Here is a 72,089-nt window from a genome sequence, read left to right as displayed (position 1 = left end):
CTGTCCCGTTTTGAGGTTAAACCGCTAGAGTGGGCAACACCTCTATAGGAGAAGAATTCTCCTCTGACCTTGGATGCCAAAGCTTTTCTCCAGTCTTTCAAAACTTTGTTTGGTGCCCCGAGTTGTGTCGCTAATGCCTCATCCCGCCTCCTACATATTCGGAAGGGAAATCGCAGTGCCAGTGAGTACTCTATTGACTTTAGAACCCTGATGGCTGAAACCAATTGGAACAATGAGGCTTATGGAGCTGTCTTCTATCAAGGTTTATCTAGCCGACTCAAAGATGACCTTGTCTGCAGGGAACTTCCCAAGCAACTGGAAGACCTGATTGCCCTCGCCATCAAGGTAGACATCCGACTCGTAGGGCACTAATCTGATAAGGAGCATAGTAGAAGATTCCTTCCTGTTCTGGCACCACGCTTCCAGAGACCCCTCCTTCCTGCTCCTGTATCTCCTCCTCTCACTCCCTTGGAGGAACCTATGGATATTGGTCGGATGCACCTCGCCGAACAAAATAAACTGCTGGCTGGACTATGCCTATGTTGTGGCGGTAAAACCAATTTCGCCAATGACTGATCTGCGAAGCTGGGAAGATTGCCAAGCTCAGGTAGAACTGGCAAATGTTACCTGGGTGGCATTGAATATTCATCCAAAAGGAACTCTCATCGATTTTATTTGCCACTACAGATTCGGCTACCTGATAAGACCATCAATGTTTCCACGTTTCTTGATTCCGGGGCTGCAGGAAATTTCATGGTTGCTGCTTTTGCCAAGTTCCTGAGGATTCCCCCTCTATCTAATATCCTGAGGGTTTTGATGATTGATAATGGACCGTTAACTTCTGAGATAATCTCGGAGATAACTGGAGAACTCCCACTGATGGTCAGATCCCTACATTGAGAGAAATTATCTTTTTTTTTTAATAAACTGTCCATCAGCTCCTGTAGTGCTGGGTCTATCCTGGCTCTGCCTGCATAATCCTTCTATTGACTGGTCAACCAACCAAATATCTCATTGGAGCCCTTTTTGTCAGCAGTTGACTGATTACCTGCTAAGTCTGTTCACCCGGTGTCCCTCACTGCAGCAGACCTTCAGTCTTTGTCTGCAGTATACAAGGACTTTTCAGATATCTTCTGCAAGATTTCTACAGGGATTCAGCCTCATCATCGCTCCTACGATTGTCCCATCAAACTTCTTCCTGGTACCATGCCCCCAGAGGTCATACCTACCCCCTATCTCCGGCCAAGACTTCCAAGATGAGGAAATATATCCAAGATAACCTCAAGCGAGGACCTTCATCTTATCCGGCAGGGGCAGGGTTCTTCTTTGTGGAGAAGAAGGATGGTGGATTGCGTCCATGAATAGATTACAGGGGCTTGAACAGGATCACAGTTAACAACCAATACCATCTGTCTCTCATCTCTGAGCTTTTTGATCAACTAAGAGGAGCTAAGATCTTCATTAAGTTGGATCTTCGAGGAGTGTACAACCTTATCCACATCGAAGAGGGCGATGAATGGAAGACGGCATTTAACACCAGAGATGGGCATTATGAATACCTGGTAAAGCTCATCAGTCTCTGCAATACCACTGTTGTCTTCCAAGAATTTGTAAATAATATCTTCAGAGATTGTCTGGGGCAATCCATAGTTGTGTACTTCATGGCATTTTAGTTTTCTCCAAAGACTTGGAAAGTCATTAAACTGGGGTGAAAGAAGTTCTCTCCCATCTGAGAGAAAACTCCCTATTTGCCAAGCTGGAGAAGTGTGTCTTCAAAGTACCTAAGATTCCCTTCCTGCGTTACATTACTCCCATGAAGGATTTGAGATGGATCCTTCCAAAGTTATGGCAATCCAAGACTGGCCTCTCCCTACAAGCACCAAGGCCATACAAAGATTTGTTGGTTTCACTAACTACTACCGACAATTTATCAAGGGGTTCTTCTCTCGTATCGCACCTGTCTTGGTTTGGAGGTCTGTAGCATAGGAGAAAATGTTACATTTTTGATGGATGACTATTGGGTCTAAAGGGTTATTTTTATGTGAGAAGAATCATTATAGGCCTGACTTTTAGACACAATAAAATATAATACAGGTATGGTATCTGTTATCTGGAAACCTGTTATCCAAAAATCTCCAAATTACAGGAAGGCCATCACCCATAGGGTTTTTCACTAACAGGAAAAGTGGCTAACGCTAGCAAAAATTTGCCAGTGTTACATCATTTTGCCACTTCACCAATTTACTAACAGTTTCCCTGGCAAAAATTCACTAGCACAACTTCGCAGCCTAAAGCCAGGATGAAGGGTTGAAACTACTCAAATTTACTACCGTTTTTTTTTCTGAACGTTACCTCTTCCACCAGGTCAGACCAGGCGAAGTGCAATAGAGTAGATAGGAGTTTTTTTTACTTTTTATAGGGTGAAAGGCTGAAAAAGATCTAAATTTTTTTTAGGGTACCCTTGTTCCCCCCTACTTTTATTAACATATGACACCTAAACTATACTGTGGGCATGTGCAGGGCATTTGAACACCTGTATATAATTTATATAAGTTTCCCTGGGCTTGTGTAGTGTTATTTATTTGCTGCAGCATACACATCCATTCAAACTTCTATTTCACGCTGTATGCAAATTAGCCTTCGGCAGCGCAACTTTGAACCGCTGATCGTAACATCAATAGCGCAACTTTGCAAACGATTGGAAACTTGTTCACAATTTTGGATCTTCGTGAATTTGTGCAGCCCTGGCGAATCTACGCCTGGTGAAGTGCGGCGAAGTACAGCAAAGACAAAGCTGGCGCAACTTCGGAGGTAAGTAAATTTGCCCTATAGACTCCATTTAATCCAAATGATCAAAATAATCTAAATTATTTAAAATGTTTTATTTTTTCTCTGTAATAATAAAACAGTCGATTGTACTTGATCCCAGCTAAGATATAATTAATCCTTACTGGAAGTAAAACTATCCTATTGGGTTTATTTAATGTTTACCGTATATACTCGGGTATAAGCCCAAAATTTGATGAAAAAGTCTACCTCGGCTTATACTCGAGTCAGCAGGCAGTAGCTGAGATTGCACTTTTAATCATTCCTATACCAACAGTTCGCTTGGGCAGAGACTGCAATATCACACAGCGCCCTCTGCTGGTTATATGAAAGAATAACAGTGTGCCCTCTGTTGGTTATATGAAAGAATAACAGTGACTGCAATATCACACAGCACCCTCTGTTGGTTATATGAAAGAATAACAGTGTCTGCAATATCACACAGCGCCCTCTGTTGGTTATATGAAAGATTAACAGTGACTGCAATATCACACAGCACCCTCTGTTGGTTATATGAAAGAATAACAGTGCGCCCTCTGTTGGTTATATGAAAGAATAACAGTGACCGCAATATCACACAGCACCCTCTGTTGGTTATATGAAAGAATAACAGCGACTGCAATATCACACAGCGCCATCTTTTGGTTATATGAAAGAATAACAGTGCGCCCTCTGTTGGTTATATGAAAGATTAACAGTGACTGCAATATCACACAGTGCCATCTGTTGGTTATATGAAAGAATAACAGTGTGCCCTCTGTTGGTTATATGAAAGAATAACAGTGACCGCAATATCACACAGCGCCCTCTGTTGGTTATATGAAAGAATAACAGTGACTGCAATATCACACATCACCCTCTGTTGGTTATATGAAAGAATAACAGCGACTGCAATATCACACAGCGCCATCTTTTGGTTATATGAAAGAATAACAGTGCGCCCTCTGTTGGTTATATGAAAGATTAACAGTGACTGCAATATCACACAGTGCCATCTGTTGGTTATATGAAAGAATAACAGTGTGCCCTCTGTTGGTTATATGAAAGAATAACAGTGACTGCAATATCACACAGCACCCTCTGTTGGTTATATGAAAGAACAATAACAGTGCGCCCTCTGTTGGTTATATGAAAGATTAACAGTGACTGCAATATCACACAGTGCCCTCTGTTGGTTATATGAAAGAATAACAGTGTGCCCTCTGTTGGTTATATGAAAGAATAACAGTGACTGCAATATCACACAGCACCCTCTGTTGGTTATATGAAAGAACAATAACAGTGCGCCCTCTGTTGGTTATATGAAAGAATAACAGTGACCGCAATATCACACAGCGCCCTCTATTGGTTATATGAAGGATTAACAGTGATGGCAATATCACACAGCGCCCTCTGTTGGTTATATGAATAATTAACAGTGATGGCAATATCACACAGCACCCTCTGCACATGGTAGTGGGACAGTGGGACAATGCACACAGTAATCCGTTTGGCAATTCTGTCACCATCAACTTTGCAAAGAAGTCCAGTTGATTGCTGGGGGGGTCGCTTTGGCAGAATGTGCGCTGCTGGGAGACAGGGCTGTAGTTGTGTCTAGGCTTATACTCGAGTCAATAGGTTTTCCCTGGTGGTCTAGTGGGGGGATGGCAGGGACATAATATATTTCACTCAGTGGTTTTCTGAAACAAAGAAATTTCTGCCAGAGAATGTTTATTACACAAAATTGATTGGACCAGCAACTCAAGGGATTGCTGGTCCCGAGCACTTCTTTATTTTTAACCTCCAAAAAAATATAAATTACATTTTTTTAAATCCATTGGATACATGTTAACTTTTGAAAATCTGATTGGCACACTTTTATATAGCTGATATTACAGAGTATACACAACTTGGAATGTGCCTAGGCCAAAGTTTAACATAAACTTATGTGAATGTCTGGATACCAACGTATTATAAGGAAAGCAACATATCTATAGAATTATTTATCATATGTCTATATAATACACAAATGCCATGAATATATTGTAAATTATATCCTTATAATCTACAGTCTGGTCATTTCCCTATGGGACCAGACTGTAAATTATATAGTGAATAAAGTACCCCCTTTTGTAAAATATAAGGATATTATAAGTTACTGAGGAGTTTCATGACCATATAAAAGTACGAGGCCGAAGGCCGAGTGTTTTTATACGGGTCATGGAACTCCGAGGTAACTTCTAATATCCTCATATTTTACAACTGGGGGTACTTTATTTATTATAATACACAAATTTTAGTGAGTCATGTGACAGAAATGACATCACTACTCACCGTTTATAACTGATGACATCACTACTCACCGTTTATAAGGATATAATTTACAGGATATTCATGGCTTTTGTGTATTATATCCTTATAAACGGCGCATTCTGACGTCAGAACGTGCCGTTTATAAGACAGAGACAGCACCAATGCTGCAGCTCCCTCCCTGCGTCTCCCCTTCCATCTTACTTTCAAGTACGCAGTTCTTATACTTCATGCGTCGCTGCTGTCCCTCTGCCTGTCATCTATCCGCCCCTCAGTCTCTCTCCCTGCCCTTTCGTCTCCGGTTTCGCTCCGCCCTCCCATGATGTGTCTCTCAGGATCTCACGCCGGTCTCCCTCCCCCTCCCACTATGGCAAGTCTCCTCCTGTAGAGCTGAGCTGTTTGTAGGAGCCATAACAAGAGTCGGAGCGAGGCACCTGGTTACTGCTCACTGTCTGTAGTGCATGAGGAGCCGTGTGTGTTGGGAAGACGCACAGCACAAAGGTCGCTAGGGAAAGTTCATGGGTGGGAGCAGGCCCAGATTTGTGGAAAGGCGACCTAGGCCCGGGCCTAGGGCGGCAGGATTTTAGGGGGGCGGCATGCTGCCCAACCACACCCACATTAGTTCAAAAACACTGGGGATGCGTCACACCCACATTAGTTCAAAAACACTGGGGATGTGCTGGAGATACAATCATTTTTTAAATTTCCTGTGTGCCAATCCCATTGCTCCACTCCAGATGATGAAAATTTGCACAAATAAAGAGGAGGGGACAGGGGCGACGAACGACAGTGGGCCTAGGGGCGCCCATTATGTAAATCTGGCCCTGGGTGGGAGGGTTTGGTCACTATACACTGTGCCAGTCATACTACCCGCCCCCACCCCTGAGACTGATAGCAATCAGCACAGCCAAGGGACGCTCACAATCTATTCTCTGGCTCCCAAGCATGAGCGAGGAATGTGACCTGTCGCCTGGCAGTGGAATTCACTGAAAATCTCTCTCTCCCTCTATGTTCTACTCCCCCTCCCATGCTTCATGGCTTCTCTTGACACGGCCTCACTCCTCAATCACTGCCTTTCCCCATATTGTGTAGCAGCTGATGACGTCACCCATGGCAGGTTAAAAGAACAAGCTGCACAGAACTGTAAGCAACACCAATAAAGGTACAAACAACTAGAAACTCAAGAAACAAAATTAAAGGGAAAACAAAGGGAAACTCATGAAACAAAATTAAATAAGGTGAACACACACAGGGGGAACAAACAAATTTAGCAGACACAAAACTAAACACAACACAGTGTAGCATTTCAAAGAACATACATGAAAGCCATACATAAAAGTGAGACATTGCACACACAAAAAAACTGTAGATTATAATGCATAATGTTCCCCGACTAAAATTTATAAAGATATCAGAAGTCACCTCGGAGTTATGTGACCTGTATAAAAGCACTCGGCCGGCGGCCTTGTGCTTTTATATGGTCACATAACTCCTCTGTGACTTATAATATCTTTATAAATTACAGTAGGAGGTACATTATCCACTATATAAACGGTGACTAGTGATGTCATCAGTAATCAACGGTGATGACATTTTGGTAAACAACAGTGATGTCATTTTGATCACATGACTCACTAAAACTTGTGTATTATAAAAAATAAAGTACCCCTTGTTGAATTAGCACTGACTTTAAAATTCTGATGAAAATAATATGTTATGCATTAGATGAAATATAAAAAACTATTTTACTAAATGACATTTGAAATATTATCAAGTTTTGATGACAAGTAAATTAGATTTTTTGTTCATCTCAGTTCTAAATAAAATTATGTAACATTTAGGCAGAAATATACAGAATAAAAGTCCAGCACTTGAGGTGAGTATGGCAAATATCTCCACACATACAGTGTTTTTGCCTTTGGTGCTCAGATAGGCCGGGATCATTGTGATCCAAACACTGCAGAAGAGCAACATGCTGAAAGTGATGTACTTGGCCTCATTAAAACTGTCCGGTAATGTCCGAGCTAAAAATGCTAAAACAAAACTAACAGCTGCCAGAAGCCCCATATACCCAATAACTGAGTAAAAGCCAATAGCTGAGCCCTCATTGCACTGAATGATGATGGTTCCAGGGTAAGTGTGAAGGTCCAGTTCCTGAAAGGGAGGAGAAATGGCCAACCAAGTCATGCAGATTATTATTTGAATGGATGAGCAGAACAAGACTACAGAATTGGACAGTTTGACTCCCACCCATTTTCTCCATGAGCTCCCTGGCTTGGTGGCTTTGAAAGCAACACAAACCATGATAGTCTTGGCCAGGAGAGAAGAGACAGCTATGGAGAAGGTGATTCCAAAAGTGAAGTTACGCAGCATGCAGGTTATATCCACAGGGCGACCGAGGAACAGAAACACACTGAGGAAGCTCAGCTTGATGGAGACAAGGAGGAGGAAGCTCAGGCTCCTGTTGTTGGCTCTCACTATAGGGGTTTCCCAATATGAAACAAAAACTCCCAATATTATCATTGTTATAAGGAGTAAAAGGGCTGATATTGCTGAAAAAAACACAGGAATCGCATCAGAGGTGTATGACAGAAATTCTTCCATTTTGGCAATACACTGGATCTGCTCCTGATTGGGCCATTCATTGTATGGGCATCTGATGCAGCTTTCACTGTCTATTATGGTAACAAAAAAGAAAAAGAAAATGGATTTTCTTAGGAATGATAAAATATGGTAATGAAAACTGAAATTCTAAACCTTTTAGTAGGGGAATAGTAGCAGAATATACATAGTTACATAGTTAAGTTGGGTTGAAAAAGAGACAAAAAGTCCATGAAGTTTAAGCCCTCTAAATTAACCTCAGCACATGTACATGAACAAACTCATACTGAGCCTTATATTTACTCACATAAACTATAAATATATATATATTATAATATATATATATATATATATATATATTGTGAGCTTCCGGTAGCGAAACCCTAGGCCCCGGCACAGATTTCAGCACATAAATGGAGACTGACCACCTTAAAGAGTTCAAATTGCCGCTTTGCTGGCTTTTATTTTCAAGAAACACAAACTCTTCAGCCCACTGGCTTCACATGGGGAATCACATATGCTTCACATCATAGCAATAACAGTCCCGCTTCACACCCTCACTGGGGTTCACCTTACTCACAGGTGAGCTTAGCCCTCAATGGCTTTCAGCAGACCACAAATCCCAGAATCCTCTCTGGGCACACTTGACACTCTTGTCTCCTGGGAGTGGTTTCTCTGGTGCTCTCTCCAGCTCAGGGGAATCACTCTTGTTCTCTGGTACTCACAAGCACATGTAGCCCCTAACCCTTACATGGAGCAAGGGATGGAAGCCCACCCTGCTCTCTTCCATCCACTCCAGGGACCCTTAATCCAGCTTTTACCAAGCTGGTGCAGAATTAAGCAGCATTACATGCTGCAGCAACACAGTTTTCCCTGGAGTTTTGATTTCACCAGCTTAATGCTGGTGAAATACACACAATATCGTGCCCTTTAGACACCCATATCTTACAATATATATACTGTATATATCTCAATGTTGTACTACAACAGTGTATCTACAATTATATACTAATTGTAGGTTTTTGTATAACAATAGTCTTGGATATTCTGCTTGCTCAAGAAAGTCACTCTTTTTAGAAGGGCTCACCAGAAATCTAGAGTGCTTGGAAATCTTCCCTACTGGTATGGCAGTTGAAGTATGGGAAAAGATTTTGGCCAATAAGCCAGTAGCGTTAGAGATTAACATAGTTATATAGTTACATAGTTAAATTGGGTTGAAAAATACAAAGTCCATCAAGTTCAACCCCTCCAAATGAAAACCCAGCCCGATACACACACCCCTCCCTACTGTCACATAAATGATATATACCCATATCTATACTAACTATAGAGTTTAGTATCACAATAGCCTTTGTATTATGTCTGTCCAAGAAATCATCCAAGTCCCTCTTATAGTCATTAACTGAATCATCACCCGGCAGTGCATTCCCCAACCTCACTGTCCTCACTGTGATGAACCCCCTACTCTGTTCCTTTAAATGAAACTTATTTTCCTCTAGTCTGAAGGAGAGGCCTCTGGTACGTGGTTCTCTTTATGGGTAAAAAGGTCCCCTGCTATTTGTCTATAATGTCCTCTAATGTACTTGTAAAGTCTAATCATGTCCCTCCCAAGCGCCTTTTTTCCAGAGAAAACAACCCCAACCTTGTCAGTCTCCCCTCATAATTTAACTCTTCCCTCCCTCTAACCAGTTTAGTTGCACTTAGTCTCTGCACTCTCTCCAGCTCATTTATATCCCTCTTAAGGACTGGAGTCCAAAACTGCCCCCATATTCCAGATGAGGCCTCACCAGGGACCTATAAAGAGACACAATTATGTTTCATCCCTTGAGTTAATGCCCTTTTTTATACAAGAACTTTATTTGCTTTAATTGCCACAGAATGACACTGCCCAGAATTAGACAACTTGTTATCTACAAAGACCCCTAGATCCTTCTCATTTAAGGAAACTCCCAACACACTGCCATTTAGTGTATAACTTGCATTTATATTATTTTTTGCCAAAGTGCATAACCTGCATTTATCAACATTGAACCTCATTTTCCAGTTTGCTGCCCAGTTTTCCAGTTTAGACAAATCACTGTGCAAAGTGGCAGCATCCTGCATGGAACCTATAGTTCTGCACAATTTAGTATCATCTGCAAAAATAGAAACAGTACTTTCAATGGCCACCTCCAGGTCATTAATAAACAAGTTGAAAAGCAAGGGACCTAGTACAGAGCCCTGCGGTACTCCACTAACAACACTGGTCCAATTAGAAAATGTTCCATTTACCACCACTCTTTGTAGTCTATCTTTTAGCCAGTTCTCTATCCAGGTACAAATACTATGTTCCAGGCCAACTTTCCTTCATTTAACCAATAACCTTTTGTGTGGCACTGTATCAAATGCTTTGCAAAGTCTAAGTAAATCACATCCACTGCCATCCCAGAATCGAGGTCTCTACTTACATTCTCATAAAAAGAAATTAAGTTAGTCTGGCAAGATCTATTACGCATAAAACCATGCTGGCACAAACTCCTAGTATTATGATTTGCTATGAAGTCCAGTATCTTATCCTTTATTAACCCTTCGAAAAGCTTTCCTACCACTGACATCAGACTAACTGGCCTATAGTTTTGAGGCTGAGAACGGGATCCTTTTTTGAATAGAGGCATCACATTAGCAATTCGCCAGTCTCTCGGCACTATGCCAGATCTCAATGAATCCTGAAAAATTAAGTAAAGAGGTTTGGCAATCACATAACTAAGATTACCCTGGGATGAATACCATCTGGCCCCGGAACTTTGTTAATCTTAACATGTTCTAGTCTCTTTTGAATTTCTTCATGTGTGAACCATGCATCATTAGTTGTATTACTAGAATTGGGACTATTAAGAAGGAAACCATCATTAACTGGTTCCTTATTTGTGTAGACAGATGAAAAATATGAGTTCAGAATCTGCGCTTTAATTTTGTTTTCATCAACCAGCTGACCCCCCTCTGATAGTAAGGGTTCCACCCCTTCCTGCTTCATTTTGGATTTTTTTTACTGCTTGCTGTAATATCCTTTTCTATATAAATTTTAGCTTGCCTTATAGCTTCTTTGCATGATTTATTGGCCTCCTTGTACCTTATAAATGTTTCAGCTGTACCAGCTAACTTGAAAGCTTTAAAAGCACGTCTTTTCTTACCCACCTCAACACCAACGCTTCTATTGAACCAAAAAGGTTTTGCTTTGCAACGACGTTCCTTGCTTACAAGTGGAATATACTGACAAGTATATTTATTAAGCAGCATTTTAAAGACTTCCCATTTTTGTTCTGTGTTTAACCCTGTGAAAAGCATTTCCCACTTAATATGTTGCAGAGATGCCCTTATACTGTCACAGTTTGCACGTCTGAAATGTAGTGTTTTAGTTCCTCCCTTATAGAATTGCTTCTGCAACAGAATCTCAAAGGAGACCATGTTATGATCACTATTCCCTAAATGCCCCTCACCCACACAAATGTTAGAGATGAGTTCAGTATTATTAGTTATTACAGGTACAAAAGAGAGTTATTCCTAGTAGGTTCTTGAACGAGCTGGAATAAAAAGTTGTCATTCAGCATATTTACAAACCTACTAGCTTTTTCTGTCTTAGCAACCCCATTACCCCAGTCAATGTCTGGATAATTGAAGTCACCCATAGCAACAACTTGACCCAGCTGTGAAGCCGCTTGTATCTGCAAGAGTAGCTGGGCTTCATACTCGACACTTATACGAGGTGGTTTATAGCATACACCAATGATAATTCTTTTTGTTACCTTTAGCCCAGTCAAAATTTCTACCCAGAGTGATTCTACACCCTCACCAGTGCCAGCTACTGTTATTTCTTTAGTGCATGGCTTTAATTCAGGCTTTACATACAAACACACTCCTCCACCTGCTATTTAATCCCTCTGTCCCTCCTAAAAACGGTGTAACCATTTAAATTCACAGTCCAGTCACATGTTTCATCCCACCAGGTCTCAGTGATACCAATTATATCATAATGTTTAGAGCAATTAATTCTAGGTCTCCCATTTTACCTGACAAACTCCGTGCATTTGCAGCATACAGCGGAGGTTACTACTTTTACTTTTGAAATTTGCATTACTTAGTGGAGAATTATATGTTAAGTTAGTATTATTCTGTTTTCCTTGTAACAGAGGGACCTCCTTAGCTGGTAAACTGTATGCCCCCCTCACTCCTCCTCCATGACCCCTTACTTACCCCACTGCCCCATCTACCCTAGCTTCCCCATAATTCTTTATCTCACCCACCCCCCCCTTGCCTAGTTTAAACACTCCTCCAACCTCTTAGCCATTCTTTCCCCTAGCACAGTGGACCCCCTTCCATTGAGGTGCAAACCGTCATGACTGTATAGGTTGTACCCCAAGGAAAAATCAGCCCAGTGCTTTAGAAATCCCAAACCCTTCCTTCCTGCACCAAGACTTGAGCCACGCTCCCTAAACTTCCGCTGTTTTCCTAAACTTCAGAAAAGATTACATTGGAAGACCTTTCCTTGATCTTAGAGCCTAGATACCTGAAATCACTCTTTAAGGTCTTCCATCTACCATTTATTTTGTCTTTAGTACCGATATGCACTAAGACAGTTGGGCCATGCCCAGCCCCACCCAATGATTTGTCTACCTAATCAATCACATGCTGAACCCTGGCACCAGGTAGACAGCAAACTGTTTGGTTGTAGTGATCCAGACAAGAGATTACCCTATCCACTTTCCTAATAATTGAGTCCCCTACAACCACAACCTGCTTAGGGCTGACTCTACTCTCCTCCCCACTACTTCTAGAGAAATTCATCTCCCAATCCAGAGTTCATACTCCGATCATCATCACCACACAATCTGGCAAATTTGTTGCGATGTATAAGCTCCTGATCAGCCTCCATTTTTCTTTTACCCACCTTAGATTTTCTAACTGTCACCCAGCTAGCTGCCTCATCATCCTGCTGCTGTTCTGTTCCCCCCAAACTATCTGACTCCGCTAGGTCCTGCTCAGTGAGCAAAAGACTACTTTCAAGATTGTCAATCGACCGCAGTGTTGCAATTTGTTGCTCTAGGGCTCTAACTTGAGCCTCCAAAGTGGCAATTAGCTCACAACCACCACAGAGGTAAGCATTTTGGATCTCTTGTTCCAAATCAACATACATATGGCAGACTGTGCACAGACCTTCAATCGAACTAGCACTCATTATCCCAGTTTCAGATCAAAACAGGAATAAAAAAAATTAGGGTTTAGAATAAACTTTTGACCTAGGTTGAACCTCCTTTACTTTGAAACTCTTTTGTTTGTAACTCCACTTACAGATCCCCCACTTAACGAGCAACCACTTAAGAGCAGCTTAACACTAGAGCAAGTTCCACTGGAGTCCCAGGGCTTCTATTTATACAGTCTGTTCATGTGCAACTAATCAAACCCCACCCCCTCAAACTGAGGGAAAACTAACTGTAAAGTAAAGCAGGTTGTGACAAACTTGCGGTAAGCACAATAGCACCCAAACTTTGCTATTCAGCACTCAAGGCAGATAAAAACTTAAAAAAAATAAAACCACAGTAGTTAAATATAAAACCTTAATATAAAATAGCAGTTAATAATAAATACTTATCCTTTACAGTTGATTTGTTAGCTTTTAGTTGCTTTTTTCCAGTCAGCAGCCTGTTTCAAATAGGATATCTCATGCTCCTTGTTTGTCATCAATTTACTATTCTATGGAGGCAATGGGAGGCAGCAGTGGTTTATGTACCTGGCACCTTAGGGGATGTGGAGAGGGACAATTTGCTCCTTTGGTTTCTAGTCAACATGTGGTTACATAGTCAATTGAATGTGCCATTCAGTAAGTTTTTGGTGTGTGTCTGTGGCCCATGGATTTTGCACTGCTGGAGGCTTTGTTTGGATAACTTGAAAGGTTTGCAGATTGAGCTATGAAATTACTTTGTTTTAGCCTTTGGTTTTATGTGGTGTTCAGCTTTGGGGAATTATTTATCTGGTCCAAGCGGGCTCAGGGTGGTGTTACCCCACTTATCCTTATGCTTCTGGATTATTGTGGAACAAGTCAGGAAGGACCTCATCGCTGCTGCATGAGGATAGTTCAATTCACTCTGAATTCCAGTTTATGGTTTACAAGACAAGGATTTTATTTTGCATTCCTTTAGGATAGGAACAGCTATGGAGGTTTAAGCCAAACCATCATCAAATAAATAAGGCAAGGGGAATTTCACAAATATTAATCATATGTTTGGTCTCACCTGGTATAGAGGTGCTGATCCAGAAACAATTTGTCAGCTAAGGGAGTTTGGGACAGATTTCATAATTTGTTGTGATGTTTTAGCATTTTATTTGATTCTATGTGCAAGTCGGTATACTGTGCGTGTGTGTGTGTGGCCATTTTTATATCTTTTTTTAGGAGGAGAGAGCTCAGAGCAGGTGAGAGGAATATGTTTTGGGTTGGTTGAAGGTGGTTGATGTATGTTGGCTTAATAAAAGCTATATGGTACTGAAGCAATTATATATATATATATATATATATATATATATATATATATATATATAAAAGTATATATATGGGGTAACTTTGGGACTGATTGATAATACATATCCTATTTGTTACATTGTTTTGATAATCTGAGTGAAAACTAATATATGTTATTGTTACTTAATTGTTACTAGTTACTTGATGCATAACCTGGTGTTTATTAGAATTATGTCAGCAATGCTTAATTATGCTCATTCTGGGTGATATTATGTGATACCATGGGGTTATGCTTAATTATTCTACATATGTGTGTGGGCGGAACTTATGCCTGTGACCCTATATAGGATGTGATGTCATTGTAATCATTTATGCTTGATAAAGAAGCGGGAGCTTCGAAACGTTGCAATTTCTTGCTTGGTAAAAGTCTTTTTTGTTTCATTAAGCAAGTGGTCTGGACTTTTTTGTTTGATATATAATTTGTCCTATTTGGACTAAGTCACGGACTGGTCTGCACTCCACTCCATTTTGTACAAATGTATATATATATATATATATATATATATATATATATATATATATATATATATATACAAAAAAGGAAGGAACTACACTCACAGGTCTTTCGTGAAAAATTCAGTGGTTTATTTTATCGTTTCACCTCCCAAACTTGAGTTTAGAAGCTGAATGCCTTTCATGAATGTGATGTCAACTTTTCAGCAACTTCTGTTCTGTCCATAAATGAGCCCTGTTGATTTTATAATATTTCATGTAGTTTGCCACTTGCCAGATCTCTTGACTTAATTGATAGCTTTTTTATTTATATAAAGGGCAGATTTTAATAAAAAAAAAATTATAAAATAAATTACTGCTGTAGGAAATAAATATAATACAAATTTTCCTTTGCGCACCATTAAACTATACATTGCAACCACCAATTTAATGTTCGCAACAGTGCCCAGTGAATGCAATAAAATGTCAATTATAAAGCTGTTGCTTTACACAATTAAAAAAGTACTTTAATCTGGTCTTAAAGGCGCACAACACAATACAAAATGTTATTCTGATTTTAATGTTTTTTTCTATTTACACCATTTATTAAATAGAGGCCATATATACTTAGGAATGTCTAATAAAGAACATATAATCTTGCAAACATTTATACCTGTTGTGTTGGAAATTTCTCCTTCAGAACACGGGGCACAATCATAACAACAAGACTTGGCTCTTGGCTTTGGTGTCTTTCTGAATCCAGTTGGACATGAGTCTGAACACTGAGCTCTTGGGACCTTTAAAAAGGAAATCATCCAATGTTATTTGAAGCCAGAACTTCTCCTTTAAACATATTTATTCAGAACTTAACAACATGAGGAAATGTTATTGTCCAAGACTTTCTCCATTGCTTTGAAATTGTGAAACTTTATTACATACACTGACAATCTTTTGAAAGCCATTTGGTCGCAAACTTTGCGAGAAATTCTTTGAGGTCTGTAATTGGTCAAAAAGGATGCAAAAAAGAAGCAAACATTGTTGCTAAAATTCGCAAATGTTTTTTGTGCTAAAAGAAAAAAAATACATTCCCCCATTAGAGGCTTATTTATTAAAGGTTGACTGTTAGTAGTTTTAGAGCTAAATGACTAAACTTACAAACTCTAAAACCACAGTTGTCAATGAATTGAAAAATCCAAATAAAAAAAGCATGAACAAAAATTAGTTGAATGATGCACTAAAATATAAGAATATCTAAAAAATTTGAATCAAATTCAAGTTTTTTCATAATTTTTTTTTGATTTTGAATTCTAAAATTTACATAATAAATTTCAAAATTAAACAAAATAAACAAATTCAAATTTCTAGTTTATTTTAGTATAATTTGAATTTAAAAATTAAAATTTTTAATTTGACCCTTGATAAATCTGCCCATATAAGTCTCAAATTTTAGTGCTTTTAAGAAATATAAAAAGAACCCACACATTTTTCAAGATCCGTGGAAACAATTGAATTCAGTTGTTAGTAATTGCGCCCCCTAAGTGGCCCAGGGCCCAGGGATCCCAAGCAGCATGGATATTGATAGCAGCAGACAGAGTTGTACGTATTTACCAGTGAATCAGGATCAGAGGAAGTAGTGAAGATGGAGGGACTAGAACTGAGAGATTCAACAGTAAGCAGTGTGTTTTTAATTGAATGTGATTAATTTGGGACACTAATTAACATAATTAAAACACTTGATTTACACATTAATTTCTGAAAGCAGAAATAACAGAATTTTGTCTCCACATTTGGAATGGTGAGTGGGAGAAATGTTTCTGACCTTGTTGCCTTTGGTTTTCCATTGTATTTCATCTGGTGTGATATACAGTTGCTGATGTGCTGGAGCCCAGGGGATGTAGGTTCCACATTGTTTCCAAGCAGATTTTTGATCTGATCTACCGTATAAATTCATAATCACATACTGTGAAACAAACTCTCCCCTTTCTTTCGAGAAAAGGATTTTAATTCTAGAATAATTTATATCAATTCTTTTTAGATAGTGATGCACCTAAAGATGTAGGATAGAAATCAATTACTAGGGAAATACTATTGTCATCAGGAAATGAACATCAATTATCAGAATTTCTAAAAAGACAAAAATATTTATCTCCCGACTGAATAGGAGTGCATCTACAACCCCCCTTTTTGTATCTCCTGACTGAATATTCTCCTCTAGAAAGTAAAGACTGAAGAAGAAGCAAATTACATTGCTGGAAAACGAATTCCTGAATATGCCAATTTAACAAAATATGTAATGTTTACTATCACCATTTGAGCCCCTTGACATAGGTTTCAAAAACATATCCGGGCAGATTGGTTAAGCTTAAAGTCTTTTTTCGCTGAAAATGTGAAAACTCGAATATTCAAGATTTATTATAGCTTGAATCTGAAAATACACCATCTAAAACCTGTGTAGGTCATGTAGGAGTCAAAGGCAGAGGTCCCTGCAACCATTTGAAGATGTGAATAGCCTGTTTGATGTTCATGGTTTTTTTTTTTTTTGAGAGAGAGAGTTTTGCCTGGAAAACTGAAATTATTTGATCAATTCAAGTATTTTTTTGCTGAAAACTCAATTAATTTGAGTGTTCGGGTTGCGGAACTCAAACTTACAGATTTGTTTTTTTTTGCCATTTCAGTTTTTTCTTAAATAAGACACCAGGATTTTCCCAAAAATCAAAGTCCACCAAATGACTCCAAATAGGTTCTAGGAGGTCCCCCATAGGCTAAATCAGAAATTTGGCAGGTTTTAGATGGCAAATGGTCAAAGTTTTAAAGAGACAGTACATGATACATTTCGATATTCAAATAGTACATTTATTTTCAAATTTGAATTGAATTTTGAATATTCGAAGTACACTAAATCTAACTCGAAAATCAAATAAAAAAATTAGTTTTTTCAATTTGACCCTTGATAAATCTGCCTCGTGTTTCTTAGTGCACAATAATCACAGCAAACAACATCAGAAACATTGTATTGAAACATACTGTGAGGTAGTGTCCACCCTCTGTCAGTATACCTCATGTCAACCACTCCCTCTTCGTGCATTTTGTGCCACTGGGCGCTTCATCAGAGGAGGTGACATGAGATATCCTGAAAGCGGGAGGACATTGCTTTGTGGTATGTTTTAATACAATCTAATATAATGTTTCTGATGGTTTTTGCTGCAATTATTGTGCACTAGGCTTGGGCAAATTTGACCCGTTCTGCTTCACCAGAAATTTGCTGCCAGCAAAATGTTGCTGACGCCCATTAAATTCTAAATTGGGCACTGCAACATTTTTTTGACGCGTGTCATTTATTTTGGAGCACAACGTCATTCAAGCCTATGGGTGTCATTTCCACGTCGAAACAAGGCGGAAACATTCACCCATCCCTATTGTGCACTAATAAACACCGTGTCTGATATATTTTCATAAACAGTGGTTTACATGCCTATAAATAATATGATTCATGGTAAATAGTTGTGAACACAATATGTGGTTTATCTGGACGTAGTATGGTGGCTTGCAATTTCTATGGTCAAAACATTTTAAATTAGAACTCCTGGTTTTTAAAATATATGAACTTTCATATATACTAAATTACTACTGAACCAGGGTCCAGGGAATGTACATTGATCAATCCAATCTATTTTGTATGATTATAGATAATTTGGCCAAATCAGCTGCACTTCAGTTGTACTTATATATTGTACTTGGTCTTGGAGTGCTCCCCCAACTTGTTTTTTTGTGTATTAGAAGTTGTGTCGCTTACCTTGTACCTGTAATTATACATCTTTCTGTTCATCCCAGAAGTTTCCATGCCAAATGTGTAATGCATATGATACAATGTGCTGGTGAGCAAATCTATGGCAAACATCATGTTTAAAGTATGAAATCTATTATTAAACAAAATAATGTTTAAAATACTTTCTTGTCCAGAGCAATTGTGCAGACTTGTTTTAAATATTTTTTCCAAATACTTATTCTTTTGTTGATTTTTTGACAAACAGGAATGATAATACATCCATATATTTTCAAGTAATTTATCATCAGGGAATCTTGATGGGTTGAATTGATTTGAGAATAGAACATACGGGTCATTATTGGCATTGTCTGCTTTATTTTGCATTAATAGCAAACTGCCATAAAAAAATTCCTGGGAAAAGGTAAAAATATGATTATAATATAACCAGTTAGTTGTAAAGATAAATGTCTTTTCACTGACCATTTCCTTTAGATATTTAAACTGTATTACTGCTTCTATATTAACTGCTCCACAAAAAATAATAATATTTGTTGAGGATTTTTGTAAGGTCTCCATAACCATTCTGTTCCCAAGAAGAACAGTGGTTAACTTAAGTGTGAAGTCAACGCAGATGTTTTCACTAGAAAGATAATATTTCAGCAGTTGGAGATCTCTCTCTCCCCTGTCATCTTCAAATGTAATAATTCCAACCCAGTTCCATTGGAAATACTTTGCTATTTTGCTTATAACTAAATAATAACTGTCATCACTTCCTGTTGTCCGGAAAAAGTATGGGAAGTTGAATCTGTCGCTCAGCACTGGGTCTGTAGCTCCGTAACTGATCTGTGAATATAGAAAGGAGATCACACACATTAATAACACAATAACATTATTCATATTCTGCAGGCGTGTGTCATGTTTATATCCCCACAAAATCTTTTTATATACTGACATACTGGGGCCCTAGATAGCACAAAGAAATGTAATGATGGGGGGGGGTAAGGGGTATTGCCTCTTTTCCTTTACTTTTTCATTTTTTTTATCATGAACATTTCTTTAATGGTGGCAAGTGAAACTGTTCAATTTTGTGAGAAATTTTGTGAGAGATGGGAAAAAATGACTTCCCAACAAAACAAAGCCCATAGCAAAATTATAATGCACACTCACACTTGTTTCCAGATATAATAAATCTAATACATCTGAAATGAGAGGGCACCTGTAATAAAATGACCTGTCCCTGGTAGTCTAGTCACGCCGCTCCTCTTCCCTCTGTGTGCCGGCTTCCTAGTGTGCGTGCGGCGCGCACTTCCGCTTTTTATAGGCGCATGCGCGCAATGGCTCGAAATTCAATTGTATTTAAAGGTGCAGTTTTACTTTTTGCATTGCCCGTGATAGCTATTATGATAGCTATTGCTATTCCGTTTGAATCTGATCCTGATTATCTGTTTTGACCCCTGCCTGCCTGTTTGACTATTCTGATCTCTGGAACCTGACCCTTGCCTGCCTTCGACAACTCTTCCTGCTAAATCCCTTGATTGACAACCCAGTTTGACCCTTGCCTGCCTGATGATTCTCAATATCTGCCTGCCTCGATCCTGCCTGTCTGACGTTTCTCTTGCCTGCTCCATTTGTACCGTGACCATCGGCCTAACTGACTTTTACTACAGTCGTGCTCCTTTGCTTGCCAGAACTCCTCGCTTTGCTCCTCTCGAAAAGTCCAGGTGGCATCTGAGTACGCTGAGGGCTCCTCCCAAAGCCAAAGGCGGTCACACTACTGGTGAAGCCGAGCTGAGACAAGGGAGCTTGGCATTAGTTCTGGTTTAGGGTGCCGACCGTGAAAGCACCACTATGCAAGCTTCCCAATGCAAGTATGGCAAAAATCACAAAAACAGAAGTTGACTGTCACTTAAAAATGGATGAGACTTTGAATAGTCACCTGCTTTGATGTCTGATGTTTAGTTAATGCTAATCTTCGTATATTCTGCATACGTAGTCAAGAGAATTCACAATCCCCTGTAACTTCATGAAGGGGTACAACTGTCCTTGATGATCCCCCATTGAGAAAGATTACACTAAACATATGACAATGAGAAGAAAACTTGAATTTCTGGATCCTATGAAACTGCAGGGATGAATGTGTTCTTGCTGAGCTCAGAAATTATCCACCAACAAAATGAATGGAAGTGGTACTTGCCTTTTTCTCAGCAACTTAAAAAGCTTTAGTTAATCAATCGGTTCCCTGATTCTTTGAATATTTCAATAGCAGAGGCATCAACCAGCCACTCGGTCCTGAAGGTGACCTAATGTCTATTCACAATCAAATGGTTTGGCTCCAAAATGTGTAATAGTGAAAGACCACTGACAGGAGAGAGAGGAAGGAGCTACATGAATGGAGACCAGAACTATAAATTGAAATAGCCAGAAATGTTTTGAACATTTCCCAGGATCCAAACACTAAGGTGCACATTAACTAAGCTTGAGTGAAGGATTCAAATTAAAAGACTTTGAATTTCTAAGTATTTTTTTGGGTACTTTGACCATCGAATAGGCTACTACGACCTTCGACTTTGATTCGAACGATTCGAACTAAAAAATGTTTGAATATTCAACCATTCGATATGCAAAGTACTGTCTCTTTAAAAAATACTTTGACTACATACTTCGGCAGTTTTAACCTACCGAGGTACAATGTTAGCATATGGGGACCTTCCCCAGCACTTTTCTAAGTTTTTTTGATTGAATAAAAATCGTTCGATTAAAATCCTTTGAATTGTTCAATCGAACGTTTTTTATTTGATCGATCAAAGTATTTGCGCTTACATCCTTTGAATTCGATATTCGAATTCGAAGAATTTTACTTCGAGGGTTTATTAATCCTCAAAATTCGACCCTTGATAAATCGGCCCCTAAGTCATTTTTACTGTTTCCGATTTTTTGGGGAGAAGAATGTATTAGAATGACCAAAGAAATGTGTAAAAATGTGTTTTTCCTTTAATTTCTCCTCAATAGGAGATGAAAGCTGCAAGGGACTTGTTAATAAACAGAGCATGTTTTTTCTGCTTAAAAAACATTGCTGTCTGGCCCTGGAAGCTATAGTGTTCTGGAAGGAAAGGGCAATCCATTCTAGTTGGCATTTTGGAGCACACGTTCCACAGGAAGACTCTCCTACCATTGCAAGGAGCAGAAGGAGACATGACCAGGTGATTGGGAGTTATATTGATTGAGGAAATCTAGAAGGTGAGCCCAGACAGAGGCTGATGAATTTGTGTACCTGGAGGGAAAGTCAGAAGGACTTAGTGCAATGCCGAAATATTGGAGTGTGGAAGCCACCTGGTATGATGAAAACCTTTAGAGTGGGGAAAGTGTGAATGCATAATGCTGAAACTTTATGTTGGGAAAATGTTGCTGAAAAAAACCTGTGTTTTGCCTGAAGACCTGGTGTCCCTGACTTTATGTTTCTGATCCTACATTACCTGCCTACCATAGCTAATTTCCCCCAAAAATTGTGTGTACAGTAAGTACTATAGTCATGAGCCAATCTGCTCTGTTTTTCCTTGCGGAAAAAAAATTGTAGAAAAGAAAATTTGGTAAATGGCAAAATTTCAAGTGCATTTGAGCCAACAAATTAACATTTTTTTTCACTTGAAATGAATGGCCAAATAGCTTCAATAGGCATTTTTTCTTGTGTCAAATGCATTGAAGTCAGTAGTGTTTCAGGACAGGAGTGATATTGTTATTGCATTTTGACTTCTTTTCTTACTTTAATTCTATATAAAGTTCTATTTGTTTTCTGCACATGTGTGGTTCATTTGTCCTAGTGAAATCTCTGAACAGTATTAAAATGGAGATTTTATGTTCTTCTTCCACAACATTACTTTTCCTTGTCTTCTTCTCTCCCCTTCTTTTTTTGTTTTGCCACCATATCTTTTAACATGAACATGTCACGACCGGCACCCAATACCAGAACAAGTGCCAAGCACCCTGGTCTCAGCTTCACCAGTAGTGTGACCACTGTTGTTCTTCGGGAGGAGCCCTCAGCTTCCTTGGGTGCCACCTGGACTTAACGAGGGGTGCAAGGCGAGATGTTCTGGCTGGCAAAGGGGCACGGCTGTTAGCAAAGTCTTTTGGGCCAAAGGTCACGGTACAAAAGGATTAGGCAGAATGATGGTCAGACAGGCTGGGTCGAGGCAGGCGGATATCAGAATCGTCAGGCAGGCAAGGGTCAAACCGGGCTGTCAATCAATGGGTTAAGCTGGAAGAGTTGTCGTAGGCAGGCAAGGGTCAGGATACAGAATGCAGAGTAGTCAGGGAACAGGCAGGGTCAAAACCGGATAATCAGGACAAACAGGTACAGGATCAGATGCACAAGGTTCAGGAACCACTAGAAACCAAGTTTAATAAGAATATGTGGAGTGAAAGAAAAAACAAAAAGGATCATTGTCAGACAAGAAAGGAAAATATGAAATGAAAGAAATGTGTAAAGTAGAAGGCAAAGCTGAAAGAAGAAGAAAAAAACAACTTGGATCTTCTAAGGGATTGAACCCCTGACCATGCACACGTCTGCCATCAGAATCATTGTTAACACAGAAAGTTTAAAATGTCCTTATCTTTATTACACTTGCTATGCAGATATTGGGAAAAAAAGACATGCTTCCAATAGCTCCTTGAGAGAGCACAGATCAGGAAGAAAGCTCATTTTGTCCCAGGTGCCCCCCATCGAGTCACCAGCAGAGAAACAGGCTAGAGGGCTGAAAAGTAGTAAGTAGGTGTTCTGGCTATTCCATTGAGCATCGGTTCCCCCATTTATTATATATTACATTTATGCCTTATCAACTATATTGGAAACATTTCTGGCTATCTTTTTATCCAGTTTAATTTTTACGCTAAACTATTTCTTTATAATAATAACTTACCACCTAAGGACTGTGCACTTCTGACAAATCTGGGCATGTGTTTAGCTTTAGTCCATCACAAGAAGCATGTCAGGCTATGTAAAACAATATACCCTCTGGCAGCATCCAGAGGCCAGAGACACTTTCAAGATGGTGTCTGGAAACAATGTGACAATATGTGAATACCCCAGGGGCTTTATCTGTACACTGAAAAACTAAAGATGGACATACACAGGCAGATTAAAACTGCCTATATCGGTCCGTTAGACTGATTCAGCAGCTTATCTAAGGGGCTTCCAATGGGTCTCCCTGATCAATATCAGGCAAAAAATAGGCCAGATATCAATTGGGAAGGTTTGATTTTTCTGGAAACCGAGGACCGCATTGTCTAGTTGATGTGGTCCTACGATCCATCGGTGCCCATTCTCTTTGTTGTAATCCGATCATCGGCCCTAGGGCCAAATGGTCAGATTTACCCAATATCGCACTGCCATGGGTGGTCATTTTGGGGAAAGATCTGCTCATTTGGCGAGTTCGCCAAAAGAGTGGATCTTATCATGTATGGCCTCCCTAACACCTACCTCAATGAGGATCATGGTACCATTGTGACTGTATGAAATGTTCACACATCTGTGAGTTTCAGCAAACATCTTACTGAAGTCTATTGGAACCATTGTGAATAGATGTCTGTGACTTTGCTACCCTCAAGGATTTAATGCTGCTTTTTCAATCTTCATTTGTAGGTTAGTATTGCAAATACTGTATCTATTATCTCAGTCCAAAATATTTGTATCTCCATGCATTTCCAGAGTATATGTAGTAATGTCTCAGGGGAGGGACTACAATTGCAGCATTTGAAGTGCCTGGAAACATTTTGTTCAATTTGGAATTTGAATCATCCTGTGATAAGTTTGTAGTTATTTTCCTGTACTCTACAGTTTCTTTGTCCCATAAATGACTTGAGAATGATTCCCTCTAGCTTGTGTAGAGCTGGTCACCTGTGGTACCCCTAAAAGTATATTACACGAAACTCACAATTTGTTGACATTTAAAGTATTCCCATGGTGGGAGTGTAAAATGCTGTATTTGTTCCCATCTGGGAAGAACTGCCTTGGGGCATATATGAAAAGTACCACTTTTGTATACTTGGGGGAAAGTCAGGATTATGTATTAGGGCTGTAAGTAGTGATTTCTCAGCTTACAGTAGTTTTGGATTTGAGGGAGTCCGAGGTCTGTAATGTGTATGTTATGAGAGGATGTTTATCTGGTAGGCTGTAATGATTTGTGGGATGTAACTAGAGGAGGAGCTTCAAAATTTGTGAGGTTTATGTCTGCTCAATTGGTCAATCCAGGCTTTACTGTGTTTTTGGTAAGTCCAATCTATGATGCATTGCAACACACATGCTTGCCAATATAATTGGAAATTTGGTGGCCATATTCTACCTTCATTTTTGGAATGTTGTAAAGTAGTCAACCTGATACACAGTTGTTTGTAGTTTCATATGAATTTGAGAACCAAGTTATTTATCATGGTGATAGTCTATTAGTGGTTTTAGGGGATGAGTTTGGAAGGTATATAACAGTCTAGGAATAATTTTCATTTTAAGAGTATTCACTCTACTAAACCATGAAAGCAGCCTTGCAGAAAAAAATATATATTTTCATCTCTTGGACTATTGCAAGATAATTGCTATTTGCCCACTCTTTATAGTTCTCAGTCAGAGAAATACCTAAATAGGGCAGTTTGTCTTTTGTCCACTTAAAGGAAGATTTGTCTCTTAATGATGTCACTAGTAGGGGGACAGGCCAATAAGTGCACTGGATTTGTCATAGTTTATTTTAAAGTCACTCAGGAGGCTACATGAATGTATCTATTGTATTTAGACTAGAAGAAAAGAACTTTAATTTGAAGCAACGTAGGGGTTAATCACAGTGAGGACAGTGAGGTTGTGGAATGGCTGATTCAGTTAATGCCTTTAGGAATGGCTTGGATGAATTTTTGGACAGACAGAATATCAAAGGCTATTGTGATACTAAACTCTATAGTTAGTATAGGTATGGGTATATAGAATTTGTGTGAAAGTAGGGAGGGGTGCGTGTATGGATGCTGGGTTTTCATTTGGAGGGGTTGGACTTGATGGACTTTGACTTTTTTCAATGCAATTTAACTATGTAACTATGTAACTATGTAGGATAGTGTGATTGTAGCTTGAGTAAGTATGAATATGAGGTCATCTGCATGAGGACAGATTTTGTGCCTGCTGTGACACCATGGATGTCAGGGTTGTGACAGATGCTAGAGAGAAGTGGCTAAAGGGTGGGGAAAGTGGGGAAAGTGGGCACCCCTGTCTGGTGCCATTCTGTAACGTTATATGCTCTGAGAGAGAATTAATTATTTTAAGGCTAGCCATAGGATTGGCATAGAGAGGTGAGATCCATTTCAGAGTATTTGGGCCTATGCCGATGTATCTGAGACAGTGAAACATGAAGTCTCAACTCACTCTACTATCTGTAAAAAGTGCTCACCCTGGTGGTGCAGTGGGTCTGCCCGAGTGTGCGTGCGCACTTCCTGGTTTTACGTGCGCAATGTCGCTAGCATCATGACATCATCACACCAAGATTTAAAGGTATTTAAAAGGGCTTTGAGTTCAAACTCATTGATCATTGTTAGGTCTAAACTTGTGCTTTTTATATCTGTTTGATTCTGCCTGTTTGACTATCCTGAAACTCTGTTATCCTGACTGTTGCCTGCCTGAGCATTCTGTACTCCACTGATCCTGACCTAAGCCTGTCTGCCAATTCTGATCTTTCCTGGATTTTGACCCTTGCCTGCCCAACTACTCTTTTGAATTCCACCTGTACCGACCTGATCTGATTGACCTAGCTTGAACTCTGCCCGCACTGACCCTGGCCTGCCTGACTGCGCTTTGTCCACTCCTTGAATTGTACCTTCCAACCAAAACCTTGCTAACAACAGTGCCCCTTTGCTCATCCAGAACCTTTGCTTGGCTCCTCTTTTATCAAGACTTGGCAGCATCCAATTAGCTGAGGGCTCCTCCCGAAGTGAAAGGCAGCTGTTAAAGGCAGAAGCAAGAACTGAGACCAGGGAGCCTAGCACTGGTTCTGGATTTAGGGAGCCGATCGTGACACTATCAAAAGCATTTTCAGCATCAGTAGATAAGAAAAAAAGGGGAGGTCAGCTTCACTTTCCAGATATAATGATGTTAAGTACTTTAATAAGGTTATCTCTAACTTCCCTACATGCGATGATCCATGAGGGGGTTTAGTTCTCCATTAAACAACTTACACAATGCAGGATTGCTGATTACAATCTATTTTTGTTCTTTGCACACTGTATGGTGCACTGTAAATCAGCCCTATCATGCTTAAATCCAACTTGGCATTGGTGAGCTACTTTGCCTCTGTGTCACCTCTCCTGAAGGATTCAGCTGCCTGAACAAAGAGGAATTTTATGATTGTCTCCTTTCACCACTTCTTATGTCCATAGACTAAAGACAGACACTTTTTTATGTTCTTAATTTATTGTTTTTCCAAGTTAAACAAGCAGAAACTTTGACAAAAGATGAAGGAGGTATGGGTTCTAATAAACTGGCCAATGGGACAAGTGGACAGGCAGCTTTCAAGTTGTCACACATAGTATGGCTGCTTTTCTGTTGTTCTGATAGTTCATGCAAAGAGCACAAATGAACAGTTGGAAATGAAGAGGAGCTGCCAAGGTTAAAGCTATATGATAAATAACAAATATAAATGATTTTTGTATGAAAAGGTTCCAGTGTATTTCAGATTGTTATATCATCAGTTCACAGTGAAAGTAACGTCACACTGTTATTGCATCATAATATTACACTGAGACATCATCATAACATTGCAATATATTTACAAGAGTTACTATAGATGCGCCCCACAATACCTGCTAAATCTTTTTTTTATATAGGAGAAGTTTTAGGGTGGGGAAAGAGGTAATTTACTCTGGTCCTTCAGCATCACAGAGACCTCAGGAGGGGATAGAATAGTTGGAATTATTCATTAAATTTTCGCTAATAAGGGACATCAGATCTGACCAGATTGGAGTATTTCATATTTATAATCTCATTTATGGCTGAGCCAAAGCACATTATAATCTCTGTCAAAGAAGCAGAACCATGTTGATTGTTTTGGTTTCTGTGGGTTACTGCCCAGGTGCACATTTGTCAAGTAATAAATGAGACAACAACAGAAATTGTGAGTTTTATAAAAAAAAAAAAAGCGATTAGGACATTACATGTGAAAGCCTAATGTATTTCATGCATGTTGGGGCACTTACTCATAGGCTGTCTCTAAAGGTAATAAATGAGGCCAACTCTGTTTTATTAAATGTCTCACCTGTGTGTAGCCAAACACACTCAGTATCTGGGCTATGGGTACAGTGGTTTCTGAGACAAGATCCCCAATAAATCCAGCAAGTGTTCCCTTTCCCACACAGGAGTAATTAGGAACCGGCTCCCTGGATCCAGATAATATCTGTAATATACTCTTTATAGCCTTCCGCGGGTCTCCACAGGAATCATATATACGGTATCCAAGAGTTGTGTTGTGTTGCCCAAATTGATTTTTATTAATGCGGTCAATCATATACATAAAGTCCACAAGATATCTGTAATTTGGGGCACTTGGACTGAAAATAAATTGCTTTGTTAAGTTCAATAACTGTAGTATATTTCTGAGTTCTAACCAAGCTATTTTTATGCAATTCTTACAATTCTTTATACTAAAACTGTGACCCACTGCCTCCTGTTTCCATAACAATTATAAAAACTCACATCACTTTAGAGCAGGAGAAGCCCAATATTATCAAAGGAAAGGAATCACCATTAATGTTAGTGGAAAAGGTTGGGAAGTGATGAAAGAAAAATGAAAAGTCACTGATAAATGTTGGTTCAGCTGAGAATCACAGATAAATGTGTTTGGGCTTCTCTATATATTTCAAGAATAATTGAAGAGAAAAGTGGAGATTGGGGGATTTGTTTTTGCTCTAGAATCTTATAGGTTCAATATTTACATTTTACACAAATTCATTTCAGATGTAATCTGTCACATTATTGAGAACAACCTATGACAATGAATTCAAGAAAACTTATTGAAACCAACAATAAAGTAAAAGTAATAAGGTACAAAAGAAAAAGTAACATAATAGGGTTATGTACCAAAGACTAAAGTTTGGCTTCGTCTAGTAACTCACAGCAACCAATAAGATATGAGCTTTCACTAAAGTGCCCAGTTAATGTTACCTGATGTGCAACCCTTCCACCATTTATTATATTCTTGTCTTAGATCTTTATTTTCTACTCAGCAAACCCAGAGCAGAATGAATGAGAGGCAAAAACACACAATATCCAACTGTTTGTTGCGCTGATTGAGTTAATTGTAGTTAGCCACCTTGGCTTGTTTAATGGTAAAAAGGGCAACTTACACAAAACACGTCAGTCCTTTGAAATAATTCGCTGGCAGAAACATACTGACAGTCATCACCCCTCCGATCATGATGTCTCCTTCCTGAATGTATTCATATTCCTCAGCTGTTTTAATGATCTCCAGATGACAAGCAGGTTGGATGATTGGGGTCTCAGATCTGCAGGGTCCCACACACATTACAATTAGATAGAACAATATTTTTATTACAGGAGTGTCTCCCAGCATTGCATGGAATATAATGCACCACAAAGCAAGGCAGAGCATTCCCCCCAGTATGTCAGTAACTGGGGAGCAAATCATGAATGTGGTGTTTGGCAGCAAATGTAGAACAATGCAAGAGAACTGGCAAATCCAATCTCATTTTATAGAGAGCAGAGAGAGAGAATATAGACACAGGCACCAGGGGATCTCTTCTCTATTCTGAATGTGCTTAGAATTATTATCTGTTTTATAGTTAAAGAGTCTGAAATAAAGTCCTTCAATTTATTGGATATTTTAGTTCCTTGGCTGGTGTACATGCTATAGCACTTTGCATACTGTACTGGATGAACACAGACTGATGTTGAATATATAAGACCTTAAATCAGTGGCTTAAGTAAAATACAGCAAGTCATGGGGGGCTTTGAAGGTGCAAGTTGCCCCTATGCCTTTATGAGTGTGGCTTAGATTATTTTCTGGGTGGCCTGGCTCAGTATAATTGGCATTGCTTTAAATACATCATTATGGACTGTATCTATAAGGTTTTATATACATATAGTAGTAGTGATCAAATCTGTACATATTAATAAAAATTCTGGTAAAGGAATATACCCATTATCAAATATGGTACAACCATGGCCAGAAATAAGGTTGCTTAGACTGTAATAGAATCATTAATAAACAATCATTAGTCTGAGGCCTATATAACCTATGAACTCTGGTTTCTTTTCATTTTCTATTTCTAAAGCAAATGTCAGGTCAATCTTTTCATCATCATCATCATCATCATCATTTATTTATATAGCGCTGTCAAGATACGCAGTGCTTTACTACAGATACAGCAAACAGGGAATAAATGGTGGATAACAAGCAAGGATTACAAAGTACAATATGTTTAGAAGGACCTAGAGACTAGAGTTTACAAACTAAAAGGTTAGCGTACAATTGAGACATTAGGATTATATAAACACTTTGTCATTTTTGATACAGCAATGATTAACTAGATGGTGTCGTTTCTGAAGAAACCACAAGATGTTGGCTTTGAAACGCAAGAGGTGTTGGGGCCAGTCGCCCCTGGTGCATAGAGAGTACACAAAGTTGGTAGAATCTGGTTTAAAACGGTGAAAATTGAAGCAGATCAAATTGTACCATTAAAATCAATCAGAAAACCTGATTGGCTGTTTTTGGCTCCACCCACTTTTAAAATTTGAATCCCAGTCCCCCTGTGACCGACTGTGAAAAGTTTGATGTCCCTGCCATTAACTGTGAAAGAATGGCAGCAACTTATATATTGACATTGATTAGCAATAGGTAACATTTGATTGGCTGTTTTAAGCTCCACCCAGTTTTCTGAATTTTAACCCCAGTCACCCAGTCATGGTCTGTACCAAGTTTGGTGCCTCTGGCTTTAAAACTGTGAGAATGGCAGTATTTGAAACTTTTACATTGAAGTCAATAGGTAAAATCTGATTGGCTGTTATTGGCTCCGCCCACTTTTCCTAAATTTTGACCACAGTCACCCAGTGAGTAATTGTGCTGAGTTTGGGACACTTGGCATGGACGCCGTAATAATAGCAGCAATTTGGCGTTTTTCATTAAGGTCAATGGCTGAAATCCGATTGGCTGTTGTTGCCCCGCTCCCTTTTTTTCCTAATTCTGAACCAGAGTCACCAAGTGACTAACACTTTAAGGTTTCGGAATCGTGACATTTCACATGTAGAAATGGCAGCAATTTTATGATTTTCTATTGAAAATCAATGAATGACATTTGATTGGTTGTTGGTGGCTCCACCCACTTTTCCTAACTTTGAAGTGCAAACACCCAGTGAGCACATTTGTGATATTTGAGGTCCATGACATCAATAACGTGCAAATGGCAGCAATTTTAATTTTTCGCTTTGAAATCATCAAAGAAATCTGATTGGTTGTTTTTGGCTCCACCCACTTTTCCAGATTTTGATCCCGGTCCTCCAGTGACCAACTGTGCCAAGTTTGAGGCCCCTCCCATGAACAATCTAAGAGCGGCGACAGTTTTAACTTTTCCCATTGAAACAAATGGCTAATATTTGATTGGCTGTGGTAGACTCTGCCCACTTTTCCAAATTCTAACCCCAGTGGCCCATGGTGCCAAGTTTTGGGTCTCTGGCTTTAACACTGTGGGAATGACAGTGTTTGACATTTTCTCATTGAAGTTAATAGGGAAAATCTGATTGGCTGTTTGTTGCTCCGCCCACTTTTTGGAGTCCCCAAAATGTGACAGAACTTTTCAGGTTGACCCCATGACTAAGTGACCCAAGTTTGGTGAGTGTAACTTTAATGCTGTACGAGTGGCAAAAGTTTCAAATTTTCCAATGAAAGTCTATGGGGAAAAATGGGGTCTTTGGGGGGCCGCCACAGGGCCACGGAGGGTGGGATCGCTTAACAGAGCACAAGCAACCTATTCGGGTATGAGCCCAACAAGTGTGCAAAGTATCATAATTGTACTCCTAAAACTCTGGGAGGAGTAGCGTTTAGAAAATTGCTAAAATTTCATTGGCTGTTGGTAGCTCCGCCCACTTTGGGGTGCCCCCCCAAAATACTTATTTTTATTCGGGGTGACATCAACAATATGTGGTCCGAGTTTGGGGAGTGTATCTTCAAAACTGTACGAGTGGCGGCGATTTGAAATTTTTCCCTGTCAAAGTCAATGGGAAAAAAGGGGTCGTCGGGGGGTCGCCACAGGGGCGGGGTGGGTGGGATCGCTTATTAAAGCACAAGCAACGTACTTTGCTATAAGAGGAATAAGTGTGGAAAGTTTGGCGCTTGCACCCCTAAAACTGTAGGAGGAGTAGCGTTTAGAAAATGGGGTTCGCCAATAATAATAAGAAGAAGAAGAACGAGCTGAACTCGAAGAACAGTATGTTGGCTATTTCATAGCCAACATAATAATAAGAATAAGAACGAGCTGAACTAGTAGATCAAGATGTTGGCTTTTTCAAAGCCAACATAATAATAATAAGAAGAAGAATAAGAACGAGCTGAACTAGTAGATCAAGATGTTGGCTTTTTCAAAGCCAACATAATAAGAACGAGCTGAACTAGTAGATCAAGATGTTGGTTCTTCAAAGCCAACATAATTAAGGTACATTGAATAAGCCTCTTTAAACAGATGGGTCTTTAAGGAGCGCTTGAAAGTTTGGAAGGAAGGAGAAAGTCTGACAGCTGAGAAGTGAGAGAAGATCAGAAGCAGAGCGTAGGTTTCGTGAAGGAGAGTATTTGGAGATTAGAGATGAAATATAGGGAGGGGTTTCATTATTAAGGGCCTTGAATGTGAGTGTAAGTAATTTGAATTTGATTCTAGAAGAGATTGGGAGCCAGTGAAGGGACATACATATGGGAGCAGCTGATGTTGAGCGGCGAGCTAGATGAATGAGTCTAGTGGCCGCGTTTAGAACAGATTGGAGTTGTGAAAGGTGACTTGTTGGAATACCTGTGAGGAGTAAGTTGCAGTAAACAAGGCGGGAGATGATGAGAGACTGAATCAGTGTTTTAGTTGATTCTGAACTGAGATAGGGTCGTATTCGAGCAATGTTGTGCAGTTGAATACGGCAAGATTTTGCAAGTGTTTGAATGTGTGGTGAAAAAGACAAATAAGAGTCTAAGATGACTCCTAGGCAGCCTGTGTGGTGGAATGCAAGGTGGTGAGTGATATCTGAGGGACAGGGGAAGATCTTGGAGGAAATATAATGAGTTCTGTTTTAGAAAGGTTCAGTTTCAGGTAGCGCTGTGACATCCAGGAGGAGACAGCAGAGAGACAGTCTGTGACTTGGGAAAGGACAGAATTAGAAAGATCAGGAGTAGACAAGTAGAGTTGGGTGTCATCAGCATAAAGGTGATACTGAAGTCCAAATGACTGAATGAGTTTTCCTAGTGAAGTTGTATAGAGTGAGAACAGCAGGGGGCTAAGAACAGAGCCTTGAGGAACTCCAACAGAGAGTGGGAAAGTAGTAGAAGTAGAGTTAGAGAAGGAAACTTTAAAGGAACGGTCAGACAGATAAGATGTAAACCATGAAAGAGCAGTGTCACAAATGCCAGATGAGTGTAGAATGTCAAGGAGGAGTGTGTGGTCAACTGTGTCAAAGGCCACAGAGAGATCTAGAAGGATTAGAGTGGAATAATGACCTTTAGACTTTGCCAGTAGAAGATCATTGGTTACTTTGGTGAGTGCAGTTTTTAGTCGAGTGTGATGGGCGGAAGCCAGATTGCAGGGGGTCGAGGAGGGAGTTGTGAGTGAGATGCTGGGTCACTCCTTGTAGCTTGGATATTTTGATTATGTATATGCAGAAAGAAACATGAATGTACAGGAAGATAACAAGTCTCAAGTAGAGATGTCGCGAACTGTTCGCCGGCGAACTTGTTCGCGCGAACATCGGGTGTTCGCGCTCGCCGGAAGTTCGCGAACGTCGCGCGACGTTCGCCATTTTGGGTTCGCCATTGTTGGCGCTTTTTTTGCCCTCTCACCCCAGACCAGCAGGTACATGGCAGCCAATCAGGAAGCTCTCCCCTGGACCACTCCCCTTCCCTATAAAAACCGAAGCCCTGCAGCGTTTTTTCACTCTGCCTGTGTGTGCTGAAGAGATAGTGTAGGGAGAGAGCTGCTGCCTGTTAGTGATTTCAGGGACAGTTGAAAGTTTGCTGGCTAGTAATCGTTTTGATACTGCTCTGTTATTGGAGGGACAGAAGTCTGCAGGGGTTTGAGGGACATTTAAGCTTAGGTAGCTTTGCTGGCTAGTAATCTACCTTCTACTGCAGTGCTCTGTATGTAGCTGCAGTGGGCAGCTGTCCTGCTTCTGATCTCATCTGCTGACTGCTGCAATAACAGTAGTCCTTGTAAGGACTGCTTTTATTTATTTTTTTGTTGTTTTACTACTACTACTACTACTACTACTATAAGAGCCCAGTGCTATTAGTCTAGCAGTGTTGGGGAGTGGGACTGGTGTGCTAATCTGCTGCTCCTAGTAGTTCAGCAGCACCAACTTTAATTTTTTTTTTTAATATTCATTTTTTTTTTATTTTACTTTTTTTTATTTTACTACCGCTGTAGTAGTGTATAAGTTGACCTTTTAGGCATTATTTGCCCTGTAGGCATTATTTGCACACTGTTTTCTTCAACCCGCCATCGAGCTGTGTGACCTTGTTCACATTCTGTCTAAATATCCATAATATTACCGTCTCCAGAAAAAACACCGGAGTCACTTTTTTCAAGCAGCCATAATATATTTTACGTAATCCGTATCCACCGCTGTAGTAGTGTATACGTTGGCCTTGTAGGCATTATTTGCACACTGTTTTCTTCAACCCGCCATCGAGCTGTGTGACCTTGTTCCCATTCTGTCTAAATATCCATAATATTACCGTCTCCAGAAAAAACACCGGAGTCACTTTTTTCAAGCAGCATTCATATATTTTACGTAATCCGTATCCACCGCTGTAGTAGTGTATACGTTGGCCTTGTAGGCATTATTTGCACACTGTTTTCTTCAACCCGCCATCGAGCTGTGTGACCTTGTTCCCATTCTGTCTAAATATCCATAATATTACCGTCTCCAGAAAAAACACCGGAGTCACTTTTTTCAAGCAGCATTCATATATTTTACGTAATCCGTATCCACCGCTGTAGTAGTGTATACGTTGGCCTTGTAGGCATTATTTGCACACTGTTTTCTTCAACCCGCCATCGAGCTGTGTGACCTTGTTCCCATTCTGTCTAAATATCCATAATATTACCGTCTCCAGAAAAAACACCGGAGTCACTTTTTCAAGCAGCATTCATATATTTTACGTAATCCGTATCCACCGCTGTAGTAGTGTATACGTTGGCCTTGTAGGCATTATTTGCACAGTGTTTTCTTCAACCCGCCATCGAGCTGTGTGAGCTTGTTCACATTTTGTCTAAATATTGATAATATTATCGTCTCTAGAAAAACCACTTGAGTTACTTTTTTTCAAGCAGCATTCATATATTTTACGTAATCCGTATCCACCGCTGTAGTAGTGTATACGTTGACCTTGTAGGCATTATTTGCACACTGTTTTCTTCAACCCGCCATCGAGCTGTGTGAGCTTGTTCACATTTTGTCTAAATATTGATAATATTATCGTCTCTAGAAAAACCACTTGAGTTACTTTTTTTCAAGCAGCATTCATATATTTTACGTAATCCGTATCCACCGCTGTAGTAGTGTATACGTTGACCTTGTAGGCATTATTTGCACACTGTTTTCTTCAACCCGCCATCGAGCTGTGTGAGCTTGTTCACATTTTGTCTAAATATTGATAATATTATCGTCTCTAGAAAAACCACTTGAGTTACTTTTTTTCAAGCAGCATTCATATATTTTACGTAATCCGTATCCACCGCTGTAGTAGTGTATACGTTGACCTTGTAGGCATTATTTGCACACTGTTTTCTTCAACCCGCCATCGAGCTGTGTGAGCTTGTTCACATTTTGTCTAAATATTGATAATATTATCGTCTCTAGAAAAACCACTTGAGTTACTTTTTTCAAGCAGCATTCATATATTTTACGTAATCCGTATCCACCGCTGTAGTAGTGTATACGTTGACCTTGTAGGCATTATTTGCACAGTGTTTTCTTCAACCCGCCATCGAGCTGTGTGAGCTTGTTCACATTTTGTCTAAATATTGATAATATTATCGTCTCTAGAAAAACCACTTGAGTTACTTTTTTTCAAGCAGCATTCATATATTTTACGTAATCCGTATCCACCGCTGTAGTAGTGTATACGTTGACCTTGTAGGCATTATTTACACACTGTTTTCTTCAACCCGCCATCGAGCTGTGTGAGCTTGTTCACATTTTGTCTAAATATTGATAATATTATCGTCTCTAGAAAAACCACTTGAGTTACTTTTTTTCAAGCAGCATTCATATATTTTACGTAATCCGTATCCACCGCTGTAGTAGTGTATACGTTGACCTTGTAGGCATTATTTGCACACTGTTTTCTTCAACCCGCCATCGAGCTGTGTGACCTTGTTCACATTTTGTCTAAATATTGATAATATTATCGTCTCTAGAAAAACCACTTGAGTTACTTTTTTTCAAGCAGCATTCATATATTTTACGTAATCCGTATCCACCGCTGTAGTAGTGTATACGTTGACTTTGTAGGCATTATTTGCACAGTGTTTTCTTCAACCCGCCATCTAGCTGTGTGTATTATCGTTTCCAGAAAAACCAACTGAGTTTTTGTTGTTGTTGTTGTTTTTTTAAAAATAATGCCAGGCAAAGGCAGGCCGCCACGCAGAGGCCGTGCTAGGGGCCGTGCTGCTATGCAATCCTGTGGCCCTAGCAAATTTCCCAGTTTTAAAAAGCCAATGACCCTGAACTCCCAAAATGCTGAAGAGGTAGTTGACTGGCTTACACAGCACACCCCATCCTCTACCGTTTCTAACTTTACCACAACATCCTCCTCATCCTCCACTGCTATGGCCACCCCACGTAACACTTCCTCCACCACCGGTGCCCCTTCTTCACTGGGGTCAGAGGAGTTATTTTCCAATGAGTTTCTTGAACTGAGTAATGCGCAACCATTATTGCCAGAAGAAGATGAAGGAGATGAGGACCTTACACCAGATTTAATTCTGGCAGAGAACACGATAGAGATGGACATAATGAGTGATGAGGAGGAGGTCCCCGCTGCTGCTTCCTTCTGTGATGTGTCAGAAGAAATTGATGCATCTGAGGAGAATGATGATGAGGAGATTGATGTTTTGTGGGTGCCTAGTAGAAGAGAGCAAGAGGAGGGTAGTTCAGATGGAGAGACGGAGAGTCAGAGAGGCAGTAGGAGAATAAGACTTAGAAGAAGCAGGGAGGACAGCCCGCAGGGATCAGCAGGGCAACAACATGTATCGGCACCTGTGTTCAGCCGGCCAACGCACCCGCCATTGCCGCCAATACCGCCAACTCCGCCAACTTCTACTGTTACCGCCAGATCGCACACTTCCAAAAAGTCAGCAGTGTGGGATTTTTTTAATGTGTGTGCCTCTGACAAAAGCATTGTAATTTGCAATGAGTGCAGTCAGAAACTGAGCCTTGGTAAGCCCAACAGCCACATAGGTACAACTTCTATGCGAAGGCACATGAGCGGCAAGCACAAAGCACTTTGGGAGCAACACCTCAAAGGCAACAGGCAAACTAAAAGCCACACTCCTTCTGGTCCAGCATCTTACTGCTCTACCTCTGCTCTCCTTGACCCGTCTGAACCACCCTCCACTCCGCCTTCCACCTTGACCACCTGTTCCCATTCCCAGTCATCTGCCACCAGCCAAGTTTCTGTGAAGGCCATGTTTGAGCGTAAGAAGCCAATGTCTGACTGTCACCCCCTTGCCCGGCGTCTGACAGCTGGCTTGTCTGCACTCTTAGCCCGCCAGCTTTTACCATACCAGCTGGTGGACTCTGAGGCCTTCCGCAAATTTGTAGCAATTGGGACACCGCAGTGGAAGGTACCCAGCCGCAATTTTTTTTCTAAAAAGGGAATACCACACCTGTACCAACATGTGCAGAGCCAAGTTACCGCATCTCTGTCACTTAGTGTTGGGCCAAAGGTCCATATGACTACTGACGCATGGTCCTCCAAGCATGGTCAGGGCAGGTATGTCACCTACACTGCCCACTGGGTGAACTTGGTAATGGCTGGGAAGCAGGGAATGGGTAGCTCAACAACAACAGTGGAGTTGGTGTCACCGCCACGGATTGCACGCGGTTCTGCCACCACCTCTACTCCTCCATCGCTCTCTACCTCGTCTTCTTCTTCTTCTTACTCTGCTGCTGGGTCCTCCTTCTCCTCCTCCACACCTGTGCACCCCCAGCTCCCCCTAGGCTATTCGACGTGCCAGGTACGCCGTTGTCACGCTGTCTTGGGGATGACGTGCCTGGAAAGCAAAAACCATACCGGATCTGTACTCCTGTCATCTCTGCAGTCACAGGCCGATCGGTGGCTGACCCCACACCAACTGCAGATCGGAAAAGTGGTGTGTGACAATGGAAGCAATCTGTTGGCAGCGTTGAGACTAGGCAATTTAACACATGTGCCCTGCATGGCACATGTGTTAAATTTAATAGTCCAACGTTTTGTCTCCAAGTACCCAGGATTCCAGGACGTTCTCACCCAGTCCAGAAAGGTGTCGGCCCATTTCAGACGTTCCTACACAGCCATGGCACGCCTTGCTGACATTCAGCAGCGCTACAACATGCCAGTCAGGCGTTTGATTTCTGACAGCCAGACTCGCTGGAATTCAACGCTCCTTATGTTGGAACGTCTGCTGCAACAACAAAGGGCCGTCAACGAGTACCTTTTTGAACTGGGTGGTAGGACTGGATCTGCACAGCTGGGGATTTTTTTCCCCCGTTACTGGGTGCTTATGCGCGATGCCTGCAGGCTCATGCGACCTTTTGAAGAGGTGACAAATATGGTCAGTCGCACCGAAGGCACCATCAGCGACCTAATACCCTTCGCTTTCTTCCTGGAGCGTGCCGTGCGACGAGTGACAGATGAGGCTGTAGACCAGCGTGACGAGGAGCTGGAAGCGCACGATTTCTGGTCGGAATCACCAGAACGAACCCAGGCACCTGCTGCAACGCAGGGAGAGGTGCCAGAAGTGGAGTCAGAGGAGGAAGGTGGCTTTGTGGAGGAGGAGGAGGAGGACCAACAGGAGCAGGCTTCCCAGGGGGCTAGTGGTGACCTTTTGGGGACCCCTGGTCTTGTACGTGGCTGGGGGGAGGAGACCGTGGATGATGCAGTCCTTGATAATGAGGAAGCGGAGATGGATAGCTCTGCATCCAACCTTGTGAGAATGGGGTCTTTCATGCTGTCATGCCTGTTGAAGGACCCCCGTATCAAGAGGCTTAAGGAGAAGGACCTGTACTGGGTCGCAACGCTACTAGACCCTCGGTACAAGCATAAAGTGTCAGAAATGTTACCAACATACCACAAGTCCGAAAAGATGCGGCATTTACAAACCAGCCTGCAAAACATGTTGTACAATGCTTTTAAGGGTGATGTCACTTCAGGAACTCATCAACATTCCAGGGGCAGAGGTGCCAGTAATCCTGCCACGAGCACACCTGCAAGGACAAAGCCCTTTGGCCAGTCTGTAACGTCAGACATGCAAATGTTTTTCTGTCCAAGGCAGCGCCACAACCCTTCTGGATCCACCCTCAAAGAACGCCTCGACCGGCAGGTAGCGGACTACCTGGCATTAACTGCAGATATCGACACTCTGAGGAGCGATGAACCCCTGGACTACTGGGTGCGCAGGCTTGATCTGTGGCCAGAGCTGTCACAATTTGCCATGAACCTCTTGTCTTGCCCAGCCTCAAGTGTGCTCTCAGAAAGGACCTTCAGTGCAGCAGGAGGGATTGTAACTGAGAAGAGAACTCGCCTAGGTCACAAAAGTGTCGATTACCTGACCTTTATTAAAATGAATGAGGGGTGGATCTCGGAGGGTTACTGCACGCCGGAAGACTTGTTCTGACTTCTATGCAGCTGTCCTTCTCTTCAAGCCTCATGACTCCACACACAGCTGTCCTTTAGCGTCCTCCTCCTCCCTCCGCCACCGTTACAAACTAGGGTGCAAACCCTACTGGTTTAATTTTTTCTGGCCTCTGTGCTTCAGTGGCTGCAACCAAAAAAACTGGGCAAACAATGTCTACAAGGTCAACGTATGGCAAAAAATGACTATTTTCAGCATTTATATGGCATATTTTTTCTGGCAACTGTGCTTCAGTGGCTGCATCCAAAAAAATGCATATTTTCTGCATTTATATGGCATAATTTTTCTGGCCTCTGTGCTTCAGTGGCTGCAACCAAAAAAATGCATATTTTCTGCATTTATATGGCATAATTTTTCTGGCCTCTGTGCTTCAGTGGCTGCAACCAAAAAAATTTATATTTTCAGCATTTATATGGCATAATTTTTCTGGCAACTGTGCTTCAGTGGCTGCGACCAAAAAAATTACTATTTTCAGCATTTATATGGCATATTTTTTCTGGCCTCTGTGCTTCAGTGGCTGCGGCCAAAAAAACTGGGCAAACAATGCCTACAAGGTCAACGACGTTGACCTTGTAGGCATTGTTTGCCCAGTTTTTTTGGCCGCAGCCACTGAAGCACAGAGGCCAGAAAAAATATGCCATATAAATGCTGAAAATAGTAATTTTTTTGCCATACGTTGACTCAACGTATATGGCAAAAAATGACTATTTTCAGCATTTATATGGCATATTTTTTCTGGCAACTGTGCTTCAGTGGCTGCGACCAAAAAAATGCATATTTTCTGCATTTATATGGCATAATTTTTCTGGCCTCTGTGCTTCAGTGGCTGCAACCAAAAAAATTTATATTTTCAGCATTTATATGGCATAATTATTCTGGCAACTGTGCTTCAGTGGCTGCGACCAAAAAAATGCATATTTTCTGCATTTATATGGCATAATTTTTCTGGCCTCTGTGCTTCAGTGGCTGCAACCAAAAAAATTTATATTTTCAGCATTTATATGGCATAATTTTTCTGGCAACTGTGCTTCAGTGGCTGCGTCCAAAAAAACTGGGCAAACAATGTCTACAAGGTCAACGTATGGCGAAAAATTACTATTTTCAGCATTTATATGGCATATTTTTTCTGGCAACTGTGCTTCAGTGGCTGCGTCCAAAAAAACTGGGCAAACAATGCCTACAAGGTCAACGTATGGCAGTTGTTTAAAGAGAACAGTAGATTACTAGCCAGCAAAGCTACCTAAGCTAAAATGTCCCTCAAATCCCTGCAGACTTCTGTCCCTCCAATACAGAGCAGTATCAAGCAGATTACTAGCCAGCAAGCTTACTATCATCTGTCCCTGAAATCACTAACAGCTCTCCCCCTACACTATCTCTTCCAAGCACACACAGGCAGATTTTTCAGATACATTTTTGCCCTTGATCCCCCTCTGGCATGCCACTGTCCAGGTCGTTGCACCCTTTAAACAACTTTAAAATCATTTTTCTGGCCAGAAATGTCTTTTCTAGATGTTAAAGTTCGCCTTCCCATTGAAGTCTATGGGGTTCGCGAACCGTTCGCGAACCGCTCGCATTTTTGCGCAAGTTCGCGAATATGTTCGCGAACTTTTTTTCCGACGTTCGCTACATCCCTAGTCTCAAGGCTAGCTGTGAGATAAGATGGAAGCTGGCTCTATAAACAATATGTTATGGTACAGTCTTGGGTCTTTGAGGTTACTTAGAAGAACTAAAATCATTTTGAAAAAAGGTAATCATGGCTTTCTGCTGAATGTAACCAAAAGTGTCGGACTGGCCCGGGGTAAACTGGGAAAAAACCCGGTGGGGTCGACCCTTAATGGGCCCTCGTCGGGCCAGACCACTCTCCCTATCAGTTTGATAATAAAAAATAAGTTTTCTTTAGGCATTCATGCAGGAGAGCCGAGCAGCACCTTTCAAGCAGGAGTGCTCCTGGCACTTCACGGTAGGGGGTCAGAGGGCCCTGGACAGTAGTACCGGTGGGCCCCAGGCCCCCCAGTCTGACCCTGGCCGTAAAGAAACCAAAATCAGCAAAGGAGCTTAGGTAACACCATTTAAATAGGACATTGCGCTGCAAAGCCCTCCCCTCTGCTTCCCTTTAGCTCAAAACCACTTGAGCGCTTAGCTGAAGCCAAAAACCACTTCTCGCTACTTACACTTCTAGACCTCTCAGCTCTTTTGACTCGGTGGACCAGCCTCTCCTCCTCCAGTCCCTCTGTTCTCTTGGCCTTTGTGACACCGCCCTTTCCTGCTTTTCCATGACCCTTTTCGGTGTCTCCTAGTGTTCATTAGTGCGGGCCGCTGCTTGACGGCCTCAGAGCGGTCACCGGCGGGACGGCTTTCCCAGTGACTCAGATCGGAGGCTCCTAGAGCAGCTCCTCAAGTGGTTTCTGTAGTGTAGTGGTTATCACGTTTGCCTAACACGCGAAAAGTCCCCGGTTCGAAACCGGGCAGAAACACTGATGCTGCGCACCTTTTATTTCTTCGTTTCCCATAGTGCTCTCTCTCGCAGAAATGTATTTACGAATAAAAAGCATATTATACATCAATTGGGAGTCCACATCTGATTTATATTTGATTATGCCTAAGGGACTCGCCCCAGTTCTCAGGCGATCACATATAAAAAAGTCCTTTATCCAAAGATAGCTGTCCCAAGGCTTTTGTTTTCATAAAAATATTGTTTTATTAAATTAGCATTAAAAATCAATTACAAACAACCCCACCAGGCCCACCTTACGCGTTTCGCACCCTCCGGCGCTTAGTCATAGGTGTATCTGTGAACAGCATGTCCTCTGCGGGATTTATACCCTGTCAATCCCTCCCATTTTCTTTAAAACCAATCAAATTCTGTGAGGGATTAACCCTACTTTGTTAATTCACCTGTGTGGGGTGTTTGTATTCTTTTACATATAACATTGTTTGTAGATTCAGATATTATTTTGAATTTAACAATAACCATAGAATACATACATCATATATCACTTTAAGACAGTATAATTCCAAAAAATATATAAATTGCACTCACTTTTTTTGCACTTATTATTTAAAAACCGTCGTTAGCTCTCTCTTTGTTCTAGACTCCACAACCCCAAAAGCCTAGACATTTTTAACCTCTTCAGGTATAGCAGGTAACATCAAACTCATGGTTGAGGCCTAGGGGCAAACGTGTGCCCAAATGAAAAATCCAGAATACTTCTCTCCTTTCTAAAAGGCTCAACTGGTCACCTCCTCTCTCTCCCAATCTGACTCTCTCTATGCCTTGAATACTGAAAGATTCCAAATCCCCCCCATTACAGGCAGTAAAGTGTCTGGTAATATTACTCTTCTCCGCCATTCGTGGGTTTTTTATCTGGCCCATATGTTCCCTTGCTCTTTCCTTCAATTTTCTAGTTGTACAACCCACATATTGTATTTGACATTTAAGGCACGTGATCAGATATATCACATAAGTAGTATTGCAATTTATATATCCTTTAATGTCAAATTCCCTCCCTGTCACTGTTGATTTGAATCTTTTTGATACTTTCATATGCCTACACGTTATACATCTGTGGCTCCCACATCTATAGTTACCAATTGATGTAAGTGGCCCCAAATCTCGTCTTTGGCCTTCCTTTTTGAAATGACTAGGTGATAGCATGTCTTTCAGGGTATGGGCCCGCTTAGGAATGACATTGATTCCTTGGCTCAATACTCTGAAAAAGTGCTCATCACCATAAAGAATGGGCAGAATTTTTTTTACGATCCTAGAAATTTCATAGAATTGTTTGCTATATCTGGTAGTGAGTGCCACTCTATCTGACCAGTTTTGACTTTTGTTTTTCTTAGCACTAGTCCTCAGTAAATCCTCTCCATCACTCCCTTTTGCCCTCTGTAAGGCTTTCTGTATAGTTCTTTGCTTATATCCTCTCTCCAAAAACCTCAACTGCATGTCCTGTGCCTGGTTCCCAAAATCCTCACTTGTGGAGCAGTTTCTTCGAAGCCTCAAGAACTGTCCCACCGGTATTCCTTCTATTAGTTTTTTTGGGTGACAGGAAGAGGCATGCAGGAGAGTATTGCCACTACAAGGTTTACGAAAAATACTCGTGTTTATTGCCTGGTCTTCTACTGATAACATCACATCCAAAAATTCTATTTTATTTGGACTATATTGGCTAGTAAATCCCAAATTCAAATCATTTTTGTTAATATCCTTCACAAAATTACCGAATTCTTCCTGGGTCCCTTGCCATATACACAGAAGGTCGTCTATATAGCGCATGTATATTTTTAGATGGTCTCTCTGTTTTGCGGTAATATGGGTTTCCTCCCACCACCCCATATACAGGTTGGCAAACGAGGGGGCGAATTTCGCACCCATCGCTGTCCCCCGTTTTTGTAAGTAGAAATTGGCATCAAAGGAGAAATAGTTATGTTCCAAAAGGAACCCAACAGCATCCAACAGGAACTGTATAAGTTTCTCCGAATAATCACTGTATTTGGTTAAGTGATACCGGATCGCCTGTATGCCTTTATCGTGTGGTATCGAGGAATACAGGGAGACCACATCCAGTGTTCCCCATGCATTATTCTCCGCCCATCCGGCATCACTTAAACGTTGTAATACATGTGTGGTATCTCTAGTATAACTCTCTAATCGAACCACCATTGGTTGAAGATATGCATCAACCCACTCTGAGAGATGTTCATTTAGGGAGCCAATACCAACAATATGCGGTCCGAGTTTGGGGAGTGTAGCTTCAAAACTGTACGAGCGGCAGCGATTTGAAAATTTTGCCTGTCAAAGTCAATACGAAAAAAGGCGTCTTCGGTGGTCCGCCGCACGGGCGCAGTGGGTGGGATCGCTTACTAAAGCACAAGCAACGTACTTTGCTATAAGGCGAATAGGTGTGGAAAGTTTGGCGCTTGTACCCCTAAAACTGTAGGAGGAGTAGCATTTAGAAAACCGGGGGCGCTAATAATAATAATAATAAGAAGAAGAACGAGCTGAACTAGTAGAATAGTATGTTGGCTTCTTCAAAGCCAACATAATAAGAAGAAGAATAAGAACGAGCTGAACTAGTAGATCAAGATGTTGGCTTTTTCAAAGCCAACATAATAAGAACGAGCTGAACTAGTAGATCAAGATGTTGGTTCTTCAAAGCCAACATAATTAAGGTACATTGAATAAGCCTCTTTAAACAGGTGGGTCTTTAAGGAGCGCTTGAAAGTTTGGAAGGAAGGAGAAAGTCTGACAGCTGGAGGCAGAGAGTTCCAGAGAAAAGCAGAAGCCCGAGAGAAGTCTTGTAGGTGAGAATGGGCAGAAGTGACCAGAGGAGAAGTGAGAGAAGATCAGAAGCAGAGCGTAGGTTTCGTGAAGGAGAGTATTTGGAGATTAGAGATGAAATATAGGGAGGGGTTTCATTATTAAGGGCCTTGAATGTGAGTGTAAGTAATTTGAATTTGATTCTAGAAGAGATTGGGAGCCAGTGAAGGGACATACATATGGGAGCAGCCGATGTTGAGCGGTGAGATAGATGAATGAGTCTAGCGGCCGCGTTTAGAACAGATTGGAGTTGTGAAAGGTGACTTGTTGGAATACCTGTGAGGAGTAAGTTGCAGTAATCAAGGCGGGAGATGATGAGAGACTGAATCAGTGTTTTAGTTGATTCTGAACTGAGATAGGGTCGTATTCGAGCAATGTTGCGCAGTTGAATACGGCAAGATTTTGCAAGTGTTTGAATGTGTGGTGAAAAAAGACAGATAAGAGTCTAAGATGACTCCTAGGCAGCCTGTGTGGTCGAATGAAAGGTGGTGTTGTTTACGGTGAGTGATATCTGAGGGACAGGGGAAGATCTTGGAGGAAATATCATGAGTTCTGTTTTAGAAAGGTTCAGTTTCAGGTGGAGCTGAGACATCCAGGAGGAGACAGCAGAGAGACAGTCTGTGACTTGGGAAAGGACAGAATTAGAAAGATCAGGAGTAGACAAGTAGAGTTGGGTGTCATCAGCATAAAGGTGATACTGAAGTCCAAATGACTGAATGAGTTTTCCTAGTGAAGTTGTATAGAGTGAGAACAGCAGGGGGCCAAGAACAGAGCCTTGAGGAACTCCAACAGAGAGTGGGAAAGTAGTAGAAGTAGAGTTAGAGAAGGAAACTTTAAAGGAACAGTCAGACAGATAAGATGTAAACCATGAAAGAGCAGTGTCCCGAATGCCAGATGAGTGTAGAATGTCAAGGAGGAGTGTGTGGTCAACTGTGTCAAAGGCCACAGAGAGATCTAGAAGGATTAGAATGGAATAATGACCTTTAGACTTTGCCAATAGAAGATCATTGGTTACTTTGGTGAGTGCAGTTTCAGTCGAGTGTGATGGGCGGAAGCCAGATTGCAAGGGGTCGAGGAGGGAGTTGTGAGTGAGATGCTGGGTCACTCCTTGTAGCTTGGATATTTTGATTATGTATATGCAGAAAGAAACATGAATGTACAGGAAGATAACAAGTCTCAAGGCTAGCTGTGAGATAAGATGGAAGCTGGCTCTATAAACAATATGTTATGGTACAGTCTTGGGTCTTTGAGGTTACTTAGAAGAACTAAAATCATTTTGAAAAAAGGTAATCATGGCTTTCTGCTGAATGTAACCAAAAGTGTCGGACTGGCCCGGGGTAAACTGGGAAAAAACCCGGTGGGGTCGACCCTTAATGGGCCCTCGTCGGGCCAGACCACTCTCCCTATCAGTTTGATAATAAAAAATAAGTTTTCTTTAGGCATTCATGCAGGAGAGCCGAGCAGCACCTTTCAAGCAGGAGCGCTCCTGGCGCTTCACGGTAGGGGGTCAGAGGGCCCTGGACAGTAGTACCGGTGGGCCCCAGGCCCCCCAGTCTGACCCTGGCCGTAAAGAAACCAAAATCAGCAAAGGAGCTTAGGTAACACCATTTAAATATGACATTGCGCTGCAAAGCCCTCCCCTCTGCTTCCCTTTAGCTCAAAACCACTTGAGCGCTTAGCTGAAGCCAAAAACCACTTCTCGCTACTTACACTTCTAGACCTCTCAGCGCTTTTGACTCGGTGGACCAGCCTCTCCTCCTCCAGTCCCTCTGTTCTCTTGGCCTTTGTGACACCGCCCTTTCCTGCTTTTCCATGACCCTTTTCGGTGTCTCCTAGTGTTCATTAGTGCGGGCCGCTGCTTGGCGGCCTCAGAGCGGTCACCGGCCGGACGGCTTTCCCGGCGACTCAGATCGGAGGCTCCTAGAGCAGCTCCTCAAGTGGTTTCTGTAGTGTAGTGGTTATCACGTTTGCCTAACACGCGAAAAGTCCCCGGTTCGAAACCGGGCAGAAACACTGATGCTGCGCACCTTTTATTTCTTCGTTTCCCATAGTGCTCTCTCTCGCAGAAATGTATTTACGAATAAAAAGCATTCTAAGCCAGTTGAACGATTGGAAAAAAACAAAAACCCGGGCAAATGAAGTGAGTGTGTGGGTTATCATGAATTTTAACTGTGGATCGGGAGGTTTTAGGTTCGCCTCCTTACGATTAAACTGCATTTTGAAAAGAAGAAATTGTAAATGGGAAAGCCAAAGGCATTATGGCAGTCAGTGTTCCTTCTTTGCAAAGAAAGTCGGACAAGGGCCAAAGGTTTTTCAAGAGAGGCTTGCCGTGGGTCATCTGGAATGCTGAGTCGGTAAAATGGGTTGAAACTGAAAATGAATGGCAACTACCATTGTGCTGAGGAAATAAACACAAGCAACGTGTACAGAGCAGCCGCCACTTGCGAACAAGGGGTAGAGGGCGAACGCGGTCCTGGCCCGCAGCATGCCGTGATCGTATAGTGGTTAGTACTCTGCGTTGTGGGCACAGCAACCCTGGTTCGAATCAGGGTCACGGCAGCTTTTCACCCTTGCTTAAGCCTGGCTCTTTTCTAGCACTCAAACGAAAATTTGAAAACGGCTTTTCTTCCTCACTTTGAAATGGCGCGCCCTTGCAAACTGAATAGGTAGCCGTCGTTTCCTGTGGGCCGACTCTTTAGCTGGCTTTACGCATTACACTTGAATTGTATGACACAAATTCATTTGGAATCTCCGTCTGATGAAGGATTTTATTATGAAAACCACATGGCTTTGAAAACATTTCACTCTGCTCCCTTGTTGAAGAAATTTGCAAGCTTTACATTTATGGCAGCAAACATTACCCCAAATATTCACACCTTCCTCTCCTTCCCTATAAATGGGTGCTAACCAATTCTTTTATGTCCTTGCCTGGGAGAAAACAATTTAAGGGAGAGAAGGGCATTCCTGAGCCAAAAAGCGGTCTGCTAAAAATCATCCTCCAACGCAGTTCTGATGTCTGTCCAACAGATGTACTTGAGGCGCTTCAACGAGTAACAACAACATAACATCGAGCTAATTAAAAGCCTTGTAATTTTAATGCATGGACCTGAGACTCAACAGAATTATTTGTCCCAGCTGCTTCAAAGCCTTTTTCAAGCAAGTCACACCATGAGCACCTCAGATGGGACTTAATCCCACAATCCCTGGTTTAGGAGGCCAGGCCCTTATCCATTAGGCCACTGGGGAACATGACGGCAACTTGGCAAAGTTTCTTTTAGTGCTCTTTGCATTCATAGCAAATCAGTTGAATGGGTTTTGGTGGGCAACGTTGTATCCTCTTTATTTAACTGAATGAGTCATGGGTTCCTTCCATTTGTACGGTGACATGTTTTAAATGCCTTCATAAAACTTGTGGGGCTTTTACAAGTCAGACGTCCTTGTTTGTAGCTCTGGACCCGTATTACACAGAACATTAAAAACAATTTCAGAAAATAAACACAATCATAATCGGCAACATTTGTGGAAAATGTTGCGCAAAAAGGTCACAAAGTCTTGTGTCAAAGTCTTGAGAAAGCTCGGCGAAGCCTCATCTACTTTATGCAGAAGGTGGCACAAGCACAACGCAGAAGAAACTCTTTAGAAGAGGAGGGTTACAAAATATTTACATAGTTAAATCGGCTTGAAAAGAGACAAAGTCCATCAAGTTCAACCCCTCCGAATCAAAACCCCGCATCCATCCACACACGCCCCTCCCTACTCTCACATAAATGATATTTCCCCATATTTATACTAGCTATAGAATTAAGTATCACAATAGCCTACGTTATTATGTCTATAAAAGAAATGTCATCGTAAACAAATCTGTGTAGGAATTGATTGACCTCAGTTGCATCAAGGAAGCCACCATCGGCCTCCCTGGTGGTCTAGTGGCTAGGATTCGGCGCTCTCACCGCCGCGGCCCGGGTTTGATTCCCGGTCAGGGAAAATGCACTTTTCTGGCTGGGGCTTGAGAAAGTCTTTCCCAAACTACAGGTGTATTTGCTTGTATCTGTATGGTAAACGTGCCATGACTCGAGATAAACTGAAGAAACTGTCTTATTTAAAGCCATGTCATGCACTTATTATAGGCCTGACTTTTAGACACAATAAAATATAATACAGGTATGGTATCTGTTATCTGGAAACCTGTTATCCAAAAATCTCCAAATTACAGGAAGGCCATCACCCATAGGGACAAATTCACTAACCGGTGGGGAATATATAAAAAAATAACTAACGCTAGGGAAGATTTGTCAGTGTTATGTCATTTTGCCACTTCGCCAATTTACTAAAAGTTTCCCTGGAAAAAGTTCACTAGCGAAGTAGACTAGTGCAACTTCGCAGCCTAACACCAGCGCAAAGGGGCAAAACTACGCAAATTTACTACGTTTTTTTTCCTGAAAGTTACCTCTTTCACCAAAGTTTATTTCACCAGGTCAGACCAGGCGAAGTGCAATCGAGTAGAGTTTTTTTTTTACTTTTTATAGGGTGAAAGACTGAAAAAGATCGATTTTTTTAAGGGTACCCTCGTTCCCCCCTACTTTTATTAACACATGGCACCTAAACTATACTGTGGGCACATGTGTAGGGCATTTGAACACCTCTACATAATTTTATTAAGTTTCCATGGGCTTGTGTAGTGTTATTTATTTGCTGCAGCATACACGTCCATTCAAACTTCTATTTCACGCTGTATGCAAATTAGCCTTCGGTAGCGCAGGAACCGCTGATCGTGAAATCACTAGCGCAACTTCGCAAACTATTGGAAACTTGTTCACAACTTCGGATCTTCGTGAATTTGTGCAGCCCTGGCGAATCTACTCCTGGCGAAGTGTGGTGAAGTACAGCAAAGACACCGCTGGCGCAACTTCAGAGGTAAAGTAAATTTGCCCCATAGACTCCATTTTATCCAAATAATCAAAATAATCAAAATTATTTAAAATATTTTATTTTTTCTCTGTAATAATAAAATAGTAGCTTGTACATGATCCCAACTAAGATATAACTAAGATATAATTAATCCTTATTGGAGGCAAAACCAGCCTATTGGGTTTATTTAATGTTTAAATGATTTTATAGAAGACTTAAGGTATGTAGATCCAAATTACAGAAAGATACATTACTGGTATAGTAATGCCATAAGGTGGCTGCACATATAACAGGTTATATAAATCTTTCATAGCAAACAGGTACAAAAGAAAACAGGACAATATTTGGGGGGATGCATAATACCTACCAACAATGCTCCCACAAGGCTGGATGGGGTAGGATTACTGCAGAATACAGATTATGTTCTATAGCTGTGGAAAGTATGAAGATGGCAGCTAGACTCATAATTTCCCAATTTAGAGCAGCAGGTCCAGAGGGGAAGAGGGTGGGACCAGAGGGGAGGAAGAGAGTGCCTTGTACCTAGTAAGGAATAGAGAGTTAAGTGGGAGAAGAAGAGGAAGATGGGTTGAGAGAGAAGAGCTGTTGCAAGCACTGTTTTTTTAAGATATAAATGGATTATGATGGTGTCAGAATATATAATTTAATAGGATAACATCTGCAGTTTGGCCAATTGTAAAATGTCCATACTGTAGATTATTTTCTGTAGTTCTGAGAACATTTCTGCAACACTTTACATACATTTATCAGACCTTCACTGCCTGGGACTTACAGTCCAATGTCCCAATCACATTCACTATTATCAAGGTCGCTTTAAGTCCAGTGACTGAGGGCACCTGGGAAACTGACATGTCTAGCCCCTTGTGAGATTTCAAAATTAAATATATAAATATCTGTTTGCTCTTTTAAAATATGGATTTCAGTCCAGAATTCTGCTGGAGCAGCACTATGAAAATAACACGTTTTCCCATGACAGAATCCTATTAATCAGAATGGAGGCACAAGATTAACCTTTATGAGAAAGCCAAAAAGCTTGAGGACAAAGCTAAACCACATTCTGTTATGAAGGAGGAAACCAAAAGTCTTTATCTTTATGAAGGAACCAGACAATAAACAATTCTGAATGACAGAGTCAAAATTCAAGTACTTTCTTATGTGGATTTTTATTGATAATATATTTCACTCAGTGGTTTTCAGAAACATAGAAATTTTTGCCAGAGAATGTTTATTACACAGAATTGATTGGACCAGCAACACAAAGAGATTGCTGGTCCCGAGCACATCTTTATTTTTAACCTCCAAAAAATTTCAATTACATTTTTTTTAAATCCATTGGATACATGTTAACTTTTGAAAATCTGATTGGCACACTTGTATATAGCTGATATTACAGAGTATACACAACTTGGAATGTGCCTAGGCCAAAGGTCATAAACTTATGTGAATGTCTGGATACCAACGTTTTATAAGGAAAGCAACATATCTATAGAATTATTTATCATATGTCTATATAATACACAAATGCCATGAATATATTGTAAATTGTCATAAACGGTGACTAGTGATGTCATCAGTTATCAAGGTTGAGTAGTGATGTCATTTTGGTCACATGACTCGCAAAAATTATAAAAATAATGTACCCCTTGTTGAATTAGCACTGACTTTAAAATTCTGATGAAAATATCATGTAATGTATTAGATTAAATAAAAAAAACAATTTTACTAAATTACATTTGAAATATTATCAAGTTTTGATGACAAGTAAATGAGATTTTTTGTTCATCTCGGTTCTAAATAAAATTGTGTAACATTTGGGCAGAAATATACAGAATAAAAGTCCAGCACTTGAGGTGAGTATGGCAAATATCTCCACACACACAGTGTTTTTGCCTTTGGTGCTCAGATAGGCCGGGATCATTGTGATCCAAACACTGCAGAAGAGCAACATGCTGAAAGTGAAGTACTTGGCCTCATTAAAACTGTCCGGTAATGTCCGAGCTAAAAATGCTAAAACAAAACTAACAGCTGCCAGAAGCCCCATATACCCAATAACTGAGTAAAAGCCAATAGCTGAGCCCTCATTGCACTGAATGATGATGGTTCCAGGGTAAGTGTGAAGGTCCAGTTCCTGAAAGGGAGGAGAAATGGCCAACCAAGTCATGCAGATTATTATTTGAATGGATGAGCAGAACAAGACGACAGAATTGGACAGTTTGACTCCCACCCATTTTCTCCATGAGCTCCCTGGCTTGGTGGCTTTGAAAGCAACACAAACCATGATAGTCTTGGCCAGGAGAGAAGAGACAGCTATGGAGAAGGTGATTCCAAAGGTGAAGCTACGTAACATGCAGGTTATATCCACAGGGCGACCGAGGAACAGAAACACACTGAGGAAGCTCAGCTTGATGGAGACAAGGAGGACAAAGCTCAGGCTTCTGTTGTTGGCTCTCACTATAGGGGTTTCCCAATATGAAACAAAAACTCCCAATATTATCATCGTTATAAGGAGTAAAAGGGCTGATATTGCTGAAAAGAACACAGGAATCGCATCAGAGGTGTATGACAGAAATTCTTCCATTTTGGCAATACACTGGTTGTGCTCCTGATTGGGCCATTCATTGTATGGGCATCTGATGCAGCTTTCACTGTCTATTATGGTAACAAAAAATAAAAAGAAAATGGATTTTCTTAGGAATGATAAAATATGGTAATGAAAACTGAAATTCGAAATCTATTAGTAGGAGAATTAGTAGAAGAAATTATCAAAGCCACTCTTTCAGAAGGGCTCACCAGAAATCTAGAGTGCTTGGAAATCTTCTCTACTGGTATGGCAGTGGAAGTATGGGAAAAGATTTTGGCCAATAAAAAAGTGTTTTTCAGTTACACAACATGGCAGTAGCGTTAGAGATTAACAATGTTATCTCATGCTCCTTGTTGGTCAACAATTTACTATTCTATGGAGGCAGTGGGAGGCAGCAGTGGTTTATGTACCTGGCACCTTAGGGGATGTGGAGAGGGACAATTTGCTCCTTTGGTTTCTAGTCAACATGTGGTCACATAGTCAATTGAATGTGCCATTCAGTAAGTTTTTGGTGTGTGTCTGTGGCCCATGGATTTTGCACTGCTGGAGGCTTTGCTTGGATAACTTGAAAGGTTTGCAGATTGAGCTATGAAATTACTTTGTTTTAGCCTTTGGTTTTATTGGTGTTCAGCTTTGGGGAATTATTTATCTGGTCCAAGCGGGCTGAGGGAGGTGTTACCCCACTTATCCTTATGCTTCTGGATTATTGTGGAACAAGTCAGGAAGGACCTCATCGCTGCTGCATGAGGATAGTTCAATTCACTCTGAATTCCAGTTTATGGTTTACAAGACAAGGATTTTATTTTGCATTCCTTAAGGATAGGAACAGCTATGGAGGTTTAAGCAAAACCATCATCAAATAAATAAGGCAAGGGGAATTTCACAAATATTAATCATATGTTTGGTCTCACCTGGTATAGAGGTGCTGATCCAGAAACAATTTGTCAGCAAAGGGAGTTTGGGACAGATTTCATCATTTGTTGTGATGTTTTAGCATTTTATTTGATTGTATGTGCAAGTCGGTATACTGTGTGTGTGTGTATGGCCATTTTTATATCTTTTTTTAGGAGTAGAGAGCTCACAGGAGGTGAGAGGAATATGTTTTGGGTTGTCACAGAAGGTGGTTGATGTATGTTGGCTTAATAAAAGCTATATGGTACCGAAGCAATTTTATATATATATATATATATAGATAGATATATAGATATATGTACAAAAAAGGAAGGAACTACACTCACAGGTCTTTCGTGAAAAATACATTGGTTTATTTTATCGTTTCAGCTCCTAAACTTGAGTTTAGAAGCTGAATGCCTTTCATGAATGTGATGTCAACTTTGCTGCCACTTTTGTTCTGTCCATAAATGAGCCCTGTTGATTTTATAATATTTCATGTAGTTTGCCACTTGCCAGATCTCTTGACTTAATTGATGGCTTTTTTATTTATATAAAGGGCAGACTTTAATAAAAAAAATATTTATAAAATAAATTACTACTGTGGGAAATAAATAAAATACAAATTTTCCTTTGCGCACCATTAAACTATACTTTGCAACCACCAATTTAATGTTCGCAACAGTGCCCAGTGAATGCAATAAAATGTCAGTTATTATAAAGATTTACTTTACACAATTAAAAAAATACATCAATCTGGTCTTAAAGGTGCACAACACAGAAATAATGTTTGCAGTGTAAAACTGTACAATGTATATCACGAAAAGACTTTCACAGCGTTACTTATTGGGATTTAAAAATGATTTTTCTTTCTATGAGTCCTGTGATAAATTGTTCCTCCGTTTATTACACATTAATTTGTTTAATTTGTTATTATACTTTTATTATCTGCTTAGTACCGGTTTCAAGCTCACCCTTAAGGTTTGCTGGTCCGGGTGCGCAAAGCCCCAGACCCCTCGCAAGGTCACCGGATTCAGCTTCCCAAATGAATGAAGATATAATATCTTACCCGGACTTCGTTGTGACCCAGGTGCAGCCGCCCTGAGTCCGTCGCTAAGGGAGAACGAAATACTGCACACACCAAAATCCTGGACAGCGCACTCTTCGGATCACTCAAGGAATCGCTTGATCATCAAATCATTGGTAAAAAACTTGATTTTATTAAATATTTAACATTTTAACAAACTGTATAGCCCTGCGCCATGAGGTCTGACGCGTTTCGTGTCACTGCACTTCATCAGAGACCTCACTTCCTCCTGGCAAATCCCTCTGTTAACCCCACTTAGCCCCTCCCAATTTATTTAATGATTAACCCTTTAAACACTTGTTATTAAAACATGCAATCGAAATGTGCCCTTAAAAACAAACAGTTCATTAATTATGTTTAAATACATTAGATATAAATTTAGTTTTTTCTATTGATGTTATGAATTTTATGCTATAAATTATGAATTATAAACCTGAAATTTTAATTTTATTTTTTATATTTTTTATATATTTCTCTCTCCATATGTAAATCCATCTCTTGTAAAATGAATATAAATGTCCAGAATTCTGTATCTCTAAAGGCTTTCTATGATTACATTAAGTCCCATACGTTAAAGTACTACCGTTCAAATAGATATTATAAATACATTACAGTGAAACAGTTACAATATTAAATGCCAGAACGGACATAATTACTTATTACAAAGAATCAATTCATTTCCTTAAATTTCATCACTTGTAAATATGTAGCGATTCCATACAATACATCTCATGTTCACATTTGGTATTTAGAAGAAGCAACTAATGTCAAAGACTGAGTTCAGGCCCCTAGGTTGTCTCGTACACAGTTTAAAAATCCATTTAGCCTCTGCTTTCAGCAATCTCGCCTGTAAGTCCCCACCACTTGGGCCCAAAATTACTCTCTCTATGCCCTGAACCGAAACAAACCGCAGATCCCCATTATTGCAGCTCTTAAAGTGTCTAGAGACTGGGGTACTATCACTACCCGACTTTATGGTGTTGAGGTATTCTCTGATGAAGTGCAGTGGCTCGAAACGCATCAGACCTCATGGCGCAGGGCTATACAGTTTGTTAAAATGTTAAATATTTAATAAAATCAAGTTTTTTACCAATGATTTGATGATCAAGCGATTCCTTGAGTGATCCGAAGAGTGCGCTGTCCAGGATTTTGGTGTGTAAAACTGTACAATGAACAAAATGTTATTCTGGTTTTTATTTATTTCTATTTACACCATTTAGAGGCCATATATACTAAGAAATGTCTAATAAAGAACATATAATCTTGAAAACTTTTATACCTGTTGTGTTGGAAATTTCTCCTTCAGAACACGGGGCACAATCATAACAACAAGACTGGGCTCTTGGCTTTGGTGTCTTTCTGAATCCAGTTGGACATGAGTCTGAACACTGAGATCTTGGGACCTTTAAAAAGGAAACCATCCAAAGTTATACGAAGCCATAACTTCTCATTTAAACATATTTATTTAGAACTTAACACAGGGTAATATTATTGTCCAAGAGTTTCTCTATTGCTTTGCAATTGTGAAACTTTATTACATACACTGACAATCTTTTGAAAGCCATTTGGTCGCAAACTTTGTGAGAAATTCTCTGAGGTCTGTAATTCGTCAAAAAGGACACAAACATTGCTGCTAAAATTTGCAGTGGCTTTTGCAAATGTTTTTTGTGCTAAAGGAACATATTACATTCCCCCATTAGAGGCTTACTTATTAAAGGTTTTTGTAGGCGCCAAACGCAGGTTGAGACGCAACATGCTGCATTTTTCCTGCATTCGAGTTTATGGAAGTTTCCTATAAATTCCCATGAACTCGAAATTCGGAAGTAAAAATGATTTAAAATTCTTTTGTTTTTTAAATTCGAGCGAATAGAATTAACCTGTAAATAAGAATCAAATTTTCTAAATTTTCGAAGAATCAAATCGAATTCGAGTTTTTTCATAATTTTTTGTTTCTAAAAGTCCACCAAATGACTACAAATGGTTGTAAAACACTAATTCGGCAGCTTTTAGATGGCGAATAGTCGAATTTGAATTCTAAAATGGACTGTACATAATAAATTAAAAAATTCGAATTTAGATTTTTTTTAAATCAAATCAAATTTGGACTATTCCCTAGTTGAATTACACTAAAATAAACTAATTCAAATTTCTAGTTTATTTAAGTGTAATTTGATTTTAAAAATTAAAATGTTCAATTTGACCCTTGATAAATCTGCCCCTATAAGTCTCAAATTTTAGTGCTTTTAAGAAATATAGAAAAAAACTCAAAACATTTTCAAGATTCGTGGAAATAAATGAATTCAGTTGTTAGTAATTGGCGCCCCTAAGTGGCCCAGGGATCCCAAGCAGCATGGATATTGATAGCAGCAGACAGAACTGAGTTGTAGGTATTTACCAGTGAATCAGGATCAGAGGAAGTACTGAAGGTGGAGGGACTAGAACTGAGAGATTCAGCAGTAAGCAGTATGTTTTTAATTGAATGTGATTAATTTGGGACTCTAATTAACATAATTAAAACACTTGATTTACACATTCATTTCTGAAAGCAGAAATATCAGAATTTTGTCTCCATATTTGGAATTGTGAGTGGGAGAAATGTTTCTGACCTTGTTGCCTTTGGTTTTCCATTGTATTTCATCTGGTGTGATATACAGTTGCTGATGTGCTGGAGCCCAGGGGATGTAGGTTCCACAGTGTTTCCAAGCAGATTTTTGATCTGATCTACCATATAAATTCATAATCACATAGTGTGAAACAAACTCTCCCTTTTCTTTCGAGAAAAGGATTTCAATTCTAGAATAATTTATATTAATTCTTTTTACATAGTGATGCACCTAAAGTTGTAGGATAGAAATCAATTACTAGGAAATACTACTAAAACGAATTCCTGAATATGCCAATTTAACAAAATATGTAATGTTTACTATCACCATTTGAGCCCCTTGGTCCAAAAACATATCGGGGCAGATTGGTTAAGCTTAAAGTTGTTTTTTTGATGAAAAAGTGAAAATTAAATAACATGCAAGGTGGCTCAAATTAAGGGCAGAATTATTAATGGTCAAATTTCAAGGTGATCACCTCAAAATCTGAATAAAAAAAGACCAATAAAATTTATTTTAAAAAAATCAAATTTTTAAACTTTGGGTGAATAGGCTGAATTTGATTGTTCAATTAGAATTCAGATCGTATTCCATCTAATTTAAATTGAAGGATTTTCCCAAGAATCAAAGTCCACCAGATGACTCCAAATAGGTTCTAGGAGGTCCCCCATAGGCTAAATCAGCAATTTGGCAGGTTTTAGATGGCAAATGATCAAAGTTTTAAAGAGACAGTACATGATACATATCGATATTCAAATAGTAAAAAAAAATGTCAAATTCGAATTGAATTTTGAATATTCGATAGTCAAAGTACACTAAATCTAACTCAAAAATCAAATAAAAAAATTAGATTTTTCAATTTGACCCTTGATAAATCTGCCTCATGTATATTAGTGCACAATAAGCACAGCAAACAACATCAGAAACATTGTATTGAAACATACTGTGAGGTAGTGTCCACCCTCTGTCAGTATACCTCATGTCAACCACTCCCCCTTGGTGCATTTTGTGCCACTGGGCGCTTCATCAGAGGAGGTGACATGAGATATCTTGACATCGGGAGGACACTGCCTTGTGGTATGATTTAATACAATCTAATATAATGTTTCTGATGGTTTTTGCTGCGATTATTGTGTACTAGGCTTGGGCAAATTTGACCAGTTCTGCTTCGCCAGAAATTTGTGCCGGCGAAATGTTGCTGACGCCCATTAAATTCTATGGGCGTCAAAAAACACGCTGCAACATTTTTTTGACGCGTATCATTTATTTTGGAGCACAATGTCATTCAAGCCTATGGGTGTCATTTCCATATCGAAACAAGGCAGAAACATTCACCCATCCCTATTGTGCACTAATAAACACCGTGTCCAATATATTTTCATAAACAGTGGTTTACATGCCTATAAATAATATGATTCATGGTAAATAGTTGGGACCACAATATGTGGTTTATCTGGACGTAGTATGGTGGCTTGCAATTTCTATGGTCAAAACACTTTAAATTAAAACTCCTGGTTTTTAAAATATATGAACTTTCATATATACTAAATTACTACTGAACCAGGGGACCAGGGAATGTACATTGATCAATCCAATCTATTTTGTATGATTGTAGATAATTTGGCCAGATCAGCTGCACTTCAGTTGTACTTATATATTGTACTTGGTCTTGGAGTGCTCCCCCAACCCGTATTTTGTTTATTAGCAATTGTATCGCTTACCTTGTACCTGTAATTATACATCTTTCTGTTCATCCCAGAAGTTTCCATGCCAAATGAGTAATGCATATGATACAGTGTGCTGGTGAGCAAATCTATGGCAAACATCATGTTTAAAGTATGAAATCCATTATTAAACGAAATAATATTTAAAATACTTTCTTGTCCAGAGCAATTGTGCAGACTTATTTTAAATAATCTTTCAAAATACTTATTCTTTTGATGATTTTTTGACAAACATGAATGATAATACATCCATATATTTTCAAGTAATTTATCATCAGGGAATCTTGATGGGTTGAATTGATTTGAGAATAGAACATACGGGTCATTATTGGCATTGTCTGCTTTATTTTGCATTAATAGCAAACTGCCATAAAAAAATTCCTGGGAAAAGGTAAAAATATGATTATAATATAACCAGTTAGTTGTAAAGATAAATGTCTTTTCACTGGCCATTTCCTTTAGATATTTAAACTGTATTACTGTTTCTATATTAACTGCTCCACAAAAAATAATAATATTTGTTGAGGATTTTTGTAAGGTCTCCATAACCATTCTGTTCCCAAGAAGAACACTGGTTAACTTAAGTGTGAAGTCAATGCAGATGTTTTCACTAGAAAGATAATATTTCAGCAGTTGGAGATCTCTCTCTCCTCTGTCATCTTTAAATAATATAATTCCAACCCAGTTCCAATGGAAATACTTTGCTATTTTGCTAATAACAAAATAATAACTGTCATCACTTCCTGTTGTCCGAAAAAAGTATGGGAAGTTGAATCTGTCGCTCAGCACTGGGTCTGTAGCTCCGTAACTGATCTGTAAATATAGAAAGGAGATCACACACATTAATAACACAATAACATTATTCATATTCTGCAGGAGTGTGTCATGTTTATATCCCCACACAATCCTTTTATAAAGACATCCTGGGGCCCTAGATAGCACAAAGAAATGCAATGATGGGGGGTAAGGGGTATTGCTTATTAATTTTTACGCTGAACTATTTCTTTAATTACTTTCCACCTCAGGACTGTGCCTTTTGGCACTTCTGAAAAATCTGGGCATGTGTTTAGCCTATGATTAAAGGATACAATCCCGAAACGCGTTAGGCAGTTTACAGCAGCCTTCCCAATAAATATATCCAGATGTGCCGTCTGCCTGTGGAGTTCTTGATTTAGCTTTAGTCCATCACAAGAAGCATGTCAGGCTATGTTCTGAAAAAATATGCCCTCTGGCAGCATCCAGAGGCCAGAGACACTTTCTAAATGGTGTCTGGACACAATGTGCCAATATGTGAATACCCCATGGGCTTCATCTGTACACTGAAAAACTAAATTTGGACATACACAGGCAGATTAAAACTGCCTATATCGGTCCTTTAGACTGATTCAGAAGCTTATCTGTCAATCTATGGGGGATTCCAATGGGTCTCCCTGAGTCTCCCTGATCACTTTCAGGCCAAAAATTGGCCAGATATCAATTGGTAAGGTTTGATTTTTCTGGCAATAGAGGACCACATTGTCTAGTTGATGTGGTCCTATGATCCGTCGGCGCCCATTCTCTTTGTTGTAATCCGATTATGGGCCCTAGGGCTAAACGTTTAGATTAACCTGATATTGCACTGCCATAGGTGATCATATTGGGAAAAGATCCGCTCATTTGGCGAGGTCACAAAAAGAGTGGATCATCGTGTATGGCCACCCTAACACCTTCCTCAACGAGGATCATGGTACCATTGTGACTGTATGAAATGTTCACACACGTGTGAGTTTCAGCAAACATCCTACTGAAGTTCATTGGAACCATTGTGAATAGATGTCTGTGACTTTACTACCCTCAAGGGTTTAAGGCTACTTTTTCAATCTTTATTTGTAGTTTAGTATTGCAAATATCTAGTATCTCAGTCCAAAATTTTCGTATCTCCATGCATTTCCAGAGTATATGTAGTGATGTCTCAGGGGAGGGACTAAATTGCCAGCATTTGTCTGAAGTAGTGTTTTGTAGTTATTTTCCTGTACTCTACAGTTCCTTTGTCCCATAAATGACTTGAGAATGATTCCCTCTAGCTTGTGTAGAGTTGGTCACCTGTGGTACTCATAAAAGTAAACTCACAATTTGTTGATATTTAAAGTATTTCCATGGAAGGAGTATAAAATACTCTCTTATTTGTTCCCATCTGGGAAGCTCTGCCTTGAGTATATATGAAATGTTTATGGCACTAGTTCATTTTCCCAATAGGTGAAGTACCCTTTTTGTACCCCTTTTGTATACCTGGGGGAAAGTCAGGATTATGTATTAGGGCTGTAAGTAGTGATTTCTCAGACATCATCTTACAGTAGTTTTGAACTTGAAGGAGTCCAAGGTCTGTAATGTATATGTTATGAGAGGATGTTTATCTGGTAGGTTGTAATGATTTTTGGGATATAACCAGGGAAGTGTGACAGAAGTTGTGACAGATGGTTCCAGGGTGAGTACAAAAAGAAGTGGGGAAAGTGGACACCCCTGTCTGGTGCCATTCTGTAACGTTATATGCTCTGAGAGGGAATTCTTTATTTTAAGGCTAGCCATAGGATTGGCATAGAGAGATGAGATCAATTTCAGGCCTATGCCGATGTATCTGGGACAGTGAAACATGAAGTCCCATCTCACTCTATCTGTAAAGAGCACTCAGCCTGGTGGTCTAGTGGGCTGGCGGGGATGCCAGCCGCATAGTGCTTCCTCTTTGGCTGCTTGCGTCTGTCTGTCCTAGGGTGCGCACGCACTTCCTGGTTTTACGTGTGCAACATCGCTGGCATGATGACGTCATGACACAGTGGCACAAGATTTAAAGGTATTTAAAGGGGATTTGAGTTCAAACTCATTGCCCATTGTTAGGTCTAAACTTGTGTTACTATCTGGGTGTGCTTCTTATATTTGTTTGATTCCGGTTTTTATCCTGCCTGTTTGACTATCCTGAAACTCTGTAATCCTGATCCTTGCCTGCCTGAGCATTCTGGACTCCACTGATCCTGACCTAGGCCTGTCTGATAATTCTGATCTCTACTGGTTTTTGACCCTTGCCTGCCCAATTACTCTTTTGAATTCTGCCTGTACCGACCCAACCTGATTGACCTTGCTTGAACTCTGCCTGCACCGACCCCGGGCCTGCCTGACTACTCTTTGTCTACTTCTTGAACTGTACCATATGTCCAAAATCTTGCTAACTACCGTGCCCCTTTGCTCGTCCAGAACCTTTGCTTGGCTCCTCTCTTATTAAGACTTGGCAGCATCCAATTAGCTGAGGGCTCCTCCCAAAGTGAAAGGCAGCTGTTAAAGGCAGAAGTAAGAGCTGAGACTAGGGAGCCTAGCACTGGTTCTGGATTGGATCTGGATCGTGACACTATCAAAAGCATTTTCAGCATCTGTAGATAAGAGAGAAAGGGGAGGTCAGCTTCACTTTCCAGATATAATGACATTAAGTACTTTAATAAGGTTATCTCTAACTTCCCTACATGGGAGGAACACTGATTGATCCATGTGTATTAACTGGCATAGTCCCAGTTTCATACATATGACTAGTATGTTAGTTAGTAACTTTAATTTTTAATAGAGATGCACTGAATCCAGGGGCGCGCCGCCAATGAGGCGAGCTGAGACGCTCGCCTCAGGCGGCAACGCCGAAGCGGTTTCCAGGGGCGGCAAAAAGCCGCTCCTGCACCTTTAAGAGCCGAATTTCCGGTTTTTAAACCGGAAATGCGGCTTTACTAATGCGAGAGAGCGCAATTGCGCTCTCCGCATTAGTGTTCCTGCCTCCCCTCCCGACAAGTAAGTCAGCGAGGGGGGGCGGCATTGCAGGAGCCGCCTCAGGCGGCGCTTAGGTCTGAATCGGCGCTGACTGAATCCACTTTTTTGGATTCGGCCGAACTCCTGAATCCTTTAAAAGATTCGGCCGAATACCGAACCGAATCCGAACCCTAATTTGCATATGCAAATTATGGGTGGGAAGGGGAAAACATTTAGACAATAGATGTCGCACACCCCCCCGCCACTATTCAGACTTGGTTTTTCAGTAGATTATGATAAACTGGATTATCATGTGTAGTTTCAGTGCATCTTTTTTACAGCATACAGTGCTTTAATATGGATTTCTCTACACACCCACTGCATGTAAAGCACTGTATGCTGTAATAAAGCTGCACTGAAACTACACAAGGCGTCCCTTGACATGATTTGGTCAGCGCTCAGTACTGAGTAAATTGTCTTTTCTGAAAGAGGTCAATTACTCTGGTCCTTCAGCATTACAGAGACCTCGGGGGGGGGGGGATACAATAGTTTAAATTATTCCTTCTAATTTGCTAATAAGGGACATCAGATCTGACCAGATTGGAGTATTTCATATTTATAATCTCATTTATGGCTGAGCCAAAGCACATTATAATCTCTGTCAAAGAAGCAGAACCATGTTGATTGTTTTGGTTTCTGTGGGTTACTGCCCAGGTGCACATTTGTCAAGTAATAAATGAGACAACAACAGAAATTGTGAGTTTTATAAAAATAAAGAAATAAATAGCCAAAAAGTGGCTAAAAATCCTAAAACATCCTGAACATCGTTCATATTAGGGCACTTACTCATAGGCTGTCTCTAAAGGTAAAAAATTAGGCCAACTCAGTTTTATTAAATGTCTCACCTGTGTGTAGCCAAACACACTCAGTATCTGGGCTATGGGTACAGTGGTTTCTGAGACAAGATCCCCAATAAATCCAGCAAGTGTTCCCTTTCCCACACAGGAGTAATTAGGAACCGGCTCCCTGGATCCAGATAATATCTGTAATAGACTCTTTATAGCCTTCCGTGGGTCTCCACAGGAATCATATATACGGTATCCAAGAGTTGTGTTGTGTGAAGCAAATTGATTTTTATTAATGCGGTCAATCACATACATAAAATCCACAAGATATCTGTAATTTGGGGCACTTGGACTGAAAAAAAAATATCAACTCAATTGCTTTGTTAAGTCCAATAACTGTAGCATATTTTCGAGTTCTAACCAAGCAATTTTATGCAATTCTTATAAATCATTGTTAGAATCAATATTTCTACTAAAACTGTGACCCACTGCCTCCTGTTTCCATAACAATTTTAAAAACTCACATCACTTTAGAGCAGGAGAAGCCCAATATTATCAAAGGAAAGGAATCACCATTAATGTTAGTGGGAAAGGTTGGGAAGTGATGAAAGAAAAATGAAAAGTCACTGATAAATGTTGGTTCAGCTGAGAATCACAGATAAATGTGTTTGGGCTTCTCTATATTTCAAGAATAATTGAAGAGAAAAGTGGAGAATGGGGGGGTTGTTTTTGCTTTAGAATCTTATAGGTTCAATATTTACATTTTACACAAATTAATTTCAGATGTAATCTGTTACATTATTGAGAACAACCTATGACAATGAATTCAAGAAGACATTAAAACCAACAATAAAGTAAAAGTAATAAGGTACAAAAGAAAAAGTAACATAATAGGGTGATGTACCAAAGACTAAAGTTTGGCTTCATCTCATAACTCACAGCAACCAATAAGATATGAGCTTTCACTAAAGTGCCCAGTTAATGTTACCTGATGTGCAACCCTTCCACCTATTATTATATTCTTGTCTTAGATCTTTATTTTCTACTCAGTAAACCCAGAGCAGAATGAGAGGCAAAAACACACAATATCCAACTGTTTGTCGCACTGATTGAGTTAATTGTAGTTAGCCACCTTGGCTTGTTTAATTGTAAAAAGGGCAACTTACAAGAAACATGTCAGTCCTTTGAAATAATCTGATGGCTGATACATACTGACAGTCATCACCCCTCCGATCATGATGTCTCCTTCCTGAATGTATTCATATTCCTCAGCTGTTTTAATGATCTCCAGATGACAAGCAGGTTGGATGATTGGGGTCTCAGATCTGCAGGGTCCCACACACATTACAATTAGATAGAACAATATTTTTATTTCAGGAGTGTCTCCCAGCATTGCATGGAATATAATGCACCACAAAGCAAGGCAGAGCATTCCCCCCAGTATGTCAGTAACTGGGGTCCCAATCATGAATGTGGTGTTTGGCAGCAAATGTAGAACAATGCAAGAGAACTGGCAAATCCAACCACATTTTATAGAGAGCAGAGAGAGAGAATATAGACACAGGCACCAGGGGATTGTGTCTCTATTCTGAATGTGCTTAGAATTATTATTTGTTTTGTAGTTAAAGAGTCTGAAATAAAGTCCTTCAATTTATTGGATATTTTGGTTCCTTGGCTGGTGTACATGCTATAGCACTTTGCATACTGTACTGGATGAACACAGACTGATGTTGAATATATAAGACCTTAAATCAGTGGCTTAAGTAAAATACAGCAAGTCATGGGGGGCTTTGAAGGTGCAAGTTGCCCCTATGCCTTTATGAGTGTGGCTTAGATTATTTTCTGGGTGTCCTGGCTCAGTATAATTGGCATTGCATTAAAAACATCATTATGGACTGTATCTATAAGGTTTTATATACATATAGTAGTAGTGAGCAAATCTGTACATATTAATAAAAATCCTGGTAAAGGAATATACCCATTATCAAATATGGTACAGCCATGGTCAGAAATAAGGTTGCTTGGACTGTAATACTTTTGAAATAAAAAAATAACAAAAGTGGTATAAAGGTGATCCCTTTATTGGCTAACTAATATAATCATAACAAGCTTTCAGAACATTTTAGTTCCTTTTTCAAGCTGAATACACTGAAGCTGTGCTGTTCTCTGGTATATAAATATATATATATACAACATTCAGCTCATAGGTCAATGACCAACAAAAAGGAATATCAATCTATGTGTGAGGTGTAAAGTCATTTACGAGGGGATCTGCAAGAGACAAGCAGATAAGGTACAAGATAATGTGGGTCAAAGAGACTGAGTATAAATTAGGGCTGAATTATTGGAGTGTAGAGTCAAAGGAATTCCATATTCCTCTTAGTCCAAATCCAGACATGTTGGTATTTGTGACCTGGTTCAGTCCTTTCTTTGTCCATATAATTAGCCAGAAATCCAAGGCACATTCTTCTGAGAATTGAAAGTTTCCATTAATTTGTATCCGCACATCTTTCATTATCTGTTTTAAAATTCTTAAATCCTTTATGGAGTGACGAGGCCATTGAAGTGATTTCCTATTGGTGTGTCCAGTTTTTTATTGGTTATAATGAATCAGTGGTGATTATTTCTCTTTCTCAGGCTTTGCCCAGTCTCTCCTATATATATATAGTCCCCCTGTTATGCATTTAATGCATTGTATTAAGTACACCACATTGTATTAACTACACTACATTGTATTTACTACACCGCATTGTATTAACTACACCACATTGTATTATGTACACCCCATTGCATTAATTACACCACATTAGAAGTAGAATAGTTGAAGTGACCATGGATTTTGTATTCCTCTAATGTGTCTGGAATTGGTATTTTGTCTGAAGTCAGGATGTGTGGGCAGGTTTTTTGCCACATGAATATGTTCCATTTTTGGTGGGTTGCAATAAGGCACTAGTTGTTATTAGTGACTTTAGGTTGGGAGGCTGAATGCTGGGAGTGGTGGGTCTGGGAATATACGTTTGAGCCTCTCGTCCTTATGAAGTGCACCTTGTAGTGTACCTCTGGCTATTTTTCTGAGGTTCCTTAGTTGTGGATTGTATGTGACCACTAGGGGGACCCGATTTATTTCAGGTTTTTGTTTATATTGTAGAAGGTGAGTTCTGGGAATCCTGGTGGCTCTATGAATGTATTGATCTACAATCATGGGGTTGTAGCCCCTGTTGATGAAGTCTGCTTTCAACTAGGACTATGATTTATTTGTGTTTCTTTAATCCATTAAATGTTTGTATAGGGTTAAATTAGTGTAATGATGGATGTGGATCAGTCATTATGCAAATTATGAAGTCATTTCCATGTTGCTTTTAAATCTCACGTGTGTAACGCTGATTTTTTTATATGGCTTGCCCAAAACGTCGCTGTACTAATGTTCTGATATTTAATATACACTTTTTGCAAAGAATCGTGTGCTGTTTTATAAGTATGGGACCCTTTATCCAGAATGCTTGGGACCTGGTGCCTTTCTATTCTGCCTGGGTTGTAATCAGGTGCCGCATGTCTCTCTCTGAGAGTAGGGGAGGAGGGAAGACAGAGAGCGAGGTGAGGAGAGCAGAGGAGGGAAGCCAATGCACGGGGAAGGAGAGAAGAGCCTGAGACACGGCTGCTGCTGGACGTCGGGAGGTGGATGCCTGTCAGTGAGGAGCCAGGGAGGAGAAATCGATCGCTGCAGTATCGATGGTCGTCTTTTCACTGTTTCTGAAGAGGACAGGAAGTGGATTTTCTGTAAGTTATTTCTTAATAAAGGCTTTGCTTTTTAAAAGTTTCATTTGTCTTGGTGTTTATTTTTCGTTGTGCACTAACGAAATTTTTAATTTTTTTTTGATGTTACTGGTCCATTAAGAGGGATATAAATGAGCTGGAGAGAGTGCAGATTCTAAGTGCAACTAAACTGGTTAGAGGGAGGGAAGAGTTAAATTATGAGGGGAGACTGACAAGGTTGGGGGTTGTTTTCTCTGGAAAAAAGGCGCTTGTGAGGGGACATGATTAGACTTTACAAGTACATTAGAGGACATTATAGACAAATAGCAGGGGACCTTTTTACCCATAAAGAGAATCACGTACCAGAGGCCTCCCCTTCAGACTAGAGGAAAAGAAGTTTCATTTAAAGGAACAGAGTAGGGGGTTCATCACAGTCAGGACAGTGAGGTTGGGGAATGCACTGCCGGGTGATGTTGTGATGCTGATTCATTTGGAGGGGTTGAACTTGATGGACATTGGTCTTTTTTCAACCTGATTTAACTATGTACAGTAACTATGTATATTCTGCCCCCTAGGCATCTCCAGCATATATCTGACACTTGTGGGAATAAATTCTTAAGATTTGCTACAGTCCTATATCACTTTGTAAGGATTTAATAGTTCAGTTGGTCAACTGCACCTGCAGTTCCTCTGTAAGTGTAAGTCCTAGATCGGTGCAGGTTTCATAAGTCATTGAATTTCTGGAGGCACTTGTAGATCATGATGATGTTGTGTCTGGGTGCAAAATATTTTTCCTTAATGGTCCAGATAGAGTTGCTGTTCTGTAGTAATGTGTAATTTGTGACAATTTTAAATGATCTTTAGGAGCAAAATGTAAGACTTTGACATTTTTGTTTGCTAATGAATTCTCCATTTCCATAAAGTACAATAATTGTAGATTCCCATGTATTAGTCAATACTGGAATGATCCCGGTTCACCACTCACCAGGAATGCTGGATTATTAATAAAGGTATTAGTAGTGAAGGATGTTTAGTTAAGGAGTATAACGTCTTAAATTTATCCCATATGTTATACCAGGGGATGGTCTTTGTGTAACATTTTGTCTATCCAAGGGAGGTGTATTAAGGGGGTACTGCTGGTCTGTTGCTCTAATTGTACCCACAGTTTGTATTAAATGTGGTGCGGCCCAATCTATTATTGCTGCATAGTCGTAGTATTCAATATTTGGAAGACCTGTCCCTGTTTTTTGACGTGGTCTGTTCAGTATTTTCCATTTTTTCTCTAACCAAATGAATATAGTGAGTAGGGCTCATATATTTTTAATATTTATTTGTGTAGGGAAGTGTTATTTGCCCTTTCCCTAACTGCATAACCCTGTGACTTTAAATCTGGAGCCACCAAAAACATGGCTGCTGCTTGCACTGCAGTGAGACCGTTTTCAGCCACAGCCTGGCCAATCAGCAAGAAGGAATCTGACCTTGTGACCTCTCTGAAAGAAGTTTGGAGCCAAAATGAAAGTGAGGCTGAGGTTAACCAGGAAGGAGAGAAGAGGAAAGCCTGGTCTCTGCACAGAACTACTGAGAGCAGCCTGAGATTTCTCCTCACATCATGTTCCTGCTGATTTATCTGAGTAGGAAGCCAGGGATTTCACCTATAGAATATTTACCCATATAGGGAATGCCATAGTCAGAGCACAGGGAGTTAACCCTTTCCAGTCAGCCATCATAGTGAGTGGAACTAGTGCAGCTGAGCTATTGCTGGGGGAGTAATCCCTGTAGGATAGAGAGGACTTCAGCCCTGTAGTGAGTTGCCAGCGTGTACACCCCATCTGGACTGTGGATTTCCCATGAGCCTCTGTGACACGTACAGTGGATCCTCAGGAATTCAGGAAGCCTTTCCCAGCATTCCAAGCTCAGTGTGGATTAAAGCTGCCAGACTGCTTCCCTGTATCTGCTCTGCCTCACAGGATCCTTCTTCTTTCACTATCACTGGGAGTTGGTGAGACCTTCACTTTACACACCCCGGGGGCATCAATCTGGTGTTGCAACACATACCTCTGATCTTACTACTTTGGTATATACCCTCAGACCTCTAGTGTGCACACTCACCATTCTTAAAGTGACAGTGGACATTTTCATACCAAGGGTGATACTTATTATATTGTCTTATATTCATGGTATTATTGTTATTTTGCTGTTCTTATTGCATTTGCATATATTGCATTTCTAATATTACATATTACTGCATATCTGCCTATTGTGTGCTTTATTGTCTGCTACAATTGGTACCAAAATCACTGCTATTGCAGTTCCCAGGGAGTTGTATGCCACCAATATCTGATTTTAGCCCTGGCTGGAGGCACTTAACTTATCCAAACCCCACAAATCTCCCACTTAGCGGAGGCTTGGGATCTATACTGTTAGCACCACAGTGTGGCCCTGGATATTCCTGCCAAGAAAGGGTTACATTTGTATATTGTATAATTTTAAGTATGAATCTGGTACAGGCATAGGTATCGCTTGCAGAGTGTAGTGTAGTCTTGGGAGAATATTCATTTTTACCACATTGATGCACCCAAACCAGCAAATTGGCTGAGTATCCCGGTGTTAAAAAATGAATTACTCCAAAAAATTAAAGTGTATTAAAGGATTTGTGTTATTGTTCTTTTAATATATTCTAAAGTTTGTTTATGTCTATCCATTCTGTGTTTTTGATATTTTTATACCTAAGTATGTTAGCGTGTTTGGTGTCCAAATGTAGGGGAGCTATTTGGTTGCATGGAATTTATTACTTCTTTTAGTAGAGAAATGTTTAGAACTATAGATTTGCTTTGGTTGATTTTTAAATTGCTCAGTCTCCCAAATTTTTCCAATGCCTTGTTTAGGTGTGATAGACTGGATCATTTTGTAATGGTAAACAATGAATAATTTGTGTAAGATAGGATTTTGTGATGCAGATTCAAGCCATTTATGTTTGGGTTTTGCCTTATTGTATTTAAAAAGGGTTTAAGTGATAGAAGAAAGAGGAAGGGGGAGCCCTGTCTAGTGCCCTTTCTGATGTGGATTGGTTGTAAGAGGGAACTATTGACCTTTATTCGAGCAATAGGGTTAGAGTACAGTTATTGGTTCCAGGATACCATGTTCAGGCCTATTCCGTAGAATTCCGTAGAACAGAGTGCTATAGTGAATTTCTTTCTTGAAAGAGACCATCCTCTTATGTGTTTGTATACAGACTGTTGATGCTGGTTGGCCTGCATACTGTGCCCACAAATACAGAAAAGAGAGGAAAATGGACATTGTGCATCTTATTAGACCCAGTGTGACTCTTGCACTATAGGGTTAATGCCTCTGCTTGTGTCACGGAATGCAAGGAAAGTTCCCTTCAGATTTGACTACTTAAAGTTCCATTAAAAAATAGAGGGTTTGATTTAAGCATGTTCAATTGAAATTAATATGGCTGTAGATTATATGTAAGTCTTCGTGTTACACCTTAACCGTAACAGCCAAAAATGAAGTACAGTAAATCAAACAGCTCCAGGCAATTTTGCGTCCTTGATAAGGGCATTGCCTGAAAGAACTAGAATGTTTAAACTACTAATAAAAACATTTAAAGTTCGTTAATTACTGCATGGAGTTGTTTGATTCCTTCTACTTTGTTTTTGACTATTAAAATTCCATTTACAGGTCACTTAATTCCCAATGTTTTTGATATCTTTTATTTTTGCCATTTCACAAATTTTTGGCAAAGTGAAAGGGGTCAGATTGGCCCATCACTAGTCAGGGCAGGAATCATTCAGCATTGTTAATAAGGAGTCAACAGGAGCCAAAGCCAAAACCAAAGATAACATGAAAAGGAAATGTCAGTTTTAGTCTGGAAACAAAATCTACTCACACTAAACTGAATACTTGGCACATGAAATACACTTGCATCTAAGTGTCCATGTGACCACATCAAAGTGGCTGCACCAATAAACAACTAAGAGCATGAATTGGTCCACCATATAGGGGGCTCAAGATGAAGGATACGTCTTGAGAGACCAAAAAAACCTGGGAAGGTTCCACTTGATATTGATGCTTAAGGTAAAGGACCACAGAAGATTTAAAGCCAGTGAATGCAACTTTGCACATAAGTGTGTCCGTTACATGGAGGTTATACATTTGTGAGACAGGTTGCTTGTTAAATGTACAGAATGGAGTTTGTGATATAATGACATCCTTTTGTGCACTAACCAGATTTTGTTCTCATTCTTTAATAGAAATAAGTCTTTTGTATATTTTTTTCTCTGTGTATGGTCACAAATACTAACACAAGAGACATTCATTCTGTGTATTAGGGATAGTTTTGTATACAGAATGTATTTGGGACAAACAGCACCCCATACACCACATGTTGATATGGAAGAAGTTTACTTTTGCCCCCAGGGTTGCAGGGTCTGCTGTATGATAGTTACACTATTGATTTAAAGTGATAAAGTAATAGAAGTGCAGTGTGCAAAGTGCTATAACATGTACACTTGCTACGGAACCAAAATATCCAATAAACTGAGAGACTTTATTTTGGACTCTTTAACTACAAAATACAGATAATAATTCTAAGCACTTTCAGAATAGAGACAAGATCCTCTGGCACCTGTGTCTATATCTTCTCTCTGCTCTCTATAAAATGTGGTTGGATTAGCCACTTCACTTGCATTGTTCTACGTGTGCTGCCAAACACCACATTCATTATTGGGACCCCAGTTACTGACCTAGTGGAGGAAATGTTCTGCCTCATTTTGTGGTGCATTATATTCCATGCAATATTGGGAGACACTCCTGTAATAAAAATATTGTTCTATCTGATTGTAATGTGTGTGGGACCCTGCAGATCTGAGACCCCAATCATCCAACCTACTTGTCACCTGGAGATCATTAAAAGAACTGAGGAACATGAATACATTCAGGAAGGAGACATCATGATCGGAAGGGTGATGACTGTCAGTATGTTTCACCCAGCGGATTATTTCACAGGACTGAGAT

The 72,089-nt window shown here is 40.1% G+C and overlaps 3 non-coding genes across 3 annotated transcripts; all 3 read left to right on the top strand.

The window, feature by feature from the left end:
* Window positions 1–41,985: 41,985 nt before the first annotated feature.
* On the top strand, window positions 41,986–42,058 carry trnav-aac. The gene has a single exon. It is a non-coding gene; the product is annotated as a tRNA-Val (tRNA).
* A 4,786-nt stretch (window positions 42,059–46,844) lies between these two features.
* Window positions 46,845–46,917, top strand: trnav-aac. The gene has a single exon. It is a non-coding gene; the product is annotated as a tRNA-Val (tRNA).
* A 1,899-nt stretch (window positions 46,918–48,816) lies between these two features.
* Window positions 48,817–48,888, top strand: trnae-cuc. Its single transcript has one exon. It is a non-coding gene; the product is annotated as a tRNA-Glu (tRNA).
* Window positions 48,889–72,089: the final 23,201 nt, after the last annotated feature.

Source organism: Xenopus laevis, chromosome 1L, assembly GCF_017654675.1.
Source record: "Xenopus laevis strain J_2021 chromosome 1L, Xenopus_laevis_v10.1, whole genome shotgun sequence".
Lineage (NCBI taxonomy): Eukaryota > Metazoa > Chordata > Amphibia > Anura > Pipidae > Xenopus > Xenopus laevis.
Note: the sequence above shows the minus strand (reverse complement) of the source record. Positions and strands in the feature narration are given on the sequence as shown.